Source organism: Ictidomys tridecemlineatus, chromosome 1 (assembly GCF_052094955.1).
Source record: "Ictidomys tridecemlineatus isolate mIctTri1 chromosome 1, mIctTri1.hap1, whole genome shotgun sequence".
NCBI lineage: Eukaryota > Metazoa > Chordata > Mammalia > Rodentia > Sciuridae > Ictidomys > Ictidomys tridecemlineatus.
Window position 1 is genome coordinate 79465100 of NC_135477.1, and position 72089 is coordinate 79537188.

A 72089-nucleotide genomic window follows, 5' to 3' on the forward strand; every position below is an offset into this window, starting at 1 on the left:
TTTTGAATGAAACTGCACTAACAGGATTAGAAATCTGAAGAATTAGAAACTTGCTGCTTCAACTGAAATCTTTCAAATGGCATTTTCCTTGCTGCTTTCTAGAGACTGTAATGTAAACTATTTAATCTAGGACTACATTATTTCAGTCACAATCCTCACCAGTAAAAGAAAGTTTCTTAGAATAATAGAATTTTTTTTCAGCATGAGGAGCACATGAAGATTAGGAACACTCTCCACCCCATGAATGCATTCCAAATATTTTGATGCATGTCTATTTAGTGAAAATTCAGCTACAACCAACACCAAGCTACAAAGAATTCTGGGGAAATTATCTTTGGATTAATGGCCTTTGGATTTCCAGTTGATTATTTAGCACATGTAGTTGGAGACAGACCATTTGTAGTTTATTTAATGTGGATTTGGGAATGATTGAGTGGCTAAGTCAATCATATCCACATAATATGAGTGTATGAATGACAAACATACGAAAAATGTCTTTTTTTTACCTCACATTTCAAAATTATTTAAAAGTGATATTTTTATCTCCTCAATTACTAGCAATGATATTCTTTAATCATCTCAATTACCAGTATAATTTGTGGTTATTATTCTTTAATGTTCACATTATAGTAACTCAGTCCACATTAGCTCAAGCAAAAATAAACTCAACATTTAACCTAGCTTTAAACATTGGTTCTCAAATTAATCAATAAACTATTTTCTGTATCCTAGTTCTGCTTTCCTGTATTTTGTTGTTTTTTTTTCCCTGATTTTCTCACATTCCATGATTAAATAATTAGCATAAACTGCAGTTTGTTACTCCCAGAGGAAAAAAGTGATTTTTCTTTCTGAAAGTATACTGAAGTATACAGTGCCAATGCTACTTGCATTTTATGAAATGAGTTTAAGTCACCCACTTATCCCTGATGCATTTTTTTTCATCCAGAAGGGTCATTGCTATCAACTCATGCCTACCTATAGATACTAGGCAGAGGCAACTCACCTGAAGAAAATAGCTTGACCATGAAGAAGATAAAATTCTTCGTGGGGACTCATTGTGGTAGTACCAGGAGATAATAATTTACTGAGAATTAAAGACAAAAACAAAAACAGAAACAAACAAACAAAAAAACCAAACAAAACACAGATACCCATTCTATTTCCTAAAAGGTAATTATGAAATTAATTACTAGTCTGCTCTGCTTTCTGTTTTTAGATAAATAAATTAATAAATTATTTTTGGATTGGAGATAGTAACCAGTTTAGAGAATTTTGCATAGATGTAGATTAATGTTACAATCTGGGCTAAGTTTTTAAAGTTAGTTTCATAGTTTTATATAATTCATAAATAAATCCCTTTGATCCCTTAAAGTGAAACACACATGACAAACTTCATGGAGATAGATGTTGATTAAAAATATTAAGATAAATATTTTTATGCAACACTTTTCTCATCTATATAGGACAACATTGTTGATGATGTCTTTGTAATAAAATAATTCAAAAAATTTTTGTACCCCTTGAATCTAAGAAGCAAATACTTCACACTAATTTTCACTTTCAAAAGCAGCTAATTAAAGGTTAAAATTGATTTCTCTCTCTGTCTCAAAAAAATGCTGTTTAGTTTCTTACTCATGGGAAATTATGAAAATAATAATTATTATTAAAAAAATTGAAGAAAGACTTGTAAATCTTGACTCCAAGTACATAAAAAGACCCAAACTAAAGAAATTAATTTTGGTTTATTTCTTAGTTATTGTGTTTAATGTCCTCTGCTACAATACTTTATTGTATAGTCTTTCTAAATGATCCTACTATGCTGCAGTTGATTTGAATTCTTAGTAACATACAGTGAATATAGCATTTCCCTAGGATTTTTCTGGAAGTTAAGCAAGTTTGTTTACATCATCCATTATATTCTAAATAAACAATATTTAGGTACTTCAGTATTATTGTGTAAAGAAATCTAAATTTAAAGTTTCAGTAAATTTGTTACTGAAAAACTGATTAACAGATCTTACTTTAGCTTGATATCATGACTGAACAAAATGAGTCAAAAGAGATCTTCAGAAAATAACTGATGTGAAGACTGCTCTGTTCTGAGCAGTCACTTTAGAAATAAATGTCTATCTAAGGGAATTGCTAACATTTAATTAGGGAAATTGCTATACAGTGACTTAATCCCTGACACTTACTGCTTTTGTGAAGAGCTTTATGGTTCACAATAGTTTATATCAACTATAAAGGGAAAGTTTCTATGAATTTGTGAGTAAATCAAGTTGAATACACCAAATATGCTATAGATTCAATCTTAAATGTCCCCAAAAGTCTTTGTGTTACAAGATGGTTTTCAGAAGTTGCAACTATAAGTATGGTGGAAATTCTAAAATGTAGGTTTAACAGGAAGATTTTAGGTCACTGAATGCATGCTTTTGTAGAGGGTTATGGGATCCTGGTCTCCTGTTTAATTTTCTTCATTTTTAAAATGTATTTTAATTTGTTATACATGACAGAAGTTTTTTTTTTCTTTGCTTCCTAGCCATCAGGTAGTTTTTTTTTCTGCCACCTGTTTCTATAATAATATGCTCTCTTACCAAAGGCCCAACATCAATGGGCCAAATTATCATAGACTAGGTCCTCCAAAACCATGAACCAAAATAACCCTTTTTACTTTACAAGTTAATTGTTTCAAGTATTTTTTTTATAGTGATAGAAAGCTGACTAAAACAAAAAGGATATGTTTATGGACATTTCTTTCCTTGAAGAAATCAGGCAAGTATACTTCAATACTCTTAGTAATTGTGCTCTGTTGTCATTGTTTTAAGTAGTATAACTTCAAATCATATAATATTTAATAGCCATTGATCACCGTAGCTGCCCCAAAATGTGATTACCTAAAAGTGATTTTTAGATCTGGGAGCCATTCATCCCCTTATTGGGAAATGAGATGGTAGAGGAGTGAATCTGAAGTTGTGTTAGATGACAGAAGTGTCAGACAGAGTGGCCAGGGCATGTATAGCATTGGGTGCCTGCCATTGTGTTCCTCCATGAAGTTGGCAGAAATAATTAGATATTTTTCTCTGGTATCCTTCCCCACATATTTATACTATGCTTAATCTCTTAAGTTAATAGGAGGTGTTTTCTGACATTGAGACGAAACTCTCTTACCCTATCTTTGTTATTTTATGATCACCCAACAGTGCTCAAGTCAATTAATCTGTTTTAAATTATATCTTCTTAGATATGTTATTGGTGATTTGAATTCCATATGGTCTCTAATGTATAAAAAGTCTAAAAAATCTTTTAAGCTGCAAGCTGCTTAATGGTAGCATGTTTTCATATTCAAGGTCTATAAATGTTCTGCACTTTTCTATAACTCCATCACTACTTGTCAGCAGGATCATGGCTAGCCAAAAATGGACTTTGTATTTCTCACATGTCTAGCAAAAAATCTCTTCTTCAGAGTCACAATTTAAATTAATTAGAAACTTTAATATTGTCTTTGAAAATGCTTCCTTATGTATGGATCATGACTCATTTAAATGATTCTAAGGAGGGGATTTCAGGTAAGGTTAAAACAAAGAGATGGAGAGCTATTTGGGATATTAAGTGAGGTGAGTGAGTTTATATAAGGTAAAAAAAATAGCTTCCCATGGTGCCTTAAATATAGAACATGCTCTGTGAATGATCATTTTCATTGTTACTATTATTTATTATTGTTATTAAGCTGCCAAACCCTATAATAACCCCATATGTTATTTAAATTAATATCTCATTATATTTTATATTTATCTTAAGTCATCAAACAAAAGTTTTCCTCCTTGAGATTATTTACTTAAATTTTATTTGCCTTGAAAGCTTCAGACCAATTAGAATAGAAACTTTTGTAATGACAGAGGAGCCGTTTGTTAGTAGTATAATAAAGATTACCCAGATTGAAAATACTCCCATTCCATTTGATAAACATTACCTCCTTTGGCTTAGAAGTTAGCCGTTTTCCCTTAACTTGGGGACAAGTGACTCTAAAAAGCTCTCAAATCCCCTATCTTCCTCACCTCAATCTTCTGTGACCTCCTGTTGGGTAGGGTCTCCTTCACGAGTGACCTGAAAAAATCTTCAGATTTTTATACAATGATTGCAGAACTTGAGGTCCAACAATCAAACTTATCTTCAAAGAGAAATTTGGTAGCCAAAATGGTGTTAGTGTACCAATGTTACTAACCTTTCCAAAAGCAATGTCACAATTCTTTGAATGTTTTTCATAGTATAAGAGGTCTCATAATATCCCTTCTTAAAGAAAAGTTTGTAAAATAATGTCACAAAGAAAGATATAGATGAGAAAACCTAGATAAAATCATCTGTGTTTCCCTCTACAAAATCAAATCAAAATATACCTAGAAAATTAGGGAAAAAGAAATAGCATATATTATTAGTGTTAAATGCCTAAATAATGCTAAGCCTGGTAAAAATATCTTTACTGTTTGATAATGTTTATAAGAATTAATGACTTGTGGAAAAAAATGTACCCTTTTTAAATTTGAAAGAAAATAATTGCTCATTTTTTAAAAAATAAGAGATTTTTGTCATGGTTCAATATTTTATAATCATATAAAGTAGAATTTCTTTCCAGAAAACAAGAAACTTGGTATATACTTAGAATCAGTAAATTAAGAAAGTTAAAGTTTTATTTCTTACAGAAATTTAAAACACTCCCTTCTGATTTCTTGTTTCTCATCACCAGTTGGAGTAATTTAGATGTTGGATCTGTATCAGGTTATTTAAGACTCTAAACTAAAAATGAAGAGCCATTCAAATTTAGTGCTACTACACTAAAATCTTTAGGACAGTGAATTTGACTATGTACTTCATATATGTACATACACACACACACACACACACACAAACACACATATATATATATATATATATATATTTCATATATGTATCTATGAAGTACAATCTAAATATATACTTCATATATATATATATATATATATATATATATATATATATATATACATGCATACATTCATAAACATGTATATATGTACATATGTACTTGGCTGTTGATGGGGCAGTGAGTGCGGGCCTCAATCCCTTTGTTGGCCTAGCAGAGAAGACGAAGGGATCATCAGAGAACCACACAAGACCCAGAGTGTTCACAACACAGGGGGCTTTATTGGTGAGAACCAGGTCCCAATGTTTTGGAGGCTTCAGACTCATATGGGGCAGCTCTAACTCTATCTAGAAGATTCTACACCACCTGGCTTCTTTCCCTGAAGCTATCTTTTGGCTGGCTGGGCCCATAGCAATCTTCGCTCCCTGCCCAGTTTGGCTGTGCCACAGCCTCTAGGATCCATCCTGGCCTTGTCAAGAGGCCTCTGAAGGGGTTCAATGCCATATATACACACACAAACACACACACACACACACACACACACACACACACACACACACATATATATATATATATATATATATATATATATACATATATATATATATATATACACACACAAGTATTTATATATGTATCTATCAAGTACAACCTAAATTTTTAATGTGGTCTCAGCTTTGTTCTGAAGAATAAATTTTGTGGTTTGAAGTCATATTCACCTTGTTACATGTATTCTCATCTGTGTCTACAGAAATATTTGTAAAATAACCCACTCGGCCCTTTTCTCTTCTTAATTTTGAAGAAACTACAAATATATAATAGAAATATGTGATATAATTGAGAGTACTTCTGAGATAGTTAGGAATTTGTTTCTAGGATTTTTTTGGATATTAAGTATAACCTACTAATATATTTGTTAACTCAGTAAAGCATAATGGATTTTATTATATAAATAACAACCTCAAACTCCTAGTTGGGAAGAACAATATTGAAACAGCTTCCTGGGGAACAAATTGTGTGACGATTATATAGTGTCTTAATGACACAGAGTAAAAAAAATAATTCAGTTATAGAAATTCACTATTGCATTTCTGTGTTTTGTCATTTAATTTGTTTCCTGGCAAGATAATTTGAATATTTCAGTTTTTGATAAACCAAGAGACAAACAAAAACCAACCAACCAACCAACCATTAGCTCTCAGTGATACCAGAAGCTGACCTTTCAATTTATCTCATTATCATCATCCAGGTCTTTTTATTACACATCTTCCTTTGACTTTCTTCTCATATGTTTTATTTTTATTAATATCTCCATGAGATAGAAACATGAAATATGTAATGGAAGTAAATATGTAGCAAGAAATTTATCTCTTTGATGGCAATTATGACAAAACAATTCATAACAACGAGTGGTCAAAAGACCTCTTCATACCTCACAAGTGCTTATTTACAAAGCATATATAAAATTTTTTCCTTTTTCAAAGGGAGAAAAAGAGGGATGAAGGAAAATATTTTTTCCACTCTTTCTATTACCAATTTCATAGTCTTTTATTTCTAAGAAATGGATTTGTGGTGTCATTCTTGATTCTCTTCCATGCTGCATATCTTTGCTATATCAAGCTACCTTAAACAGTGCATTCACATTCAAGTCTCAGAGTGACTCACAAATATCTGCTCAATAAAATCCAAATTCTTCACATAGAATTTAGTGCCTTTCATATTTTACTGCCACCTATCATCTCCATTCTCATTTCAGATAATTCCCTAAAAATACTTGAGATTTTCAGACCAGAGTCTCTTTACCCTCTGACAAACTTAACAAGTCACTTCAACTTTTTCACCTTTGTTTGTGTTGATCCAGGACACACCAGGCTATGATTTCTTTCCTTTCACCTCTCCACTCATCAAACAGCTGCCTATCATTGGAATTCAAATGAAAGATTCTTGGGTTATTACGAACTGGTCTCTGAGACAAAGATCCATAAGCCAAAAAAAAATTATTTAAGCTTGCTCTCAAAGTTTACTGCCATGTGAAAATAATGGAAGCATTATTGAGCAAATTATTGTAGTAATAATAATAGCTTCATCTGTACCTATGGGAAGCAGTGAAGCTAGTATGGTCTTGTAGAGTTTTCTGGAATTAGACAATGGTGTTGGGGTTTTGTACCGATATCAAACACTGACGTGAGGATAAACACATTTCCTTGCAAAGGCAGCCAGTTAGTTCTGTTAGGGCAGGCTAATTTGAGAGGAGATATTCAGTAGTGATCAGTCAGCAGCATATACTCCTGGCAGGTGGAGTAAGGAATGCCGTGGTTTTGCAGGTACACCTAGGTAGGGAAACCTAACCACCCACTATAATCTTCTTGCATCCTCTTAAAATCACGACAACTCTTGAAAATACAACATGTATTTGGTACTTCATTTCATGTTTCTTAAACTTGTCTTTTCCATAGAATCTCAAACTGCTGAAGCATCATTTTTCTTAGCTTCCAGTGCCATTCTAAACCCTAAGTATGCTCTAAATACCATGCAAATGAATTATAGGTATTTCTCAGACATGCGACTTTGATATATTATTCATTTAAGGAATATACTTATCAAAAATGGAACATGTTTTTCAGATATATATTGTTTGAGGCACACCCATGAACTGTAGCTTATATGAATGAATGGTAACTGTACTTTTACACTGTACAGAACTACTAATGCCCAATTTCAGTAGGGCTAGGATGTTTGTAAAAATTGCAATTTATTAATATTTTTTACTTATTTTTTTGTTTTGTGTTACTAAGAATTAAACCCTGGGGTGCTCTATCACCAAGCTACATTACCAGCCCTTTTTATTTGTTATTTTGAGAAAGGACTCACTAAGTTGGGGTGGCTACCCTCAAACTTGCAATTCTCCTACCTCATTTTCCTGAGTAGCTGGAATTATAGGCATAAACCAACACATCTATCTTTGAAATTGAAGCTTAATAAATCAAAATAAAAATGTTTGCTTCTTTAACTATATTTAACACCATAAATATGTTGAAAATTATTCAAGAGTAAAAGAAAAATTTTCAAGTGTAAATTTGAAAATCTTAGAGTAATAATTTCTAGTAGGGTTAATAATGTCATCTGTCCTACAAATCTTGTTTTGTTGGTGATGTTTTGGCTGGCAAAGGACATATTTGTTAGGTTCTTTGTTATATTATGTGGAAAATGTGTACATATTTAGTATTAAGATGGCTGGATTTTGAGTGCAAACTCTATTATCTAAAGATGGGTATATTTAAAACATTTAGTTGGCAGAAGTGCAGAAACCTTAATTGGAGTTACATATGAAAAATACACAGAAAGCTGCATTAATTCATTAAAATTAAACATATTATAAATTATGCAAACTATTCAAAATTATTGAGCTATTTTATTCTTATCTTACTATAACATGAAAGAACAAACATTAATTTTGTTATATATGATTTAAAATAATGCATTTTGTATTAGTCAAATGAAAATTGAATCAATATTTTCACCTCTTCATCAATTTTGTATATAATCTATTGACAATTCATAATTTGAGCTCAACAATAAAAAAACAAGATATGTGTTTAATGGTTTAAACCATCAAGAGTCATTGAAAAGAAAAAAATACATGCTTATAATATTTTCCTTCTCATTAATGCAAGATTGGATACATTTTATTTTGCATTTCAAAAGACTATGATTCATCTTAAGGGATTATCAAAAATGTTCTATTCTAACCTTTCTAAAAATGTTCTTTTAGAAATCTTTATTTTGCAGCCTTGTTTTTCAAAGTGAAAAACTGACTCACTTTCAAACACCCTCTAAGATTTTTTTAGTCATTAAAAGTATCCATCCATTAGATAGTCAGTCATGGCAATGTCACAAATGTCTTAAGTTATTTTTAACGAACACTCAATTATATGCCTTTATTTTTTTCCCATTTGAAAAGAGCAGTCCAAAGAAGAAAGTCATTTCTATGATTGACAAAAGACATTTCATATTGACTTCTGGGCTTCCTAGAGAATGTGAGGATAATAAAAAATTTTAAAAAAGATGAATAAATAATGTAGTGCTTTGTAATCTTGATCTATTTTTAAAGAATCTGTAACTGAAATCCACTTCTGAATGACACCATACAACATCATTTCTAATGTTTCACCAGAAAGACATCTTTGCTTTTCACAAAAGTTTTATCAATTATATATTTCAAAAATGCCAGTTAGATGAAAGTTTAGTTGTCCTAAATCATCTTAATTCCTTCCAGGTCTCTGAGCCATTGATTCTGTTCTTTGGACATATTATGAATGTGTTATGAATTGTTAGGTTTCTGTAGTATGAGGAAAAAAATCAGATAATATACTTTCAAAAGGGTAACTAGTTTATTTATATATTTATTTGAAGCTCAGAGAAGTCTGCTTAGTTTAATCCTACTCTTATTTATTTTTACTAACAGTATTAACTTGTTTCAAGTTCCATCATCAAATCAATGACTTAAGTAAACAATAAGCTCAAGTAAAAAATGAAAACAAAAACAAAAAGTGATCCCTTAAAGCAGGTTTGCTTCTGCAGAAAGTAAATGACAATTTATGGTATATTTCAATAATGAATGATTTTTTCACAAATTTCATTATCACATAACTGATTGCTCATTTTTCAGCTCTCAAAACAATTTAACATAGTATCTTTCATGCAGAGGATAACATATTCATATTATTTGATTTTTGATGAAACCAAATGACCCTTTAAATTTGCAATAGAGTGTTTTAATATTGTATGAGTTTCTTTACTGCTGTTAATTTAATTTTCTGTTTCCATTAACCATCTGCAAGCAGTTGACTTTATGACAATTATTCAGCTGTGCTACATAATGACTGACATATTTTATAAATGATAAAAAAAGAAAAGAAAATGGATGAGGGTTAGAGATCACAAGAGAAAAAAGGAGAAAGCAATCGAACACAAATGTCATGATTTAGAATCATGTATTTTCCATTCAGCTGAAACATCTGAGTGGTAATTATTGGTCCAACTGTAAATCTAGCCTAATTGCAATTTGTCTTCATTTCTGATAAACACTTCACAATGATGATGATTACTCTTGCTAAATGCATTCGTTCTGTGAATGTTTTTCCACACTGATAGCCAGGGGGCCTTGCAGATAAAAAGACTGCAGACAAAATGACTCAATTCTGATCCAACTAAATCAGTATTGATTTCTTTTTTCACATAAGAGAGGGACCCACTGTTTGTACCTTTCATTTTTCTGCTACCCACCACATAGTGGGGTTTGGTCAGTATTTTAAAATGGGTTTTAATTAACTGACATAACTGAGAAGCCAATCCTGAGCAATTAGCACTTATTAACTGTGTCACTTGTCTGACAAATAAAGAACACTTCATCTTGCCCATTTTCTTAAAGGCCTGAATTCAAAAGAACCCTACTGTTTGATTTAATTTTTATTTGTACAGTGGAAACCTTTTGCCATGTTGATTTAAATGTAATTTTTGCCTCTTTGTACTTGCTTTTTTTTTTTCCTTCCTATTACTGAATACCCAGTGAGCCTTTTCAATGATGGCACTGGGACAGGCTGTTAGCATCCTTTCATAAATCTCTCTATTTCATAGTAGAGCAATTAAGCTAAACATTTAGATTTCTGCTAAAAATTTAAATGCACAAGTGGAAGCAAATGGCTATGGAATTTAAGGTCATTATGTGACTTAATCATTACAGTTCAGCCTTTCAGACCCACTGAATGTTCTGACAAAGAAATTCTAGAAAAAAATGTAGTTCTGGAGCCTTAATGGGAGAAATCTCACAAATTTAACATCAAGTAAAATCTACACAGATGGAAAAATCACTTTTAACTATTCCTTTTACTGATTTAGACATTACATCTCAGTTCTTGAAATATTTATGAGCAAAAATTGAATCCACCTTTGACAATAGGGCAAGGGAGAAAGGCTGTCATTGAACTTGTGGAACACAATTGGTCTCTGAAGGATGCTTATTATAACCCAGGGCTAAAAACCTTCAGATGGTGGATAATAGTCAAAGAGGTAAGAAGCTAATATAGAGAGAAGAAGAACAAAGACTGTGGTTAGACAGCAACAAGGCTCAACATACATGAATCGGTTGCTGAACTCTACCATGTAACTGGGAAATTTCATAAATAAATAAATCCTGGGGAATAGAACTTTCACAAAAATCTGTCTTAGGGGACAATTATTATTTGCTTTCTTAATATCAGTTTCTCTTTCTTCCCATAACTACTTTTCACTTGCCATTTCATCTTTCTCCTACTCTCCATCAACATGACTTGAGACTAAGTATTTCTTCCAGGGAAAAGTGTGTAGCAGGTAATCCAGGCATTAATTCATTCTGAAGTAACATTTCCTGGCCATCTGATTCATTTAGGGTGAACACATAATCTAAATTAATTTGACCCAATTAACTTTCATTTTAGGCTTTTTCAGACCACGTAAAGAAAAGACCTCCATTGCACTGGATTTTGATCACCTAGGTATCCACATTGCTTGCCATTATGCAGAGCTGCAGTGTAAAGAAAACACAATTGAAGGAAGTAGAAAGAAACCAGGAGCCAATGCCATCATTTAGGTTTGTGCTTACACAAGTCAATAAATTCCCTTGTTACTTAAGCCAGTTTGCATTGCTTTTTCTGTCACTAAAATGTTAAATATAGAGGCTAAATCCATTTAAGCAAGATTATAGAACAGCATGAAAAGCAAATAGACATAGGTTAAGAAAATGCTAACACTTTTGTTCAGTGAAAAAATAACTTATCATATTCTTCCATGCCCTCAGCATTTATTCATTGAGCATAAACTTCTCTCAGATGAAAATTTTAACAGGATCATAATTTCACTTTGCATTATGTGCCATAAAGTGCCCTGAAATCACTTTAAGTTTCAAATACTGTCTTGAGTAAGATAAAAATATTGCCTAGTCCATGAAAGAATTAAAATGATAACTTGGCCTTCATGTTTAGTCTTTTTACCAACTTTCGAACAAAAGCCACATTTTTTTCATGTTGCTTCCTCTCTTTATTCAATGTAACATCAGAATAGGATGTTGAGAGGCAATGAGATGTAGGATGATCTTTGAGGAAGTCAAGAAGAGGAAAACAATTTATTTAGTTTTTGCTGCTAAGACAGACATAGATAGGAAAGAATGCATTTCAAAGGAGGAAAAAAAATAGACTCAGAAGATGGTTATTGTCTCCACCATTGTTAGCAGTACCTCAAGGTAGGTGGCTAAAAACTTTAGTATCAATTTGAGACTAAAAGCCCACCTTTTAGATTTATGGTGATAAATACAAGACCAATGGGTGCAACAGGTCTAGTACATTGAATGAATGAATTGAATAATGAAAAGATAACAGCAAGACATTAGGAATAGGACATTCCACTCTTTTTTAGTGATACAGAATAAACAGAGTAAAAGCATAAGGAGGATAATTACTCAATTTGAAGTGTTACAATTTCCCACAATGTGAAATATGTAAAAAAAAAAAAGATAAAATCCATGTTTTAGATTTATTCTCAAAATTATCTATCTTTACTAAGAAATGTGTTGAATCTGGAGTTAACCATTTCTGAGAAAGGAAGACACTAATTCCTGTTGAGTTAAAAGATTGTAAGATCTCTGTGAGCAGGTAATAATTTAGGCATACCTAGGAGCACATTGACAGGTGCTTTGCAAATAGAATCAATATCTATCTGGTTAACACTCTCAAGCCAGAGAACCTGAATACTTGCCAGGTAACCTTTATAAGCAAACGCAATGACTATGAGAGATAGCAACATATTTGCTTTTGTTAAAAAAAATTACTGTATCTATTTTACAAAAAATAGCAAATTAAAATTCATTTTTATAATTATTTATTTTCTCAAGCAGTTATTATTGTGCATGGTTGCATATTTTTCAGCTTTTTAGGTATTACATTGATGTACTTTGGAAATATGAGTTAACAACATTTATTTTTTTCAACTAAGTTGAAATTTTAAGGTTCCACTATTAAATATGCCTCAGTGAGAGAAATATCAATAAGTTGAGCCTGATTGAGATTAAAAACTAAGAAATTATTTATTCAAATTATGCATATGTCTAATTGAAAAGAACATTTTTTCCCCACAGATGGGAATATACAGGCACTTGTGTATAAAATATATTCTTGAAAAGGTAATTTTGTTATTTTTTGAAAAGATGATATATTTGATTTGAACCAAAAATGTAATAAAAAGATTACTATAATAAAAATAATAGAAAAGCCAAGGTTAATTTCATAGCTAGAGTTTAGAGATCACTCTGAGGATTAGTGAAGATAAATACTCTATGGGTACATATCAAATTACCAAAAATACTAAATAACATAAAAGGCCACATGTGGGCCAGGTGCAATGGTGCAGACCTATCATCCCAGAGGCTCAGGAGACTGAGGCATGAGGCTCCAGAGTTCAAAGCCAGCGTCAAAAATGGTGAGGTGCTGAGCAACTCAGTAAAACCCAGTCTTTAATGAAATACAAAATAGGGCTGAGGATGTGGCTCAATGGTTGAGTAACCCTGAGTTCAATCCTCAATATCAAAAAAGAAAAAAAATAGACCACATGTGTATTATCTTCCAGTTTTTGTGAATCAGGAATCTGCACATGTTTTCATTGAGTTTTTCACTAAGTCTCAGAAGGATACAATAAAAGTGGTTGCCATGCTGCATCCCTCCCAGAACCCAGGCTCTTCTTTCAAGCTCAAATGGCAGCTAGCAGAGTTTAGTTTCTTAGAGCTGTATGGCTGAGTTCCCATTTTCTTGCTAATTTTACCTAAGGACCAATCTTAGCTTCAGGGTCTCCCTCAGCTCCTTGCCCTTTCATGTCCTCCTGTCACAGATACTTTTCACAAAGCACCTCACCTAGTTGAGGCCAATAAGAGAACATATCTGAACCCCTGAGGGCTCCAGTTTTTCTTTTAAAGGGCCAACCTGTTTCAGTCCTGTCATTCCAAAATAATCACTCCTTTGACTTAGTCAGACATGTGATTAGAGACCTTAATTACACCTGAAAAACTTATCTTGTCATATAACACAATGAAAAAACCGCAGGGAATGGCTTCTTAAATATTTTTCATAAAATATCTAATTCAAATTTTAAATATTCAGATTTTTTTCTAACAGGTTTACATTAAACATCAAGCTTACTGAACATTGTAATTTGTTTTGAAGAATATTTATTATTGATTAAAAAATCATTATTTCTCTTTAAATCAGCTACAGGAAAAGTAAAAAATCAGATTCAAGGTTGTACATGAGAATTATTTTAAAATACAACTTGTTTCTTTCTTACTTGTGAAAAGGTTTCAGCATTTTATTCCACATTTGTATACACATCACCTACTTGTGATAAATCTTATGCATATACAGATGAAAACAATTGAGTGAAGCTAGAAATGCTACTGCTGTTATACAGATGAAGCCAAGCCTAGTGTTGTTACTGTCTATAGCAGGTTTGATTAGATTATCCTGAATATTTTACTGGATGTAATATTCACAGTAAAAATTTAATATAAGAAATCTACTGTGTGCCAATGACCAATTTTAAAAATAATAAATGTTGTACTGTGTTATAAATATTCTTTTAATCTTTTTAGAATAGAATTTTCACAAAGGCCTTAAATAGATTGTTTAATGTGGTAATAACTTACATACTTTACAGGTTCAGCAAAATCTATGAAGATCCTAATTGATCTTTTTTTTTGTACTGGGGATTGAGCTCAGGAGTATTTTACCATTGAGCCACATCCCCAGCCCCTTTTTGCATTTTATTTGGAGACAGAGTATCACTGAGTTGCTTAGTGTCTCTCTTTTTGCTGAGGCTGGCTTTCAATTTGTAATCTTCCTGCCTCAGCCTCCTGAGCCACTGGGATTACAGGCAAGCAAACATCATGCCCAGCTCCTGATTGATTTTTGTAAATATGTTATTCATAAACTATGCGTGAGCTTCCTCAACCTAAAAGACATGTTATTTAAACCATTCTTGGAGAAATATATTCTATTTTATCCAAACATCAGCAAAAGTATTATTTTTCCAATATGAGTATAATGATTTTCTTATGTTAAAGCAATTTTACTTTTGTCAAAATATCAAACATTTCATATTAATACAATTATTCTGTGATTTGGATAACACTTTTTTAGTCTATTCATCAGCACAACAGTTTTAAAAAAAATTTAATCATATCCAAATTCAACATAGTGTTATGAGGATTAAGTGCATACACTTTAGAGATACTGTGTGTTTTGAATACTTCTCTTACATCTGATAGCTGAATTTTAAGCAACTTTCCAAAGATAATCTTTAAATTGTTACTGAGATTGTGCACTTAAAAGCATTTAGTACAGTGCCTGTTTTAGGGTTAAGTGTTAGTAAATATATGTTGATAATATTATATTATCATCATGTATTTAGTAAAAATATAATAATGTTTATGAGAAGTATATACAAGCTATTTATTGTATTTATAAAACTTTTTAAATTAATTATTATAAAACAAAATTTTATAAAGACAATTAAGACCTGGAGGAATTTGTTAAAAGTTAAGTGCTGAATCTACAATAAAAGTAAGGCTATAAATGTCCCTCAGAATTATTAGACTTAGGTTTGAGATTTCTTATTCATTGAAGTTACTTAGTTGAGATATGCTAAAAAACTTATTTATTTCTATAGAGTTTAATTTTTTTCCATAGGTGAAATCAGTGTTCTTCTTTCCTAAGCAACACTATAAACAATTAAAAAAAAATAAAGTAAGCAATCAGAGATTCTGAAATCAAAGTTGCCTTTGATTGATAAATAATGTTGAATAAAATAAAGCAATGCTCTTTCTATAGAACTCAGTGGTTTATATTTAATTTAAAAAGAACATAACAGACACCCAACACATATTTGATGAATGAAAATACAAAAGGTGTTTGTGTTGTTAAAAAGAAACATGTGTCTGTATGTTTCTTCTATATTGTGTATCTGTATCGTATTCAATATTGAACATTAAGGAACTGGATTTGGTGTAATTTTGTCAATACCTTAAACTTATATATATGTACAATATGTTTATATAAGTGTATAATTAATATTGATGTTTTCATGTCAATTTGGTTTTGATTTAAAAAATTTTTCTTTTTATCACATGGGTTTCTTTATAAAATAATCTAATTTTAATAGGAAAAGGAAATTAATAGTTTTATCACTTAAGCCATTCACATGAAGAATCACTAGACCCTGTCTTTTTGTCTGTTTTACTAGTGTGGAAACATGGGACTCTGAAATTACCAGTGTTTCTTTCTGTGTCATCTTACTCTTCAGTATTCATAAATCACCCTGAATATAGTTTGCAATGTAGCTACTATAAATACATTATTATAATTCTCTCATGAATCTTATTATCATTGATTTAAAAGTACTTTTTCCTTTAAATTTCCCATATTTTGTGTTGTGGTTCTTATTTTATATGTTAAAATGTTAATTTGATTATAGTAAATAAGAACAAAATCTTCAGAACCACAGAATGTTTAATATATGGGGGAAAAGCTCTGATGGTCATCATGAATATTGTAAATTTTAAACAGATTTTTATCAAATAATTGGTTATGAATAAATAACATGTTAGTTTCTTCATTTTTTTTTGTTGTTGAGTATTTGCTACAAATTTGTCCTAATGAAAGAGTTATCTCTGTAAAGTTGAAGTTCAGTAACACCATCACCATGTTTAATGTGCTTGATAAGACCAGAACTTCTGGAGAGATGAAGCGGCAGTACCTCTCCCCATTCTACCCTCAGAGCTTAGTGTAAAAGAAACTTAAAAAGAAAGTGAAACATAGATAGAGGAAGATAGAAAGGCTTCGACTCCTTGAAATAACGAAAAAAAAAAAGTGAGTTTCCTGTGTATTTCTTTTCATCATATTTTCTTTATAGGATGCTAGAAAAGCTGGCAAGCTGGAAACACCAGTGACTTTAGGGAAAAACATATAAACAATGAAAGGTGCCCACAAGGTTTGCTCTTGCATGATAACAAAACCAAAAAGGGACACTGCAAAGACAAAAATCTTTTTGGATAATTATTGCTCTATGCCAAAGAAACACCACAGGAAAAAAATGCTATCCATCTTTCATTTCTGCAAGCTGTCTATCTGTCACCACACTCTACAGAGGAGTCCCAGAACCTATAAATGTCTGCAGATATAGTTTCAAAGGTTACACCATGTGGAGCTTCGACTTTCATCATTACTCAATAGTAATGAGGCATAACCCACACTCTCAGGTCAATGACTCCCTGGGTGCCTGAATCCCCAACTCATTTGGAACAGATGAAGCACTCTTCCTCTCTGTGCTGAGATGATATCAAATGGGACCTCATGGAGAGTCTGTACTTTCACCATCACCCAATTCTAAATAAGCCACTCACCAGAGAAAATCAAATAAAAGTTGGCTACTTAGCCAATAGGGGCTTTAAAGGGTAGCCATAATTTCACTCCGCACTAAGAAACCAGGAGAACCTCCCTACTAAGTGTCAACAGAAACCAGATCCTGAAGCTAGCTCCTGTGAAGCAACTACTTGAGCTCTTAATTTCCCATGAAGGAAAAAGAAAACAAAAACAAAAAGGAAATTCTAAACTTGAATGAGAAAAGACATTTAAAGATGCCAATATTGAAAGGAGAGGTATCAAAGAGATGTTCTTAGTGGGAAGCATAGGGGCAAGAAGGATGTAACACCTTATATTTTCTATTCTGAAAAAAAGGAAGGTCAAACCTGAGATCTATATCCAAATAAAAATATCTTTAAAAATAATGATAAAACTAAATAATTCTCAGATAAGTAAATATAGAAGAAGTTGTTACTAGAAAACTTACTGTAAAAATAAAAAAAGAAGTTCTCTAAACAAATAAAATTATGACAGAAGTAATACTGGGAAATCAAGAAGGAAAAAACGAAAAAAATATATGAATACATATGTACAAATAAACAATTAGTTCAATTATGTCTGATATATATTCATTTGACAATTGAGGCAAAACCAGCATGCTAATGAAGTTCTCAAAGAAGGTACAAAATATTTAAATAATTATATTATAGCTGATAAAAGATAAAGGCATGATGTACTAGTCTTCTTTCTGTTGCTAATAAAATAGCACTATAGGCTGAACATGTTTTAAGACAAAAGTTATATTTTGGATCATGATTCTGGAGGGCCAAGTCTAATGGGCTGCATTTGGTGATGGCCTTTTTCTGGCAGATCATCCCATGGTGAGAGACAGGGAGTCCACATGCTTTTGTCCTCTGCCCTCCTTATAAAGCCAACAGGATTAAATCATGGGAGCTGGTTCACTTGGATGATCTCATTAACATTAATGATCTCCCAAAGGCCCCTCCTGCTTATGTTAAATGGTGACATCAGTAAATGATAATTTTATATGTATTTTATATACAATAAATATATTACGCATCTTAAGTATATATGTATATAATTCCAAAATGTGTATCTCCAAAATGCTATACATAGAGACACTCAGAAATATTACAGATAGAGTAAGCCACAAGTAGACAAGAAAAATAATTTAGAAATAATGAAACAAAATGAGAAAACAAACAAAATTAAATGACAAATTTAAGCCCTATAACATATTAATGATTACTTTAATGGCAAATGGTTTAGGCTTTCAAAGTGGAAAATTGTATCTATAATTTTCCACCAGCTACAAAGTAAAGTAATGGTCAAACTCTTAATGGATTAGATCACAAGTAGGAAACTTAAGGCTTCCATTGAAATGCATTTCATTGTCTGTTTTTGTATTTCCTGTTTGCTAAGAATGATTTTTACAATTTTAAGTGACTAAAGGATTGTAAATTTTAAGTGACTAAAATTATTTCATGACACATAGAGTGAGTAAAATTCAAATTTCATTGTTTAAAATTTTATTGAAACGTAATTACAGTTATTCATTTACATGTTACCTGTGGCTACTTTTGCACTCTAATGACAGAATTATTTATGATAAAGACCCAATATTCATAAAAATAAAAGATATTTAACACTTGCTACTTTATAGCATTAGTTTGCTAATAATAGTTTTTGATGTTTTTCAGTTCAATGCCCACATACAATAAATGTATGCTCAGAGACTCTTCACCTTCACCCCACCTTAATACTGTATTCTAATCTTTTTCATTTTGTAATCTTGAGTAATAATCAGAAGATTCAATGAATAATTTTAATTTCATAATGAGAATATGTCAATATGGGGATTTTTCAACACAGAATGAGACCATCTCCCTGATTGATTAAACTGATGATGTGAAATGCCTATTTGTGATTACACAATTTCTTTAAAAATTTGTTCAAAATTGGAAGACAAAAATCTATCCACTTAGCTAAGTATGAGGAATTACACAGATTGTCTGTACGGGGGAAATTATATTAATCAGTATGCAGAGTTGAGAAAGAATGAATCTGGTCTTCAATTCACTAATATGAGATGGACAACACTTAACTTGCACAAGTGACAAAAAATACAATGAAACTTTGAAGGCAAAGATCAACATTTCTGAATTTAGATTTAGATCTTTTTTTAGTTAATCATCTATTATTAAATAAGCTATTTTCCTTTTATACTCTTAATCAAAGTACTTGAGAACAGGGATGCAAAAAAAAATTTAACCATCATGGGTAGGACCATAACATTCAGAAAATTGCTACAGGGCAATATACCTTGCCGTGTACAAACACCATTTCTAGATCTCTTTATAGACATGATACCCCCCGATGATCAGGAGCACATCTTTGTTCATTTTTGATGTATATGACAACATAGTAGAAAATACATAAAATGCTCAATGAGCAACTTGTTCCATGAATAAGAGAGAAGGGAAAATGGTCAAATTCATTGTTTTTTAATAAAGTATCAACAAAAGAATACCTAATTTAAAATATCACTTGACAGTGTTACAAAAATAAAAAATAAATGCAATCAACCATTCACAGGCTGACATACAGGATTCTGAAGCTTTTTTTATCATCTCAGTCAAAATAATTAAAAAAAATATTCTCACAATGTTTGAATTGTGTGGAATAAACCTCCTAGAAATGTTTTTTTTCTATATTCTACTGAGTAGAAAGCTGTATTATTATTACAGAAAGTGTTGATTACAAATAGAAAGGGATTTATAAAAGCAGAAAAATTACAAAATAAATAAATGACTTGAGTTTTTGCCATTAAAGACTAAGACAGGTGAGAAACAAGGTTTTCTAAATTAATAATAGTTTTTCTAAATTAGATTTACTAAATTCATAAAAATAATCTTTGTTATAAATTATAGAAATTGTTTTTTTATAGTTTATTTTTTTAAAAAAAATATTTTATCAACATTGGCTAGATTAAAAAAAATGTGTACATGTAGAAAAATTAAACCTATATCCTATATTTTCTTTTTTCTAATTACTTATTTATTTTTTCACTTGATAATTTATATAAAAGGAGGACACTCAAAACAGAAAATTGTTTCAAAGTACATTAAAATATAGACCAATTTGTCAATGTAAATAGAACACATAAAGACAAATATTGTTGAATGTCAAATTACAAGGGATATTACTGACAAATGAAATTAAATTTTATAGCTATCAGAAATCTATCTCTGGGGTTGGGATTGTAGCTCAATGATAAAGCTCTTCCTTGCATGTTTGAGGCACTGAGTTCTATCCTCAGCACCAAATCCAAATAAATAAAGGTATAAAAAAAGAATAATTATTTTTAAAAAATATATCTCTGCTTTAGGATAAGTTCATAAACATGATTCTATATATACTCAATTGAAGAATCATAATGTCACACTTATACTTGCAGGTAAGCTAAAAGTAAATATTAATGATCATACCCTTATTTTATTTCACTGAGCACAGCTTAAAGATCAGTTTTAAAAATGTTTGAATTTGACAGTAAATTGAATTGTGTATATAATTTTCTCCATATGAAATAATTTATTCACAGATTAATGGTTATTTTGGAAAATGTCTCACATTAGTAAGAATGCTATGTCACTGGGCTGAGTGGCACGCACTTGTAATCCCAGCAGCACAGGATACCAAGGCAGGATGTTCCTGAGTTCAAAGCCAGCCTCAGCAACAGTGAGTAGCTAAGCAACTAAGTGAGACTCTGTCTCTGAATAAAATACAAAATATGGCATGGGATGTGGCTCAGTGCCCTTGAGTTTAATGCCCAGTATTTTCCATACCCACCCCCCAAAAAGACTGCTAATTTTATGTCACTAAGGACATTCTCTTTTAAGACTCCTATTTAATATCATGCTAGAAGCCTTGGTAGGGGTAACAATACAAGAAAAAATAAATACAATTACCGGTTCTTGGAACAGAGAAATAAATGAAACTGTGTTCATTCAGAGATTACATGTGTCTATGTAAAAAAAAATCTAAAAAATCATCAAAAACCCAACAACCAGAATAGCATCCTGAATTCAATAAGAGTGCAGAGACATAGGCTAATATAAAAACAGTCAACTGTTTACCCACATATCATTGATGAATAATTGAAATTAAAATTCAAAAAGTAATTAATAATACCATTTTAAAAAGAGAAATTCTTCTGTATAAACTTCACAAAAATAAAATATACAATTTTTTTTGTAGAAAAACTAACAAGACACATGCAAGAACTTAAAGTCTAAACAAACAGGAATATTTCTTACTTATAAATTGGAAGACTTAATCCATTCCCATCGTTATCAACACAATCCAAGTAAAAATCTTGGCGAGAAATTTTACAGATATTGAGTAAGATATTATAAAATTATATGGATAGGCAAAAACATTGAATAGTCAACACAACACTGAAAAGATGAAGAAATTTAGAGGACTAAGACTAATCTTTTTCTAGAATCTGTATAGTTCTAGTAACCAATACATCCTGGTATTGGCAAAATATAGAACAGGGAACAGAATAGATAGTTCAATGTAGATCCACACACGTATAGCCAAATGATTTACAGAGGTAATTAGCTGGAGGAAGGGTAGTCTTTAAACAAATGATGTTGAAACAATGGTATTTTCACATGCAAAAAAAAAAAAAGTCTAGACAGATAAGTTTAATATTTATAGAAAATAATTTAAGATAAGCCTTCATATAAAACTCAAAACTGTTTAGCTTATAGGAAAGAAAAAGAAGTTTTAGGTGACCTGGCATTTGAAAAAGACTTGTAATGGTCAACATCAAAAGCGTGATCCATAAAAAATATTACATTGTTGGATTTCATTAAAATTGAAAACTTCTGTTTTGCCAAAGACACCATTAAGAGAATCAAAATACATGCCAAAAACTAGGAAAAATCATTTGAAAACACATTTTGGATAAAGGAGTTGTATTCCAAATTAAAAAAAAAAAAACTGAAAAGCCAAGAAAAGAAAAACAACCTCATTTTAAAAGGGGCAAAATGTCTTAAAAGATACCTTGCCAGATCACATAGACAAATAAGCTTATGAAATGATGTTCATAGGAAAATAAAAATTAAAACTTCAAGATATTGTTGCCTGCTAAATAGAATGGCAACGGACAAACAAACAAACAAATGAACCAAAAATAGCACTGGCACCCTAAAGCTAGTAAGCTTCAGAAAAGGAATTCTGATTGATTGCTTATGTGAAGGTAATGTTGAACAGCCACATTGGAAGATGGTTTAACAGTTTCTCACAAAGCTAAAGGTAGTTCTATCACATGACCCAACAATCATGGTTCCTAGGGTATTTATACAAATTATTTCAAAGGTGCATGCCCACAAAGTTTTGAATGGAAATATTATAGCAGTTTTATTATTCAAAAAAAAAAAAAAAACCTTGAAGGCAAATAAGATTTCCTCTATCGGTGAATGCACAGACGAATTTGCAATATATTCTTATAATAGAAAACTGCTTATCAGTGAAAAGTATGAGTTATAAAGCCACACAAATCCAAAGATGAATCTTAAATGAGTATTAAGTCAAAGAAAACAATCTAAAAAGACTATGTAGTATGTTATTTCATTTATAAGGTATTATGGACAAACTGGAGCCATAGAGAAAGTGAAGTAAAAGAATGGATGCTAAGGATATAGAGGGGAAATATAGTTGAACGAGAAAATAACAGAAACATTTTTTTGCAGTTATGAAATTACTCTCTATGATACATAAATGGCAGATACATGGCATTATACACTTGTTAAAACTCACAGAACTTTACAGCTCAGAGTTAACATAACATATAAAAATAAGAAGATACAATTTAGGAGTTCAGGAAATGTGAAAATATAATGAAAACTGTGAAGAAATCTAACTGTATTACAAATACATGAAACAATATCACAGAATGGGGCAGTGAGTGGGTACGACAATGACCTGGTAACTTTCAAAGTGAATTGAGTTTTTGAAATTAAAAGCAAAAGGGATTTTACACAGTCCTATAGATATTAATGTTCATAATGTTACTACTCCATAGGATATAGGTTCTCTAAAATTTTCTAAAATACATTTGCATATAGGAAATTATCAATTTAAGTAAATAGGCAGTGAATATCTGAAGTCCAGTTCCTCACAGTTGGAATGAGAGGCTACAGACAAGCAAGAATAGGCATTAAAATCATCCATGTAGAAATTCATTAGAATTGGAATATAAGTCAAATGGTAAATAAATTAAAATTATATCTTCCTACAGACTTAAAAGGTTATATGTTTACTGATGTTTAGCTTAATATAGTTGTGGATAATTTCACAGAAATATTTATAACATGTAGATATACTTTTGTTTTGATACCCACATGTATCTGTTTGTTCTCACATCTGAGAGACTGTGGAATCAATAACATATTTTATAGATAAGCACAACAAGATTTTTGTTTTTAATACTATATTTCAATTAAAGCAACCAGGTATATCTGAAGAAATGGCTAATTATACAACTGGGATGAATCAGGAATAACTTGCAGTGATGAAAAGCAAGAAAATAAGTATTCAAAGAAACAAACATGCAAATCATAACAGGGAAGTGAAAAATAACCTGAAACTCAATGGAAAGTTCATGCAAATACCAATGTTAAAGCGATTTGGGCCATAAAATAATTAAATTAATACAATATTGTAAGCCCCAAATAAAAATAAATATATGTCCATGCTTATATAATAAATAAATGACTGAACAAATATATACATATGGGAGAGGACACAAATCTCTATGCAGAATTCCAAATAATTCATGTACACAGTTCTCCTCCAAGAAGATGAAGCATAAATACTTGCCTTTTAAGTGAGATTCACACAATTACTTCTTTCTTAAAAGTAAATTATACAAAGAAGCAAAACAAGAATAACTGGAAAATGGGAGATCCTGGGAATGGCTACCTCAGCCATTGAGTGAGGTTAATACCAGCAGTGATATGCATGCTAATAGTATATACATTGGTTATGATTTGATGAGAAGTCCACTTTACCACTGGCTTCTTTCTTCCCCAAATCAAGAACTGTAGTCTAATCTTAAAAGAAATAAATAAAATGAAAAATAAACAACACACAACAAATATCATTTATGGTGCATTCTACAAATTATTTGACTAATACTCTAAAAATTGCAAAGGTCTTTGAAAAAAGTGCAAAGTTCTTTATGGAAAGAGGAACTTAAGAAAACTTCAGTAATAAATGTAATATGGTTAATTGGATAGGAATCTGGGACACTTAAAGAACATAAGATAAAGAAATGGGTAGCACTACCCACAAGAGCCAAGAGAAGAAAATAACTGAAGTGTTGATCTACTAATGAAGAAAATGTGGTCCATATATACAAGGGAATCTTATTTAAATATAACAAGTCTCAAATTTTATCATTTATGACAACATGGATGGAAATGGATATCTTTATGTTAAAGAGAAATAAACCACACACAGAAAAATAAATACTGAAAGATCCCACTTATATGTGGAATCTAACAACTTTACTGTCTTAGAAGTTTAGAAAAGAATGATTGTTATCAGAGGAGTAGAAAGGCTAATCAACGGTATGTTATAGTGAAATAGGAGCAAGAAGTTCTGGTTTGCTGTTTTAAAGTAGTATGACTATATACAACAATAATATACTGCATATTTCAAAAAGTTAGAAGAAAATATGTTGAATGTCATCAGTATAAATAAGTGGGAAGTTAGATATACTTACTCTAATTTAAACATTATGATACATACATGTATTGAAACATCACATGAATACCCATCACATGAATGTATAACTTAATATTTGTAAGTATCAGTTAAAAATAAAATTTTAGATTAAAATAGTAAAAAAATCTGAGTAAGTTTTGAGTTCTTGTATCAATATTTATATATTATTTATGACAAATAAACCTTAATAATATTAATAAAAATTAACATAAAATATTGATAAAATTTTATCATAAAATTAATGTTAAAATATTAACAAAGTTATTGGACATGGAGCATGTGAGGACTTGATACTATCTTAATAAATTTTTAATACATTTAAATATATTTTATAACAAAATTTTATCAAAAATAAAAACACACTTCTGTTAGGGTCTGTAAACAAGTCTTAATGGCGCCTGGCATCTTGCCAGAGGGAGTGGTTTGTGAAGTAACACCAGCGAGCCATTAAGTGTGAAGATTCCTTATTGGTTGACTGCTGTATCTAGTTTATGTTAATTAAGATAAGCTGTGTGTAATGTCTATATACCCCTCCTGTCCTACAATAAAAGGCTCCCACTCCTGCTGTATCTATGTACACAAGTTGTTCATCACCCCCCGGTTATTTTGCTGCAGCTTTTTTTCTGATAATCCTTCCTCCTCTGAACTTTCTTTTTTTTGACTAGAGTTCCTGGGCTTCAATCAACACATGCCCTAACTATTCTTGGTTCCACTAGGGTGCCTCTTTCCCTTATCAATTTACTTAACACCCCTTCCATATTTTCATCACAAAGACAATACAATACATTGAGACAAAACAAGACACAAACATACTGTATCAATCCTCTCCATTTTCTCGAAAAGGCCATTTTTCCTCTTGCCCTATCTAGGGACAAGCAGATTTGCTCCCATCCTACTTAGGGACAGGCAGCTTTTTTTCATTACTTACCCCCTAGTGTTCTGGGGCTCCCAGTACGTGCCACCATCTGCCACAATCCAGCTGCAGCAAAATAACCAGGGGGTGAGGAGCAACTTGTGTACATTGATACAGCAGGAGTGGGAGCCTTTTATTGTAGGACAGGAGGGGTATATATACATTACACACAGATTATCTTAATTAACATAAACTAGATACAGCAGTCAACCAATAAGAAATCTCCACACTTAATGGCTCCCTGGCACCACCTTACAAACCACTCCCTCTGGAAAAATGCCAGGTGTCATCCCGACTTGTTTACAGACCCTAACACATTTCCAAAGAATATTGATCTCCTAAGTGTAAGATGCTAGAAACAAATAATTATAGAAGTGGAAATTTTGTAATGTATTTGCTCACTTTAACAGGAGGGGATCTTTATGAGAAAATGTTACAAGGGTTTGAAAAAAAATAGGGGTAAATATTACACACGGGTGTTCATATGGTCTTAAGGAAGAATATTAGAGATGTTTAATCTGTACAATTTTATTTTAAAAATTTGGAAAGAGTAGACTTCATGTGATAATTTCAGGAATACAAAAGTGATTCTTGTCCGAATGCCTGATACTTTGCTGGGGATTCATAGTAGGTTATATTATGTAGAATGTAAACACATTGAACTTGCTATCACTCATTAGCTTTGATAGATTTTTGAAAATATTATCAGGCCTGCAGATAATTGTATATGTGGTAAGACTTCTAGAAATATTTTATATAGAACATCAACCAGAGTGATAGAATTGAGCATAGTGCTTATGTGAAAATCCAAACAACTGAGAAACTTCCATAAAAGGTGGGAAGTGAGACTATCTACACTGAGGTTATACTTAACAGTTGGCTCAGATTTTCTCAGGAAGTACTGCTCTCCCTACTTCCACTAAAAAAGAAAATAGGAACAAGGAATCTGAAAACCAAGCATACTGAATCTAAGATGGTCATAAAGTAAATGAGAATATTTATAAATTCTAACGTGATAATTCTCCAAAATGTAAATACCTTGAGTTTATATTCATCATGAATTAAAAAGACAAACTTTGAAGAAGACAACTACCACTTTATAAAATATTTTAAATAACACATTTCTATTTAACCTGAAATGAGAAAAAAAAAGCTACTATCCAAATTCACCCATAAAAATTCACCTTATTATACCTAGGTGATATAATGATACTATAAAATTGAATTTTGTAATTTGAAAATACATTTGAGTAATTTCAATGTGGATGTCTACTTTAAACCTTTTTGAATGTCCTTAATCTAATTTAACTCATGCCTATATTGTGTATGTATATTTTTGCAAAAGAATATGGAATGTTATAGGATAATAGAGGCTTTTAGCTCAGTTTAACATTTCTGTAAACAATGAAAGTTCCCAAACTGTGCACTAGAATAGCATACTAGTTGGTGAATATTAAAGCTAGGCTTATTTACCGTAGGAACTGCTTATAGTTAAGTATCATTTAGAATACTTGTATACTCATGTTTTTGTTTTGGTATGTTCAAACTACAATGTGCTGTGGACCACAATGTACATTGCTATAATCAATAAACCAGTATGTCTATTTAATACCTTGCTGATTTACACAAGCTGATTCAATTCATCTTGCAATACTTTTGCATTTTACATTGCAATAGTCATTATCTCTATAGTAACATTCTGTTATCCTTTCTTGTTTCAAAATTACATTCATTCAATGTTCAGTAAATTAAATCTCCCCTTGAACTAGCAAGAATATTTCCTTTTTCTAAACTGCACTTTTCTCCTTTTTATTTTGATAACTACTTTTTGTTTTGCCTTCCATAAATGAGATGACAATGACATCTGAAGGGATGGAAAAAATACAGATATGATTACCATTGATTATCTTCCTTTTCTTTGCTTCATTACTTGCTGAGTGTGCCTAGATTAGCTGAACCATTAGCATATACTTAACAATTATTGTGCTTCAAATTTGCAGATACGGTGATCTTATGAGACACTACTTTCTTGATCTTTATGTCCCTAATTAGGAGATGACATGGGTAACAAAATGTATTCATTTTTTAATATTAAAAAAAACTGAATTATGCTTTCAATATATGAAGAAGAAAGTGAAACTAAGGATAAATAAGAAGGTGACTTTAATTTAGGGTGAGTTGGAGCATAGAATGCTGACACAATTATGTGGTTGATGTAAGACTTCATGGATAAAAACTTCCTTTTTAAAAAGATCATCTCTGAACTAGATGACCTATATATCTTAGATGATAGGTTTATGCAATTTTTTTTAGAAAAACACCATTAGATTTAAAATTTTAACCCAGTCCTAGTGATTCTGCTGCTGATAGACAGGAGAATATTAGAGGCAGTCCTCAATAATCAATTCTGATTCAGGTGAAAAATTTTGAATACTAAGTGACAGTAGAAAATAGCATTGATTTTGATAACTTTAAGAATCAATCTTCCATTGTCTGAGTGAAGCATTTGGCTGGTAGTCACTGAATGAGAATGTTTATCTAAGATTTTACACAGAAAAGGTTATAATTTCATATTAAGATACAGATCAAGCAACTATAAAAGAAAATTTTAATGTTCAAATAATACATTCTAGGAATACATCACCAAGCTAGAGTTGTTTTCTGCATATTCAGTTGAGTGAAGCATTTGATTTTATTACAAATAGCAAAAAATTGATCATTTCTAATAATTTGTAAAAAATACACTAAAGATCCCTAGTGTAATATGAACATATTTGAATAAACAGACTGAGTAGCTTCTTTGAGAGGAGTATGAAAGAATCAAACTCTACCATGATTTGCCATCTAAATTTGTTCTTTTCATGCTTTTTGGACTCCAATTAGCTGTCATTAATTGAAAAGAATTATTATTAGATAAGTCTAGTAAGCTTCCTGATGGATCAGAACACATTTTCTATGACTCTTAAAATAGAAAAGTTAAACAGAGTAGGTCTAATCCACAGGCAAAGAAAAAATTCCTGACAGAAAAACAAATCATCAACTTTCAGTAAGCATGTCCTTTCAGGGAAAACAGTTTTGTGTTAGGACATTTGATGGCATAAAACAAGGGACTTGGTGAAAATATCCACATCTGATGGGGAGCAAATTGGGAACAGGAATGTGCCTGAGGATAGTGCATCACAAATTTGTTAATTATAAGAATCAAAGGAGACATTAGTGACAAACAGAGATTTCTGGGCCCCATTTAGATCTATTCAATTAGTAACTTTTTCAGTTAAACAAACCACAAACCTCATTGATAATTATAGAGATTGACCAAGTGATATTCTGTGTTCTAAAATACTAAAATATTAATTTAGGGGGCAGGTGCACCAGGGATTAAACTCAGATGCACTTGACCACTGAATGACATTCCCAGCCCTAATTTGTATTTCATTTAGAGACAGAATCTCACTAAGCTGCTTAGTGCCTCCTGTTGGCTGAGGCTGGCTTTGAACTTGAGATCAAACTATCTCAGCATCTTGAGCCACTGGGAGTACAGATGTGTGCCACCATGCCCAGTTGCTAAAATATTATTTATTTGTGGACTCATTGGCAAAGTAACATGTGTATCTAAATTAAATATCATAGTATAGGATGGTGGTCTTTGAAAATTGAAAAGTTTATTTGTAGCAACTGAATTTTGAAAATTGATATTCTATTTGTAGAATTAATATCTTAAAAACAGATTAAACATTTAAATTCAGCCAGTACTTCTAATATATTTATTTTTAATTTTAATAATTTTAACACAAATTAATTATAATTATCAATAAATCTTATATTTGTGACTGGTATGTATACATGTTAGCAGTATTTATAATTTTAACAATGTATTTGTAGTTTATGTCTTTTTCTCTCTAACAAAATGAATTGTATCAATCACTTATTTAAAAATTATAACAATATTATATACAGCAAACTGTAACTGTTTTTCAAATACAGAGCAAAATAATGTTTAACTTACAACTAAAACTCAAAGAATAGAACAGTTACTCAATTACATATTCTCAATGGAATCACAATTTTACGTATTGAATTATCAAACATGTAAGTCTAAACATAATAAATATACATGATGAGTTTGCAAAGTTTACACATAAATTCCAGGGGTTTATATATTTGATTCTTTCCATGGCCATATTTAATTATGAACCAGGATTAATCATTTGGGAGATAATTACATAATAAAAAAATTTGATAATAATACCTTAAGAAAACTGTTGCTCTAGATGCCCTTCAATAGACGAATGGATAAATAAAATGTGGCATTTATACACAATGGAGTATTACTGTGCATTAATAAATGACAAAATCATAGAATTTGGAGGGAAATGGATGGCATTAGAGCAGGTTATGCTAAGTGAAGCTAGCCAATCCCTAAAAAACAAATGCCAAATGTCTTCTTTGATATAAGGAGAGCAACTAAATACAGAGTAGGGAAGAAGAGCATAAGAAGAAGACTAACATTGAACAGGGATGAGAGGTGGGAGGGAAAGGGAGAGAGAAGGGAAATTGCATGGAAATGGAAGGAGACCCTCAGGGTTATACAAAATTACATACAAAAGGAAGTGAGGGGAAAGGGAAAAATAATACAAGGGGGAGAAATGAATTACAGTAGAGGTGGTAGAGAGAGAGGAGTGGAGGGGAGGGGAGGGGAGGGGGGATAGTAGAGGATAGGAAAGGCAACAGAATACAACAGACATGAGTATGTCAATATGTAAATTAATGGAAGTGTAACTGATGTGATTCTGCAATCTGTATACATGGTAAAAATGGGAGTTCATAACCCACTTGAATCAAAGTGTGAAATATGATATATCAAGAACTATGTAATGTTTTGAACAACAAATAAAAAGAAGAAAAAATAAATAAATAAAAAGATAAAATAAAAAAGAAAACTGTTGCTACAGTCAGTCTTTCCTGAATGAGTTGGGTATCAACCAGAGATCTGGGCTGGTAAGAACAAATTTGGTGTGGATTATTGGAGGCTCATCTGTAATCATTTTGATGGGGCTATCTGTTTAGCAAAAAATATCTCTTATCCAATATGCATACATTGAAATTTCTTCCTTCCCCTTCACCAAATAGTTTAAATAAGTTATTTGATAGAATTAATCTATTTAATAATTGATTATAAATTACTTTCTTATTATTTCTGTTAATATTATACAAATCTACTGCTTCAATGAAAATCAGCTAGGTTCTATATATCTCATTTATATGTAGTGTCACACTTCTTACCTCATTGTATATAGCTTCTGTTCTTGGCTCTGCATTAAGGAGAGTGAAAATAACACACAAAATTTTGCCAGCATGCATCTCATTGTGCAAGTGGACTCTCCTCTACATTTTCAAAACACCTGTTTGAATAATTTTCATACAGTGTCAAAAACTTTGAATGTGGGGTAGACATATTTTCAGTAAAACTGCTAGAGAAGTTCTTTGAGATGATTTGCTGAGTTCTGAATGATATGAATAGTCATTGTAGAAAGAAAATGAAGATTCAAACTCTTAATATAGGAAGGAAGAGTAATGAGGAGAGAAATATCTGAAGGAAGTAAGGGAGGGATGGAAAAAGGAAGGAGGCTGAGGAAGGGTGAGAAAAGAAAGAAGAAAAAGAAAATTACAGCTGCAATTGCATCTTAGTTTCAAGGTGTGGTCCTGTGGTCTGGGCAGGTTTGAAACCATGAAGTGATTGGACGTGCTGATAAATATCAGTCCTGAGACTTCCAGCTGCACCTCTACCAGACACTGTCTTGTAGCTTCCCAGAGGTCACTAGTTTTTCCAGTTCCCCAAGACTCAACTTTTTGCTAAAAGGATGGTCTTAGATACCTCTGCTGCCTCAGCTTTCCCAGGGAATGGAGATCTGACTACCATAGTCATTATAGATTGTGTTAGTGAAAGACACCAGACTTTGAAGCCCCAGAAGAATTGTTCTGACTGGTATCAGAAAGTGTCAGTACCACAACTTAGAAAAGTAGCTAGTAAGAATTAATTAATTCTATTGAGAGCTATTGGTACAATGAGTTATAAAAGATGGGATGAAACAAACAGAAAAAAGAATTCTCTTTCTCCAAGATATACTTCACAAGTCTGTACAAAATCCTACTTTCTCTTTTAAATGGCCATTATCTAAAAACTGAGGCTAGCTCAGTTATGAATAATTTTAAATTTACTTTCTCACATTTCATTTTCCTTTTCCTCTCATTCTTGTTACCTTGAACCTTCCCCCACCTTGAAATGGGATTGTGGAGTTGGATTGCTTATTTTTGTGAAATCACTAAGGGCCTCATTGTTGTTAAGTGGTATGATATTAAAACATATTTCACGATGATTAATTACTAAAGTTTGGAACTTTGGTTAATAGGGGCAAATATCAACAAAAATAATTAACACATAGAAGAGTTTACATGTATAACACACTGTACCCGGCAATAATATATAAATTATTTAAAATAACTTTTTATCACTAACAAGCATATCTCATGTAATTAATCAAGTCTCAATCAACTAAAAAAAATTAAGTTATTCAAACTGTACTATGGCCTCAGTGAAATTCAAGGGAAAGACTTATTAAAAAATGGTAACCGAAAAATCTACACAAATGGAAATTAGGTAAAATATTTTTAATTAACATGGGTGAATAATAAAATCACAGTGAAAATTTGAAGAGTTTGCTTAAAACATATCTGTATTGATGAAATATTGTCAAAGTAGTGTGTAGAGAAAATATGTAGGTTTATGTTGGAAACATTGAAATCTATAGTGCCTATTGAAAGAGAAATAAATCAAATAATTGATTTATATATAACTCTAAAGAATTCAAAAACAAAATTTGACAAGAACAAAGAGAAAAATTAAAGCATAGGAAAAAATAAAAATTAGGACACTGATAACAAATAGTATACAATCACATAACAGAATGAATTAAAAAAGAAATAGAAGTTTAGACTCAGCAACATTAGGAACTATAAATAATAGATTCTAAAGATCATTCACAAAAATAACAAGAAAATTTGTGGATAATTATACAAAAATAATTCAGAAATTGAGGTAAAAAAGAAAAAAGAAACAGCAAAACCACACAACATATGGAAAATGATATCAGAATAGTTATGTATTTGATCAAGAAATTATTTACATCATCAGAATAAAGAAAAGTTTCTAAAAAAAATCTGTTTTATATGGTTCCATTAGTGAATTATTTTCTATATTAACAAATATCATTAGAGAAATAAATATTACTTCAGCTACTATAAAATACAAAATTATTTTTCAAATTTTATGCTGATTTGATGAAGCCAGAATTAAATTCATAATAAAAATGCCATCAATCTTTCTCATAAACATAAACAAAAAATTAAATATAAAATACTAATAAATTAAAGATACTAATTTAAAAAAAATCAACTAGGATTTTTTGTTTTGTTCTAGGAATCAAGAGTAGATTAAACTTAGTAAATTCAATAATGATAACTTGTCATATTTAAAGAATATAGAAGAAAATGTAAAAATGCATAAATAATGTCAGTAAGACATTAATTGAAATCCAAAGAGCATTCTGATAAAAACTGTTAACAAAATGATAACAATTTTCTTTTTTTGGTTAAAGACCATAATGACAAAGTTTTAGTTAACCTCACATTTTAATTATATATTAACAAAAGAAATTAAGTTGAAGAATATTTAAGATGCTCCCACCAAACTAGTGGAATTAAATGAATGTGGCCAAGTGGCAATTACTCTAATGTCTGGTGAGGACATAAAATATGTTCTTATCATGTTGTATGTAATAGTATAGTGTTATAAACCTTGTTCACCTTGCTCTATTTTAGGTATTTTGTTTGTTTGTTAGTAGTGCTTCATGAACAAATCCAAGCTCTCATGCCGCAGTCCAGCTGGCTGGGCAAACTAACTGGGGTGATGAACAACTTGTGTACATTGATACAGCAGGAGTAGGAGCCATTTATTGTAGGACAACAGAGGTATTTATACATTTCACACAACTCATCTTAATTAACATAAATTAGATACATCAGTCAACCAATAAGGAATCTACACACTTAATGGCTTGCTGGCGTTACTTCACAAACCACTCCCTCTGGCAAAATGCCAGGCGCATCCTGACTTGTTTACAGACTCTATCACTCTCACACATACTAGACAAATTCTTTACCACTGAGCCCCACATTCATAACTCCATGCTAGATCCTCAATACTCACTCATCTTGTAACTGATGTTTAGGGTATTAAGACCAAAATCTACCCATTTCCCTTCATTCTTCAGGCAGTGGCAGCTACGGTTTCATTGTCTACTTCTATGAATTAAACATTTTAGATTCCAAATGTAAATAATCCCCTGTGGTATTTGTGTTTCTGTTTCCATGTCTGGATTATTTCACTTAGCATAGTGCCCTTCAGGTTTATCTAGGTTCTGACAAATGGCCTAATTTTATTATTGTTTATGGCTGAATAATATAAGAATTTACCACATTTCTTTTTTTCCTTTATTCATTTTGTCATTCATTTTGTTGCTAGGTTACAACATTATGAATAATGTTGTAGTTGGCATGAAGGTGAAGACCTCTATTCTTTTTTAAAAAATTTAATTTTTAAAAATTAGTTATACATGACAGTAGAATGCATTTAAGCACTTTTGATATATCTTGCATAGATGGTATATAATTTCTCATATTTCTGAGTGTACATGTTGCAGAATCATATTGGTCATTTCATGATTGTTTTTTCTCTTTCTATGAAGAATATCATTGGGATTTTAATAGGAATTTCATTAAATCTGTATAATCCTTTTGGTATATGGCCATTTTGACAATATTAATTAATTATGCCTATCCAATAGCAAGAAGTATTGGAGATCTTGGAGATCTTCCCATCTTCTGAGGTTTTCTACAATTTTTTTCTTTAGTTTTCTGTAGTTTTTGTTGTAGAGGTCTTTCACCTCTTTTGTTAAATTGATTCCCAGGTTTTTTTTTTCTTTATTTTTAAGTCAATTGTGAATGGAGTAGTTTTTTTCGTTTCTCTGTCAGTGGATTCATCACTGATTTATAGGAAAATGTTTGATTTATGGGTTTTAATTTTATATTCTGCTAATTTATTGGATTCATTCATTAGTTTTAGAATTTTTCTGGTGGAATTTTTCTCTCTTCTATATACAGAATCATGTCATCAGCAAAAAGTGATAGTTTGAGTTTTTCTTTACCTATGTCCCTTTAATTTCTTTCTTTTGTTTGATTGTTCTGACTAGAGTTTCAAAGAATGATGTTGAATAGAAGTGGTAAAAGAGGACATCCTTGTCTTGTTTCAGTTTTTAGAGAAAATGCTCTCAATTTTTCTCTATTTAGAATAATGCTGGCCCTGGGTTTAGCACAGATAGCTTTTACAATGTTGAGGTATATTCCTACTAGCCCTAGTTTTTCTAATGTTCTGAACAGGAAGGTGTGATGTATTTTGTCAAATGCTTTTTTCTACATCTGTTGAGATTATCATGATTCATGTTTTTAAGTCTTTTAATAAGATGAATTACATTTCTTGATCACTGTATGTTTAAATAATCTTGCAACCCGCGGATGAATCCCTCTTGATTGTGGTACACTGTCTTTTTAATATGATTTTGAATGTGATTTGACAAAATTTTATTGACAATTTTTGCATTCATGTTCATCAGGGATATTGGTCTGACGTTTACTGTCCTTCATGTGTGTTTGTCTGTTTTTTGGTATCAGGAAGACATTAGCCTCAAAAATGAGTTTTGAAGGGTTCCCTCCTTTTCTATCTCATGGAATAGTTTGAGGAATATTGGTGTTAATTTTTTGTTAAGTTATTGTTAAGTTTTCTAGAACTGGGTGGAGAATATATCTGGTCCTGGTCTTTTCTTAATTGGTAGAATTTTGATGGCATTTTCTATTTCATTACTTGAAATTTATCTATTTAAATCATGTATGATATTCTCATTTAGTTTTGTTAGGTCATATGTCTCTAGAAATTTATCATCATATGTTTTCAATACTTTCTACTTTATTACAGTATAAATATTCAAAATAGTTTTTAATTACTATTTATGTAATTGCTATTTATGTATTTCAGACATATCCATTGTGATATTTCCTGCTTCATCTTGTATTTTTTTTTTAGTAATTTGAGTTTTCTCTCTTTTTTATCTTCATTAGAATAGCCAGGGTTTCATCTATTTCATTTATTTTTTCAAAGAACCAAGTTTTTGTTTTGTCAATTTTATAATTGTATCTTTTATTTAAATTTTATTAATTTCAGCTCTGATTTTAATTATTTTCTGTCTTGTACTGCTTTTGGTGTGGATCTCTTCTTTTTTGTCAACTTTTTATTCATTTAATGAATGCACTCAATGTAATAAACTTTCCTCTGAGTACTGCCTTCATAGTGTTCCACAGATTTTGATATGTTGTATCAGTGTTCTCATTTACTTCTCAGAATTTTTTTATTTCATTCTTGATTTCTTCTACTATCTATTTGTCATTCAATTGTGTATTATTTAGTCTCCATTTCTTATAGTAGCTTCTATGTTTTATTTTATTGTTGATTTTTAATTTTATCCCATTATGGTCTGATGGAATGAAAGGTATTATCTCTGTTTTTTGTTATTTGTTTGTTTTGTATTTACTAATAGCTGCTTTGTGGCATAAAATATGGTCTATTTTAGAGAAGGAGCCATGTGTTGCTGAAACGAAAGTATATCTGCTCGTTAATGGGTGAAATTTTCTATATATGTCTGTTAAGTCTAAATTATTGATTGCATTATTTAGTTATTTAGTTTCTTTATTTAGTTTTGTTTGGAAAATCCATGCAGCAGTGAGAGAGGCGTGTTAAATTCACCCAGTATTATTGTATTGTGGTCTATTTGACTCTTAAAATTGAGAAGAGTTTGTTTGATGTACACAAATGCTCCATTGCTTGGGGCATAAATATTTATAATTGTTATGTCCTTATATATATTTCCTTTATGAAGTCTGAAATGTTCTTCTTTCTCTCTTCTGATTAACTTTGGTTTGAAGTCTACTTTATCTGAAATAGAAATGGAAACCCCTGTTTATTCAATCCAATATGAGTGATAATTTTTTTTCCATTCTTTCATTTTAAGCCTGTGGATATCTTTGCCCATGAGGTGAGTCCCTTGAAAACAGTATATTGTTGGGTCTTGATTTTCAAGGTTGTATATTTTGTCTTCATTATCTAAGGGTCTGTTTTCCAATTGGTCTAAACTGTTAGTGATGCTTTCTATCGAGTTTATAATTTGGTTTACTGATTCCTTTATTTTGAAGAATTCTGTTTATTTTATTTTTTACAATCTCTCTTTATTGAAGTGGTCTTTCACTTCCTGTATGTTTTCTTTGATTTTATCCCTTACACAAACCTTTACCTAACATATTAGTTTAACTATATACAATCTGAACTCCTTTTTGAACACTTCTTCTATTGTGTTATCAGTGGCTTTTGTTGTTCAAGCATCTTCATTTGTTTGGGGTGCTTTATTTCCTTGTTTTTATTTTGATTTTTTTTGGTAGTGTCTTTTTCCATCTAAAAGTATGGACATAAGACAGGATAAATTTTACCCTATAGATATATAGTATCCCTGAAGGTTTGTAGTGCTTTGCCTTTACTGGTAAGATCAACGGCACCAAATGAACACAATCTATAGCCTTAAACCTAATAGATTCCACTAAGGTGTCTACTGCTTTCTTGCATTGATTCACAATGATGAGTTTTAAAACTACCTATAGTATAAAAAAAAATTTGTTAAAATGATTTACCATTTCAAATGGTAGATGAGAGAAAAGAGGTAGTGTAGTATGCACTATTTGTGAGTGAGAAGAGAGAAGCCAGAAGTAAAAATTCACAGGAAATGTAGAAGAGGAGCAGACAGAGATTAGCTGTTGGTTGGAGAAAAGTTGGAAAGAAAATCTGTTGCAGCAATTCACTTGCAGGTCAGCATGGGAAAAGAAAGAAAAAGAAAAAGCAGAGCAAGCAAAGCAGCAGCAGAAAAAAAAAGTCCTTTATTGTGTACAAGCAATCTTTTTATAGTACTGTGAACAAAGAAGGCAGCCTTCCAACATCAATAAATCAGGTCTTTCAGCTAATTAAACATAGCATACAGAAGTTTTACTTTCTAATCAGAAGTGACCCGCTTCTCATGGATAATCTATTCTCAGCTCGGAGTCTGTTGAGCTCTGCTTTTTGTTTATAACAGATAATAAAATTTTTCTCAGCGCCCTCCTAGCCCACTTGGCAGAACATCCCATTTGCAGGCAAGTCCTCCCAAGGACAGCAGACACCTCGTTTTCTTTTTTTTTTTTTTTTTTTTTTTTTTTTTTTTTTTTTTAAAGAGAGAGGGACAGAGAGAGAGAGAGAGAATTTTAACATTTATTTATTTTTTCTTAGTTCTCGGCGGACACAACATCTTTGTTGGTATATGGTGCTGCTGAGGATCGAACCCGGGCCGCACGCATGCTAGGCGAGCGCGCTACCGCTTGAGCCACCTCCCCAGCCCCGACACCTCGTTTTCAAACATGTCCGCTGTTACTTTATCTAAACCTTGAAGGAGCCTCTCGTTTGCGAGCAGGCCCTCCCAAGGACAGCAGACACCTGGTTTTCAAGCATGTCCGCTGTTACCTATCTATACCTTGACAGAATATCCAGTTTACAGGCAGACTCCATCAAGGACAGTAATAGTAACACAGTCACATTTGATTCTCTACAAAATCCAAGAAAATAGACAAGAGACAGGAAGAAAACAAACAAAGAGAAAAAAATTAAAGAAAAAAGAATACAACAAAAAAATGCAAAACTATTATTGTCTTCCACACACTGATGCATAAAAAACATCTTGTTCCAAATAAAGTAGAGAGATTAATGAATCAAAACATAAAACTAAATAAAATAAGTCTTGCTGGAAAGTTGAACTGTCTCTGTCAGTGTTTAAGAGTTTCTTAACAATGTCTCTGACATCTCTTGGGATCACCAAATCCAGATTAGCTCTTGCAAATCCAGTCTCTATTCCACCACTCTGAGCTTCAGATACCTCAGGATTGGGCATGCTGAAGTCACAAGATTTCAATGCTGTTCTCCTTGCAGAGACCACTAGGGATACTCTTATGCAAAGGAGCAACCCCCAGATACATCAGCAAGACAGTGACCACCAGCATTCTCAGCAGGAAGACCCCAGGTTTCTCCAAAACTTAAGCACTTCCACACTGAACCTGCTGGTCCCAGCTGTAGTCCCCAGACACAGGCTCTTTTGGTGGTAAACCTGTTGACACCTAGGCACCAGGCCCTAGCTGGTGTCCCGAAAAGGGTGCATCCATGTGCAACCAAACCTGGAGTCTCCCCAGAGCAGTCCTCTAGACTGTGGTAGTAGTAGTTGTGGTGGTTATTGGCAGCAGGTAGCAGGTAAGCAGTAGCTGTGACTGCAGCAGGAGCTATGACTGAAGCTGTGGGGGCATTTTTTTCAGGTGATCTCTGGGAGTCAGAAGCAGTGTCAGCTTCAGTTGCATTCAGGGCAGTGTTTTTTTTTTCCCTGTGGCAGCAGCACCAAGTAAGAAGACCTCCAGATGATCTCAGGCTAGCAGCCTCAGAAGCAGAGAGAGCAGCAATGATGGCAGTGGTGCAGGTGGCAGTTGATTGACAGGAGACCTCTTGTACAGCGGCAGCAACCACGGTGGTAGTGTTGGAATTTTTATTTGAGGTAACCCAAGTTGTGCCCAGAGATCTCTGGGGCATGGAAGTAGCATCTGCAGCAGGCTTCAGACCTCCATCTACTTATTTCATATGCTTTAGATATATACCCAGAATTTGTATTTGAAGTTTATATGGTAATTAATTTTTATAAACATTACACAGTGTACACATATGTCAAATTATCACATTGTTTAAATTGAATATCTAATACCTTTAGGTATTGATTAATTTTTTAAAGGTCATACATCTATCATGTATCAGGTCATACATCTATTCAAAATAACTAGTGTTTTATACAAAATTTGACCTATTTGGACACACATAGCCTGCCAGTGGCCAGCCCCAGCGGGGTCCAGCGAGTCCTGAAGGAGGAGTGACATCGGCAAAATGATGAGACAGGAGTCGTTCCGTTTTAGCAATCTTCAGAGAGAGAGAGAGCTAAAGCTGCTTTCTCTGGGTCCCCTTTTTATTACAATTTTCTCATCATGATGGATTAACAATACGTCATTGATTATATAATTTAAAACTTTCCCAAGACATGACATTTCCTTAACCATGATTGAGAGCACACCAATCTACATCCTTCCAGGATACGATGCCCAGCCATTCAATCATACAATCATCAAAAGTACAGAATCATTAATAAAACATGTCACCAATTTACATCCTTCAGATTTTCCCAAGATTTACTATTTTTCCCAAGATATGTTATTTCCTTATTAACTAATGCCAAACTACATAACCAGACTCTAAGTCTCCTAGCCAATCATTAACCTAAAGTACACCTGTACTTTATTTTTAATCTAAAATTCTCATCTAAAAAAGTCCCTTTAAATCTTATATTTAAAATGTCATAAAGTTTATGAATCATCCTTAAAGCATATCAGAAACTTATACAACTGAAGACTTAATAATTTCTAAACCTAAGTATCTAAATAAAATAATATTTCTAACATTATTCTAAAACTGTGTCTTATAAAGCTATTTTAATTGATTCCTAAATTTATTCTCATAAAACTGCTTGAGCTGCTTTCTCGAAGAGTTTCTTTGTTTCTCAGTCAAGGTACACTAGTTCTCAAAAAATTTGTTTCTCAGTCAAGGTGCACTAGTTCTCAAAGAGTTTGTTTTTCAGAGGATGATTGTTGTTTGTCCACAATGTACTAAGATAGAAGAATAGCCTTTCACTTTGTCCTTGATATGCTGAGGGATGGCAGAACGACCTCCAAGGCATGAACTACCTGTTCTGTTCTAGCCATCTGAAATTTAATTTGTTTGGCATTTAACATACTCATGCCTCCTGTGAGAAATATAAGCATGAAAATGCAAAGTCCCAATTACATAATAAAGGGTCTCATGGTTTCGGTTACCCACCGACCAGTGTGGCTTTGCCAGCATTCATCCTCACTGTGACCCTGTCAAGACAGTGGGAGAGCGGCTTTGCCAACACTTTTTCTCACTGTGACCCTGTCAAGAAAGTGAGTGGGGGATTGCCTTAACCAATAGCCCTTAAGATTATTTTTGGCAGACAACAGTAACTGTGGAAAAGTTTGAGATGGGTGGGGGTTGTATGTGTCCCCTAGTTTGAATACAGGTTACACTACTAGCAAGTTTCAGACTAAATTTTGTCATGGATGTAGACATTTATTAAACATGTAATTTTAAGTATTCACAAAACAGTTCATATCTTATCTTTCTAATCTTGGTAAATGTCTCATTATTGATGTGTGTTGGATAAGGATATTGGAGACAACTTTGAATCTTTCCCACCTTCATATTGCAATTGCCTTATTCATCCTATTTTGACTCCACTTTCAAATCTAGTCAGTCATCCATTAGTTTTTTTCTTGATCATCTTTCACTTGGCTACTGCAAATGTATTCTAATTGCTTCTTCTGCTTCTGTTATTGCTTCTGTATCCAAATACTTTTTTTTCTCTACAACAGAGCTGGAGTACTTAACAAAAAACAAGAAATGTGTGCAATAGTGTCACAACCTCTATAGAAGATCATCCAAAGTCTTCTTTGTGACATAAATTCCTACATTTCCTGGAAAACTTTTTCAAGGAATCTCTAGATTATTTGCCTTTGATATTGTTTTTTTTTTTCCTGAAAGAGAGAGAGAGAGAGAGAGAGAGAGAGAATTTTTTAATATTTATTTTTCAGTGTTTCGGCGGACACAATATCTTTATTTTTTTGTGGTGCTGTGGATCGAACCAAGCGCGCCGTGCATGACAGGTGAGTGCAGTACCACTTGAGCCACATCCCCAGGCCCTGCCTTTGATATTGTTTTACTCAATATTCTCTTCATTCTTTAAATTCTACGGGCTTTTGTTTAAAGATTCTTCAGAATGGTTTTCTTTCACCACCTCTCAGAAGTATCCATCATTTTTCTTTTTCTTTTTTTTTTGGTATTAAGAATTTAACCCAGGAATGATGTACCACTCAGCTACATATCTAGTCTTATTTATTTATTTGGGGACAGAATCTCACTAAGTTGCTGAGGGTCTTACCAAGTCCCTGAGTCTGGCCTTGAACTTGGGATATTTTTTTCCCAGACTCCCCAAGTTGTTGGGATCACAGGCACTGGCTACTGCACCTAGCTTTTCTTTACCACTTAATGGTGAATATTTCATACTTAACTTTGCCTCACAAAAATCGTTACTATAACTGTGTTATATAATAATCTATGCTCACTTGTTAAATTTGCTTATTATGTTTCTTCTTCAATAAAGGATCAGCTTTCTTTTTTAAAATTTTTATTTTTTTTTAATTTATATATGACCGAGAAATGTATTACAATTCTTTTTACACATAAATAGCACAATTTTTCATATCTCTTTTTGTATACAAAGTATATTCACACTAATTCATGTCTTTATACCTGTACTTTGGATAATAATGATCATCACATTCCACTATAATTAATAACCCCATGACCCTTCCCTTCACCTCTTCCTTCTCTACTCTATCTAGAGTTTCTCTATTTCTCTCATGCTCCCTCTCCCTATCCCACTATGAATCAGCCTCCTTATATCAAATAAAATAATCAGCATTTGTTTTTTGTGGAATTGACTAACTTCACTTAGCATTATTTTCTCTTATTCCATCCATTTACCTGCAAATGCCATATTTTTATTATCTTTTATTGCTGAGTGATATTTCATTTTGTATAAATGTCCATCTATTGATGTACATCTAGTTTGGTTCCACAGTTTAGCTATAGTTAATTGTGCTAATAAAAACATTGAAGAAATTCATCTGAAAAAATAAGAGACCCAGAATAGCTAAAGCAATCCTTAGCAGAAAGAGTGAAGCAGGTGGCATCACTATACCAGACCTTAAGCTATACTATGGAGCAATAGTAACAAAAATCATATGGTATTGGCACCAAAACAGACTGGTAGACCAATGGTACAGATTATAGAAAACAGAGACTAACCCACAAAATTATAATTATTTTATCTTAGACAAAGGTGCCAAGAACATGCATTGGAGAAAAGATAGCCTCTGCAACAAATGGTGCTGGGAAAACTGAAAATCGATACGCAACAGAATGAAATTAAACCCCTATCTCTCTTTATGCACAAAACTGAACTCAAATTGGATCAAGGACTTAGGAATAAAACCAGAGACCTTGCGTCTAATAGAAAAAAATGGAGGCCCTAATCTTCATCATGTGGGATTAGGCCCCAAGGTTCTTAAAAAATTAAGAATTAAAATCATGAATCAATAAATGGGGTAGACTCAAACTAAAAAGTTTCTTCCCAGCCAAAAAATTTTATATATATATATATATATATATATATATATATATATATATATATATATATATATATACAATCAGTGAGGTGAATAGAGAGCCTACATCTTGGGAGCAAATCCTTACCCCTCATTCATCAGATAGAGCACTAATTTCTAGGGTATATAAAGAACTCAAAAAGCTAAGCTCCAAAAAAACAAATAACCCAATCAATAAATGGACAAAGGACCTGAACAGACACTTCTCATAAGATAATACACAATAAATCAACAAATATATTTAAAAATGTTCGTCATCACTAGCAATTAGAGAAATGCAAATCAAAACCACTCAAATATTTCATCTTAATTGAGTCATAATGGTAGCTATTCTGAAGACCAACAACACTAAATGTTGGCGAGGATGTGGGGGAAAAGGTATACTCATACACTGCTGGTGGGACTACAAATTGGTGCAGCCAATATAGAAAGCAGTATGGAAATTTCTTGGAAAATTGTAAATGGAACCACCATTTTACCAGCTATCTCTCTGCTTGGTCTATACTCAAAGGACTTAAAAACATCATACCACAGTAACACTAACTGATCAGCTTTCTATGGTAAAAATTTCTCTCATATTTCACTGGTGTCTTGAGTGCCTCCAAAACCATTCAACAAATAAGCAGCAATAATTTTCTAAAAATCACTAATGTTTTTGATTAGGTTTATCATAATAACTTAATAATTTTCTAAAGATCACTAATGTTTTTTGGTAACGTTTATCATGAAGTTGTAAACCTACTATTCATTGCTCTGGTCTTAACTAGAGAGAAGACTGTTCTCCGCTTTCACAAAAGGGCTTTTGATTACAATAATTAGAATAATCAGGGAGTCAAAAGCAAATTATAAAGGTGGCTTGTAAAATAATTCAAATTTTTTAAAATTTCTATTGTCTATCATAAACTATAAAGATTTTTAAAAATTGTTAAAAATTAGTCTTAAAAATAAAGTGCTAAACAGTTATGCACACATCTCTTTTGCACCTTTAGCTAATTACTGTATTTACTGGTGTTATTCCTTAAACCACCATAAACCCCTAAAAATAAGTTTCTTGAGATAGCTAAACTTTATTAACTTGTAAACTCACAGAGTCTTACATGATGTCTGGTACAGTTAGTTGTCAAAAATGTATAACAAATGAAGAAATAAGTTCATAGTCAACAATTTGTGTTATACATTTCTTGTTGGATTCAATGTAGTAGTTTCATTTATGTTTCTTCCTTCAATGTCTACTATTGCATTAATGATAATCTAAATAATCTTGTTTCTTAGCAAACTAAACCTGTGAAAAACTTTTTTTCTCATTTAAGTAAAAATAATTTCATTTTTAGTTTGAAGATGCTTTTATTGCTTTCCAATAGTTTTAAAATGAAGTATCTTTGGAATTTCACTCACAATTAACAGAGTGATTTAACTCAATCACTCACACATTTCCTTGAAGAAAGAGTTATAGCTATAACTTCCAAATCTAAAATTAAGTCATCATGTTTTTTTATGGAAGACATATAACAGGAGAAGGGAACATTTTAAGAAATTCATAAAAGCCTTATTTTAATTTGAGGGGTGAAAAAGGAATATTTACCTCAAAGGTAAATTGTATTAAATTATATTAGACATTCTTCCACAATAAGAGAACAAGTTTCTGTCTGCAATGATATTGTAAAGTGTGTGGACTTCTGTCATCTTTGAAAATACATATATACTTTAAGAATTCAAATTTGTTAGCCCAATAATTAAATTAAACAAACTTATATCCACATCTTAATTAGCACGTATATTTGAACTCTCCATAGCTAAATGAATTATATGTAAAATATTGAACTACCATTCAAATACAGTCATTCATGGGATTGCATTATTAAGGTAAGTTTAAAGAGTTTAAGGGCTTAAAAAAATCCAATACTTGTGACAATTCCTTCTAAGTGAAACAGTACTTGGTTAAACAAAAATATTTTCACTATCATATACTAAGGGAGTAGGGAATAGCTAACAGATTGTACTAAGATTTCATTCTTGAATACCTTCTATTTATATGTTCTTTTTTCACTTATGTTTTAGAGATTCATATATAATTTGCAATAATACCAATGTGAATTTTCATCTTTCAAAATTCTTACTTTTTTATCTTATACTTTAAACTAAAATATAATAAGGAGTTAATAAACCAGAAGATATATATGTTATCAAAGTTTCAAAATAATAATCAATTTTTAAAGAGATTTTTTGAGGTATAATTTATATAAAATCACACTTATTTAAGGTATATGATTGTACAAGTTTGAAATAGGTATATATGCATGAAATTATTAACACTGTTATGATAAATGAATGCATTCATAATCCCAAAAATTTTTTGTATCTCTGTGTAATTAACCTTTTTACACGAAGTTTTCTGTAAATACTGATCTACTTCTCATTGTTCATTAGTTTATATAACTTAGAATCCTATATAAATGAAAGCATATTGTATATACACTTTGTCTTACTTTTTCCCTTGCTATTATTTGATATTCCTCCATGTTATTATAAGTATCAATAATTCATTAGTTTTTTTGTTTGTTTTTAATTCTTTTTCATTATACATGTATATATAGAGAGCCCATTTTGATAAAATTACACATGCATAGAATGTATCCTATTCTGATTAGGACCCAAGTCTTGTAGGTTTTTTTTTTTTTTTTTTTTTTTTTTTTTCTTGATATGGCTCACTATATGGATTTGCTGTAAATTTTCTAATAGTGTATTCAATCTTTTAATGGTCATTTAGTATTTTTTTCTAAGAAAACTCTTATGAACTACTAGGTAGAAATATTTATAGAAGTATTTCTTCTTTCTCCTTTTCCTCATCCTCTTCCTCTTCCTCTTTCTCCTCATTCTTCACCCTCCTTCTTCCTCTCCTCCTTTTCCTCCTACTTCTTCATCTATCTTGGACAAATATCTCAGATTAGAGTACCTGGATGTCTCAGGATGTATGTAGTTCATTTTTTTAAAGAAATTGACAGATTTTCAAAGTGATCTATTATAAAAGAATTTCTTCATATTCTTTCTAATGCTCAGTATGTTTATAATTTTATCCAACATGATAGGTATTTCTGTGTCTCATTGCAATTTTAATATATGTTTCCCAAACAACCAAGGATATTTTACATCTTTTTATGTGCTTATTTCCTATCCACTTATCTTTTTTGGTAAAGTGTAAGACTATCTTGCCAGTTTTAATTATGTTGTTTTTTGTTTGTTTGTTTTTCTTATTATCAAGTTTTGAGTAGACTTTTGAGAGTTTTAGAGTATTCTAAATATTATTCTTCATAGACACCAGTTTTTTATCACATGTACAGTTTGCAGATAAGTTTTCCCAGGCTTTGTTCTGTTTATTTACTTTATGTTTTTGAAGGTGTAGAGTATAGTTTTAATTTTAATGAAGTCAAATACATCAACTCTTGGATTGTGCTCTTGGTATCATATGTTAGAAACACATCCCTAATACTTGATTACAAAAATGCTCATATTTTCTTCTAGATGATTTATAGTTGGAATTACAATGCCTTTGGAGTTCAATTTTATGTATGATGTGAGGTACAAAAGGTATTATTTTGTTGTATATTGTTATCTAGTGAGCTCAGAAGAATTTTTACAATAATAGTTTGTTTAATAATTTGTCTTGTGAAACTGACACACATGCATAGATATAAGACATATATTTAACTCAGTTAGGTAGCACACACCTGTACAATCCCAGTGGCTTGGGAAGCTGATGAAGGAGTATCACGAGTTCAAAGAAAGTCTCAGCAAACGTGAGGTGCTAAGAAACTCAGTGAGACCTTGTCTCTACATAAAATTGCAAAATAGGGCTGGGAATGTAGCACAGTGGCTGAGTGCCCCTAAGTTCAATCTCTGATGCCCTTCAAACCAAAATATATATTTAAAGAGTTTTATATACATATTCATAATTCAAAACACATCAATAAATTCTATATAGGTGCATATTTATGTGTATATATATGTGTGTGTATATATATAGACACACATATTATATACATATATATATATATATATATATATATAATATCACAATAAATTAGAAATGTTTTGGCCTATATTAGTTTTAAGATTGCCCAAATAAAATAGCCAACTAAATATTTCCAGTTTTATTATTTTTGGTCTTCAAAATATGATTGGTTTCTAAATAATTAGCTATGTAGAAACTAAAGAATAGATGGGTAGAAATACATTTTGAATTTTCATTGTAATATCTGCAAATTTGAATTCTAAAAATTGAAATGAGTACTACTGCTTCTTAGATAGAAAATTCTCTTATTAAGTCATCCTTCTAAATAAATTTTAAGTAAATGAGGCCTGATATTAATGAAACTCATTGAAATAAATTTGCTGAATTTCTATATACATTTGATTTCCTTTATATAATTAGTGCATTTTCAAATGATCACAATCAAGTAACATAATGGATATTAGAATTGTATATCCAGGAAACAGCAGCCATTCACTGAACAATATAAATGGTTTTAGCAGACAGCCTTAGTCAACACTTTGCCTTGTCCCCAAAGAAGAGTTCATCAAGCAGAGATTAGAAAGAAGAGAGGTGAATGACTCCATAAGCATATTGGCATACCTGGTGCACAACCAAATGTCCATCAAACCCAGGTCATTGAGTGCATGCATGAAATAATTAATAAAGGGTTAATGGACAATGCAAACCTTTTACAATGAATCATTTCTAGTTCTGTTATACATAGAGGGGTTCTCACAAAGAAATTGTAATGATTTTTAAAATTTAATTAAGATTCACTTTCAGTGTCTTCAGTTAAAGACTATATTTTAAAGAGAGAACCAAAAAGATCCTGCTCACTAACATCTGGCTTACAATTATGGTACTGTGACTCAACTCATGACATTATCTTATATTTGATTCAATTTTGCTGTAAAGAACTTAATATTAGATCTTATGCATTAGACTTGATGCCTCTATAAACCTAGAAAATTCTCAGGTACATTCATTCATTCACCTGTTTTTGTTCATATTTAGTGATTTCAGTAAGTTTTATACAGGAATAAGCAAAACCATCAAAAAATGATAAATAAAAAGTTAAAAAAAAGAAAAAAAATATTTATGGATTCTTCCTTATCCTATTACCTACATTAAAAGATTTAAGATATATAAGGAATAATTATAGCAAATTTTGATTGGTTTATTATATGTAGACATAATATGACTACTAATACTAATACCAAAATGAGGGGAATGGACCTATATAGAAATACAATTTCTATAGATTATTTGAATTAAAGTAACAAATCTGAAGTATATTCTAATAAGTTATGGTGTGTCTTGTTACTTTTACATCACCTACTAAGAAAAATAGTAAGAAATAATACTACAATGAATGTTGTATGAATTAAATTAAGTAAATTTGTTTAATTTGCTTAGAAAAGTACCTGGAACATGAGAAGTTCTGTATTAGAATTGTGTAATATTAGTAGTTTTGACATTTAAGTCTTATGGGGTGAAAAATAATTTCCACTATAAAATTACTATTGTCTGAAAATGTAAACACAGATTTGCTTTTTCAGAAGTGTGTCTGGAAGAAGGGAAGATTGGTTGATTGTGAAAACTTATTCTTTTACAAAATTATGGGCTAGGAGGAAACATGAAGGAATTTAACGAGAGACTATAAGTAATATTAGGGCAATACTCTTTCTTAACCATATGACAACAATTTTGAAGAAAACTTGCTGGAAATTCTACTTGTTCTTATATAAAGTTGGGTTTAAATCTAAGAATAGATTTCTGAACTTACAATGAAATATTTGAAATTCTGTAACTCATTTCTATTTGCTTATCATTGAATAGCTTGTGTTGAAAATTTTTCTGTTGGAATTTTAGGCATACATGCTTATTATGTCTAATAATTTGAGTTCTTTGATTTTCTACAGAGCTAGCAGATTGGTCCTTTGGGGAATGTAAATTGTTCCCCATATACACTTTATATCAGGTTCATTGAATCCAGAAAAAGTGCCATTTTATGGGGAGATATGTTTGTTTAACAGTCAGAGAAATGGTCTTTGTAAAAAACTATCAATAGAGGCTGAGGTTGTGGCTCAGTGGTAGAGAACTTTCCTACCATGTGTGAGGTACAGTGTTTGACCCTTAGCATCACATATAAATAAATGAATAAAATAAAGATCCATCAAAAACTAATATATATATATATATATATATATACACACACACACACATATATATATATTATCAATAAAAATAATAGAGATCACTAATATTTCTGATAACAATTGGTTAAATTAAACTTATCAAGAAAAATATTATTGATAAATTCTCTGCTAGACAATTTCCTATGGGATACTTCACTACCTTATTTTGAAGTCAATACTTTGTTGCATAATATTCATGATGGAAATATGGAAGTTCCCATTACTGTCTTAAGCTTATCCTGCCTCAGGAAGTTGTGATATTATTGTAATCATAGAGTGAAGAAAATGTGTAAAATTATCTAAATTTTGTTTTTTGGTCTCTTTTTTTCATAATGTTTTTCTTCAGCAATTTTTTATACACTGTCCTGTAATATTTTCCTATTAGTGTACGATGTGAAAAGAGAGTGAGTATACTAAGGATACTGTTCCTGTGTATTATAAAATCAAAATTATTGAGTTAATGAAGCCTCCTGGTGGTACTATACAACTGTAACAACACTTAAAACATTTCTATAGCATTTTCTTATAAATATGGCCATAAATAAATTTTCATAGCACTGGTTTAATAGACTGTGTATTACTGATTCCATAATTAAATTTTAATTCATGGTTACTACTTTATTTAATTTTCAAAACGTTTCATTTTGAAAATAATTTAAATTTTAGAAACACTTCAAATTAGAGTATTTTTAAAGAAACAATGATCACATGTCAATCTATATATGCTTTTAATTTGCCTCTATAACATATAGATAAAATGTTCACTTGAATAAAAGACATCAATATATATTTCTCAAAAAAAGAACAAATAGCTGCAAAGTTTTCTAGAAACAAATATATTCAAATTAAAATGAGAACATGACATTTTTAAATGTTAGATTATTAGAATTTCTAGATAAATAATATACAATAATAGTTTTAGTAACTTTGGTGAGAATATAAATTGGAGCAGCATTTCTAAAAATAATTTCATTTCTAAAAAGAATTTCATTATTCTAAAAATAATTTCATACTTCATTTTCAGTTATTAGAAACCTGAAAGAATATTCAAGTCATATGCATGGATCATGGGAGCTTGTTCAGAGAATCCAGTAAGGGATGCTAACCTTTTGCATACTCTTGATGAAAGAATGGTCATTCTCTTTAGCTTCCAAGGAAATGTCCTCAGAATTGGTGAGAGAATAAACACTCAGACCTCATCTCAGATGAAATCTGTAAATAGCATAGGAGATAGAAGCAACAACCAGATTATTCATGCTTTTTTGATCTGTTCATTTTCCTCCTCAGAATCAGGTGCTAGAAAATAATCATATTATGCACTTACAGTTTTATTTTCAGAGATCTTTATTCAATAAGAAATGTATAAGTTACTGTAATTTATAATAGGAGAAAAAAAGTCCAAGAAATAACAAAGTACCTGTATAAAGACATGATTTGGCGTGAACATACTTTTATATTCAAAGATATGAAAAATTGTTCTCTATATGTGTAACAAGAATTGTAACACATTATGCTGTTGTGTATTAAAAAAATAAAATCAATTTTTAAATAAATCAGCATAGTATGGTAACACAGCCACATCAATGTTTATAGCAGCTCAATTCACAATAGCTAAATTGTAGAACCAGCCTAGATGTCCTTCAGTAGATGATGGATAAAGACACTGTGGTATATACACAATGGAATACTATTCAGCATTAAAAGAGAATAAAATTATGTAATTTTTAGGTAAATGTATGGAGTTGGATAATATCATCTTAAGTGAAGTAAGCGAATCCCCAAACCCAAAGGCCCAATTCTCTCTGATAAGTGGATGCTGATCAATAATGCAGGGGGGCAGAGTGATCATGGGAAAAATGGAGCAACTTTGATGGGGCAAAGGGGAGGGAAGGAGATATGGGGGCAGAAAAGATGATGGAATGAGATGGACATAATTAACCTAAATCCATGTTTGATTACACATACAGTGCAACTTTACATTGTGTACAGTCAGAGAGATGGAAAGTTGTGCTGCAAATGTGTATAATGAAACAAAATGCATTCTGCTATAATCTATACTTAATTTAAATAAATTGATTTATTTTAAACACATAGTCATATAAGAAAAATTCTAAAAAGCCTTAGGTCTACAATCCAGAGGTTAACATCATATGTATTATAGTTCTTCTACTTATACATACTGTCATATTGTAAAGATCATATGCTTTTAGCAATTCAATTTTATTCTTAACATTCTATTTTTGAAAAATGTATTTTAATAGATGATGCATACTAATATTGGTAGAAATTTGTTCATTAATGGTTACTTTCTAATTTTTTTCTCTTGGCAAAGCCAGTGATTTTCATTAAGTGCTGTGACAGTGATGTGTTCTGAATGCATGTGTCATTATTTTAACTGGCAATGGCTTCACAATTGAGAAACCACCATGTTCAATAATCTAAAAAGTGTATTTTTAAATTTTATTTCACTTCAATTTGTTTTTTTCACATCAAAACTTTGATTAGCTTAATGGCAGTTGAATCTAACTGTCAGATCTTGTATAAAATGAGAGAAAAGCATATTGTATATTGTTTTTATTTGAATTTTGTACCAAATTACAGTCACTTGGGACAATTTTAGGATTTATTTTAAATTCAAAGTTTAATTTTTATTCACATGAGAATGTATGAATATCATTATAAAATGCATCAATATTGGTAGCTATTCCCACCTGTGGCTCATTGGCTTCTGCCAAAAATGAATTGGTCTCTTTGAACAGGCCACCTGCAAATAGAAAATTGCAACAAAGACAATGGCCAGTCCTTGGGCCACTGTTTACCTGCCAGCAAACATACTTACTCTAAACAAAAAGAAGAACCATCTTCCAAAAAAAACATGTTCAGTGTCAATATTTTGATGATAGAATAAATTGATGAATATGCCCAGTATTTATATATGGCCAAGTGTGTTCTTTCAGACTTGAATGTAATCTTGTTGCAATCTTGACTATTAATGTTTTTAGTCTAGAGGTCATAACCTCACTTAGACAATTACTTTGAATATAGCTTTTAGTTCATACTCTTATGTACAAGTATTTAAAAACATTTGGAGAATCTTTAAAATTATATATTTTTCTTCATGTTTTGTTCTTATTGCTAGTTTATTCTTTTATTCACCCTCAACCGAGTACTAAAAACCATTTCCTAAATAGGAGTAAAAAATTTCAGCACATTTTGTAAGGCCTTGCTTCATAATGATATGAATGAGTAAGTCTGGGTCAATAGTGAAGATTAGAGACAGATAAGATTTTTAATTTGAATCAGTCACACTTGTGCTCAAGGTTTTATTATCCTAGGTGAATTCCTCACTACAGCTCAATACAATCATCAGGTGAACAAAAGGCAAGTAGCAAAGAGAATCATTTCCTCAGGAATTTTGCCAGATATCATTATGATTTAGTGTACCTGCTAATAGTTAAGAATAACAACAAAACAGAAATGAAAACATTCATTGAAAAACTGCTGACCTTTTGCTATTCTTGGTACTCATTGACTTTTAACCTAATGTACATACATTTGATTACCCCCTTAAAATTTTAGAGTTCCTATTATGCTATATTGGAATTTGTTTTGTTTAATAAAAATATTGCTAGATAGCACTGTCAGTTAGAAAATTAGATTTAGGGCTGGGGAAGTGGCTCAAGTGGTAGAGTGCTCACCTGGCATGCGTGCGGCCCGGGTTCCATTCTCAGCACCACATACCAACAAAGATGTTGTGTCTGCCGAGAACTAAAAAATAAATATTAAAAATTCTCTCTCTCTCTCTCTCTCTCTCTCTCTCTCTCTCTCTCTCTCTCTCTCCTCTCTCACTCTCTCTTTAAAAAAAAGAAAAAAAAATTAGATTTAATTTCCCTTTGTCAGTAATTAGCTGTTAGCATCTCGGCTCTCCTTATGCATATAATTAATGTTTCTAATAAAATATAACTTCTTTGGTGTTGAAGATAATTCCACAAGCTTTGTCATCAAATATTGCACTTTTTTTTCATGAAAAACTAAAATTAAGTAAACTGTTTATTTACTTACAAGATTTTTACATGAAAATGGGCAACACAGAAAAGATTATAAAGTTTCTAATGCCAAGGTTTCTTTGTTTATCAAGGCATTTCACTTCTAATTTCTATTGTCAGTATTGAGACACTGAAATTACAATCAGGTATATGAAAATTTGCATGTGAACATGCACTTCACTGCTGGGTTCTGCTTTGTGTCTCTAGGTCACCCTGAGCATCATTTACATCAAAATGTTTCAACTCATTGTCTGGCCCACTGCCCATAATTCTGGGCTAGAATTCAGGGATTTATATATATATATATATATATATATATATATATATATATATATATATATATATATATATATATATATGATATTAAAAGTAACTGTTAAGAAGTGAAAAAATTAGCTACAAGTTTGATTTATTTACACATAATTTTAAAACAGGTAATTAAATAATTGACTGAATTTATACATTTAATTTTTAGGGCATCATGATTTTTTAAACCAAAAAATCAATTAATGGTTACATCTGAATTGTCTATGTACTCACTTTAAATAGTAGTTTTTCAATTTGGATAGTAATAACTCCTCAATAATCTCAAAAAAAATTCATCCTCCTCTACATAATTGCTATATTTGATATTGGAAAATCAGTAAAAATGGAAACAGCTTAAAAATGATTGCCCTTTGAAGAAAAGCCAATCCTATTAATATTGCATTTAGCTAAAAAAAATCATTGCTGTCTTAAACAACAATTTGAGAAGGGCAAAGATTATTACAACAAACACAGATATTCTACAACCTATAATTATTGGTTGTAGGTTGTACAACCTACAACCAATAATTATAAATATTGCAAGGTTCTTTTGTCAAGAGACTACTAGATTGTGGTTGTAAGCTATAAATACTGGTAAAGCAAAATATATTTTTAAAGAGCATCATCTGTCTTGCAGAATTTCTGGCTTTGCCTGAAGCAAATCATTACAAATATTTTGTCTTTAACATTGGGAAAAATAAATTCACTATACCTTTAGAAAAAGAAGAGGGAAAAATATGTGAATCACTCTGAAATATACATGAAAACAAAAATTAACATATGCTCTAGTTTCCTTAGTATTACAATGTTTGTTTTTTTTTTTATCTTTCTTTTTTATTCTCTTTGAGATAAGGTTTCATTAAGTTGCCCAGTCTGGTCTCAAGCTCCAGATCCTCCATCATCAGGCCCGAATGTAGCTGGAATTGCAGGAATAGGCACCTGGCTAATATAACAAAATGTTTTACCCAATGTTAAATACAATTTAATTTATATTGTATTACTTATTTTCTTGCATTGCCATATAGAAAAACAGATTATTTATAGATAGTATCTTCTCAAAAATTAATAATATAAATGTTATTTAACTATAAAAATTCAATTTTTCTGTGTATATTCAATATTATGAGCATAAAATCATTTTTATGGACATGCATATCAAAATGTGAAAAAAAAAACAAACCAAAAACCCTTGTATTATTCTTAAACTGACTTTTTTGTTTGTTTTCACAGTGTTGATTATTTATTATGAAAGATAATAAATTCTAGCAATATTAATTAGGAAATACAAAATCACTTAAACATTATTGTTAACATGCCACAAATAGTAAATTAAATCTTTCAATATATAATCAACTCTTATACTCTTCTCTAGAGGATATTCCAAAATATTTTAGGTATTCACTCATGCCCTTTTTATTATTGCAGACAATTCAGAATTGATTCTATGAGTGTTTGTGTGTGTGTGTGTGTGTGTGTGTTTGTGTGTGTGTGTTTGTGTGTGTAAAATTCATTCTAAACAAAATATAGTTCATTGTTTTTATTATTTTTTAGGAACTAATCTTTTTTATTCTTAGCCATTTCCATTTATTTCTATGATGTTTATTAATGTGTTATGATTATGCATAATATGGGGGCTCATTTTGACATAATTATACATTCATGGAATATAATTTGCTATTATTTTTTATAAAAAAGAAGTACAAACTAACTACAAATGATATAATTTCAAATTTTTTATAAAACAAATATATCTAGATATTTGGCATACCATGTCGGAGATAAGACCAAATAAATCTGATTTTATATATGTAGTATTACAATACAAATAGGAATGTTTGAGATTTACATTGGCTTTCTAACAAACAGAGCACTCTTAACATAATTTATATATTATGTACATTAATAAAACGAATCTGGCTTCTCATAACAGTGAACTAATAAAATGAATTACATGAAAAATACATTTCTCATATCAAAAGGATACTTTTAAGTAAAAACAAATATGACTTTTATACTTATTTCACTGTCACAAATAAATAAAAACAATACAAAGTTGAATGGCAATGCTCAATAAAAGTCAAAGCCCTTTAAAAAAAATAATTGCAAGTATGTAGTACAACCAGTTAAATTATATAACTTGCTTAACCTATATATTTTTTTTAGTCATTTACTGACAATGTTCATATTCTCCTAAGGCCAATTACAGGAATGAAACATGGAATAGTATAAATTGTGATCTGTTTTTATAAATTGCATAATGATATATTCCCACATTCTTTGGCAATCATTTGAAGGTTTAGTGAAAGAACAGAGTAAATTTTTTTTTATATTAGCCATTGTTTCCTTTATAGATTGAGCAAAATTATACACTGTGCTCTAAATTATTTAACCTAAAAAATGACCTTTAAATTTTTCAAATATTCACTCAATAGCAAGCAAGTACTAGAAGTGCTGGGAGGTATCAGTAGCATAAAATGGAAATTCTGACTTAGAAAAAATTATTGTATCAATTGGAGATACACATAATATGAACAAAAATATTAAATTATCAAAGGCTATGGGAAGTATTACAATAAGAAAAATTAATGTCTCATTGATCAATTTGTTTAAAAATGAAAATAAGGTAGTCTTTAAGATTCAAAAAATCAGTTACATAAATTTTGAGTTTAGTTAAATTTTTAAAGATGAATGATAGCAATTGATGGAGTAAGGGAAAGAGTGGCAAGTGTCCCAGAAATTGCAGTACTGAAGAAGCAAATTCAGGGAATCAGGTTTTATTTGAACATGCAGGTCTCCCAAGAAATGAGTACCTTCTAGGACAGTGGTGATATGTACGTTTCTTCCAGAAAAAGAATTAGAAAATGAGTTTTAATAGTTGCCTCTTGCTGGAATTGTGGCTCACACGTGTAATCTCAGCAGCTCAGGAGGCTGAGGCAGGAGGATCACAAGTTCAAAACCAGCCTTAGCAACTTAGAGACTCTGTCTCTAAATAAAAAAGAAGGGTTTGAGATGTAGCTCAGTGGTTGAGCACCTCTGGATTCAATCCCTGGTACAAACAAACAAAAAAACAAACAAACAAACAAAACCTGCCTCTATCAGGCAACTTTTGAGTTATGAGGATTTCTTCTAATTCTGAAAAGAAAGGTGAGAGTGATAGACAGTGTTTGGTGCCCCTGCTTGGAAACATGAGCTTCTTGATCAGCAGGTGGAAAGAATTATCAAAGTAAACATATGGCTAAACTAAGGAAGGAAATGGAATTGTCTTCAAGTAGCTGTTCTTTCCTTACTGAAAATTAGATCTTTCTTAAAATGTATTCCCTTCTCCATTCCTCTCTCTTTCTCTTTCATCCTTCACACATTCAAATATGTCAGTTCATATTTACCACATGATTTGTTAGAAAGAGATTCACTACAAATCAAAAGATAAACATAAATTTGGTGGACTTTGGAATGTTTAATAAGATTTATCAGATCATATTTACTGTACTAGTTAACTTTGTGGTACAGGTATTGAAATGAGTTTAATAATAGGTTTGCGTAGGGTATAAACTGAGAAGTGGGATAGGTGGTTCAAATGTTGGGTCCATTCCAAGTTCTTTGAGGAATCTCCATATTATTTCCATAGTGTTTGCACCAATTTGCAGATCCACCAGCAATGTACAGAGTGTACCTTTCTTCGCACATCCTCTCTAACATTTACTGTTGCCTGCATTCTTGATAACTGCCATTATGGCTACAGTGAGATGAAATCTTAGTGAGTTTTGATTTGCATTTCTCTAATTTCTAGAGATGATGAAAACTTTTTCATATATTTATTAATCAATTATATTTCTTCTTCTCTGAAATGTCCTTCATATCCTTAGCCTATTTGTTCATTGAGTTTTGTTTTTTTGGTGTTAAATCAGCATTCTACAATGATACAACCACATCAAAGTTTATAGCATCTCACTTCACAATAGCTAAACTATGGGACCAACCTAGGTGTCCTTCAATAGATGAATGGATAAAGAAAATGTGGTAAAAATATATATTCATGTGGTGTAATATTTTACTCAGATTTAAAGAAAAATTAAATTATGGCATTTTCTGGTAAATGAATTGAGTTCTAAAATATGTTACTAAGCAAAATAAGCCAATCCTCAAAAACAAAGTCCAAATGTTTTCTCTAATATGTAGATACTAGTTCCCAAAAAGTGGGGGTATACTAGAGAAGAATGGAGTAACCTTAGATTAGGTAGGGGGAGAATAGTGGAGGGAAGACATGTGGGAATAGGAAGGATTATAGAATGAAACAGACATTATTACTTTATGTATGATTGCATGACCAATGTAATTCTACAACATGTACACTGAGAAAAATGAGAAATTATATCCCATCTAAGGATGATATATCAAAGTTTATGAATGCATTCTACTGTCATGCATAACTAATTAAAACAAAACAAAACAATAAAAAAATAACAGGTTTGCATTAAATTGTAGTCATTGGGCTTTTTATATTTTTCTGAGTGTTATCCATTTAACATGCATTCATTGTGCATGCTGGACACTGCTGTCTCAAATATGGAATAATAATTTTAACTATTATTATATTCTAGAATGGGCCTTCTTACACTATAAGCTCATTTAATCTTCATAATGATTTTATGATGTTTATTTTTAAAGTGAAGGCATTTATTCTCAGACAGAGAAGAGTAACAAATTTCCCACACTAGGTCTCAAATTCATTGAGATATGAGTCTATGTGCATTTATCATTTTTCTGCTGGTCACTCTCACAAGGATGTTAATGCTGGCTGATTAAATGCATACAGAATTAGGAGTCTTAGGAAATTGTGCTAACCTAAAAAAGAGACAACATCATGTAAAATAATATCATACTTATATTGAACAAACTACAATTTAGGGTGTAGAATGTTCATGTAAAATGTAAGTAAAGATCTAGAAAAGGATAAAAATTTTAAAGTAATTAGTAGAGATCAGGCTTCCCTGCTACACATCAGCAATTCCATGTATAACTACAACTTGAACTTGATTTTCACTAAGGAATATTTGTTTTTAATATTTTAAACTGTACTATGATGCTTCCTAATCAAAATATTAAATATTAGTAATAACGATTTTTGTTTAATTTATTATCCATCAAAATACATTATGTATTTTTCTGTAATTCCCTACTCAGAATGGTGAGGACATGTCCTACTATCAAATTTATGCTCTCAATTTATTGTCCTTGTTTGCTTCTACTGTACCCATTAATCAATCCACAGCCCTGTTTAATGCTGCAATCTGCTATCTTCTTGCTGTAAGAAAGCAAACATTTTTCAAATAAACTACAAAAGATTTTGGAATGGTAGCTATTTATATCTTCAGCATCTTTGTTTTCATGGCTAGCTAAACACTCTAAAGAATTTGCCAATCAGATTTTAGAAAAACATTTGTGCCATCCTTTCCATTAAGAGTTTCTAACAACTTTAGAAGTCTCTTTGGTTTTGTCCAAAACTTGTGAACCATCACCCATTTCTATATTTTTGGGATGCAACACATTTTCTGGAATATTGCAAATACTCAGTGAACATATTTTGAATAAAGGAAGATAATTGGGCATTTAATATAAATGAGATTAATACTGACATTGATAGTTGGAAATAGAGATAAGATATATAAAGATGGGCAAAGGAAGTAGCAAGAATAGATATTGAAAAAAGTGCATTTGAATGATTGAAATAAGACTGAAATGTAGCACAGAAGTAACAATATCTGAGCAACAAATTTCACTAGTAAAGCTTTTCATTTGTGTTTATGGAGAAACCGAATGACAATGCTTTCTTTAGATTTAGGTTTTAAAAAAATATGGGAAGCTATATCATAAGAGAGAATGCAAAGGATATCCTGCAGAGAGAGAAGGGTTATCAGGGCTCAACAAATATAGTAGTACAAGACAATTAGAAGATGGTATAGCCTCTTTAGGTTAAAGTATCTTGGCATAGAGACCCTGATATTCACAAAAAGTTTCTCTTAATTGCAAGGATAAAACTTGAAAAAATGCAGATATAGGTTCACAATAGGGAGTACTTCTCTTAAACAATTTTTTTTTAATTTGAAGGAGGAGGAATTTTATTGACTCCTCAATTTTGTATTAGATCACTGTGTACCCTTTTCATACATCTTTTTGGATCCTCTTAATTATCTCTTTAAAAAAGACATTGTTATCTTTATATTTTGAATGAGGTATAATATACCCAGAGAAGTAAATTTCTTAAGGCCTTTTTTCTACATAATGTAATATAATCCCAACACAATTTACTTAAACAGAACACACATTGGCTTCTTCCAGTATGCTGCATCAACTAAGAATGGAGCCTGTATATTTCTTTGGAGGTCTGTGTGCAAAGCAGGATTAGAGAGATTAGTGTGAAAGTTTAGGAGATTTTAATCATTGTTTAACATTTGCCTACTAAATACTGTTTTTTATTTTTTGCAAATAATAAGAGGCTAAAAAGGTTGCTGGAATTTCAAAAGGACTATAGCTTTAAAGGGTCTCATACAAGTTGATGCAGGGGTTCTTGGATTCCATCTATCTATTAAAACTTCTTTTGATACTGGTTTAATTAACAAATTCAAGTTTACTCTGAAAACTTCAGCAAATCATATTTAATATTTATGCTGCAATGTGATAATCAATTTTGAGTTAAAAATTTTGAAATGTGAAGATATTATACTGAAAATTTAGGTCTTGAAAATAAATTTTCCAGACAAGTATACTATTTTTCTCATTCAGTCATTCATCTTATAAAGGTGAAGTATAATAAAATTGGATTATCATTGATGACCTTGAAGGATGAAAGAATAAATATCACAAAATAATTCTTTAAGAAAGTGATGTGTCATTAAGATTTTGTTATATTTTATCATAAAGTTTATATTTTATGATACTGACTATAGTATAGTCAGGATAGCATAGTAATCTTTCAAAAATAACTACGTTAAGGTACCACCAATCCTTGCATTATCTTTTTTTTCCCTTGACAAATTTAAAAATGTAGTTAAGATTAATTCTGGGCAGCAGTTGTGTCTCAGTGGTAAAGTATTTGCCTAGCACACATGAGGCATTGTGTTTTATTCTCCTCACCAATAAAAATAAATAAATAAAATGAAGGTATTAATTAAAAATCCTAGTTCTTTCATTATTTGTTTGGACTAGTGCATCGAGTACTGCATATATGGCATACATTTAGGGCATCTGAGTGGCAGGCAACTCCCTTCATGCTAGGTGTGTGAGCAGCAGGCCGATTAGCCCATAGGCACAACCCTGGGTGTGAGACCATGTGTTGCAGTCCCTGTGCTTGCTCCATGGCCCACTCCTCAATTGGTCACTGCAAGAACAGTTAGCAGAAATTGCATTGGTGGCCTCCTGTAATCTGCTTAGCTACTGCCTGAGCATATATACATGGTAACTATGCAATTAAACCACACCTACTTTCTGCTAGGTATCTGGAGGTGTTGATTAGTGACTCCACAGCCACACTCTCCTCTACCCTGTTCCATGGACCCCTTTGTTGGACCAGAGAGAGCCCACACACTTATTTAAGATTGGATTATTCAGTTTTATGATTTATATTTTTCCTAATTAGAACAACTGCTATCATATATACATACAATGGTAATATAGTATATTGCTTCTTTACCAGAAAAAAAAATTCATTTAAAAATATAACAATAAAATGTTTGTAAATAGTACATACTAACCTCAACCACTATTTTTGTCTGCTTCTAGTGAATTAAATAGTCTTTAAACTATGCAAAGTTTCCTTTGTAACCAAATAAATTAATTCTATGTAATTTTTGAGCATTTACTTATGTGTGGCAAGGAAAAAAAAGTAAGTTGTTGGTATTTCCAATTCTCTCTCTATTCTGCATACTAGTGGGAGGCATAATATTATAAGTTTGTATTGAGTGAAGTAATAGGTCTAAAGGATAACTGGGCATGTTAATATTAAATTTTGAATTAAAATTGGAACCACTATTTGACCCAGCTATACCACTCCTTGATCTATTTATTGCACTCAAAGGAATTAAAACCACATTCTCTAATAATGCAGCCACATCAAAGTTTATAGAAACTCAATTTACAATAGCTAAACTATGGAAGCAACCTAGATGCCCTTGAATAGCAATAGGTGAATGGATAAAGAAACTGTGATACACACACATACACACACACACAAACAATGAAATATTACTCAGCATTAAAAGACAATAAAATTATGGCATTTTCATGTAAATGGATGGAGTTGAAGAATATCATGCTAAGCTAAATAAGCCAATTCCAAAAACCCAAATGCTGATTGTTTTCTCTGATAAGTGGATGCTGATCCATAATGGGGGGGAAAGGCATGGGAAAAAAGAAGAAACTTTGATTCAGTAAAAAGGTGGGAGAGAAGGTATGGGGGGCAGGAAAGGTGGTAGAATGTAATAGACATTATTACCCTAGGTATATGTATGACTGCAAATATGGTAGGACACTATACTGTGTACAATCTGAGAAATGAAAAGTTATGCTGCAATTGTGTACAGTGAATTAAAATGCATTCTGCTGTCATATAACCTAATTAAAATAAATAAATTAAAATAGATAAATAAGAACTTAAAGCCACAAAAAATAAAAAATATTATGTTTTAATAGATAAGGTTAGAACAGATCAAGCTCTAAAAGATGTCAAATAATGTCAGCAGAATAATAAACAAATCAGGAGTTGCAGAGACTTTTTTGAAAAATAGATAAGAAACTTCAGATAAAAGTAGAACATTTAAGCAGAGTAAATTTGTTTTTTAAAAAATGATGCATTTGAGAAGTCTCTTTGCTATTATTATGAAATAGTTTCTAGCCTGACATAATTAAAATGTGTGACCCTACTTTTCATGGATGTGGATGGTAAAGGGATGTCTGTGAGCAGATGCCCATGCGTGCTCTCATCATATTAATATAAATGTGTAAAGAGTGGGAAAGAATGGCTAGAAAAGCCTGAGATATTGTGTGATGTTTGAGTCATAAAGACAGTGAACACTTAAGATAGTACATTATTGGATCTAAAAACTCTCAGAAATTATATGTATGTGTATTTGTGATTGTAAATGTATCAGATTCTAAAATGAGCTTACTTCCAAATCTTTCCTTTAGTGACATGAAAGTTTATGCTTGCCATTCCTTTAAACTTTTGGGTTTCTTGAACAAAGGTAAGATTATTGTAGTAGGAAACTTTAAGTTGATATCAGTAGATGTTCAACCAGTGATGGTTGAACACCTATCTATCACAGATTATATTTTTCTCTTTTTGGGGGGCGATTGGAGATAACAGAAGTATCCTAAAAATTTCAAAAATAATATTTAATTATCTTATTGTAAAATATTTTATGAACTCTTAAAGGATTTTCTAACTTATTATTTACTACTTGTATTTACATAATTATTAAGTTAACCACATTTTTTAAAATGTTAGCATAATCACAATTATATTTAAATTTTAAAAAAATTTAAATGTTTTATTTTCATATTAAACAAGAGGAAGATATGCATTTGTCAGCTTAAATAAATCACCAGATAAGTCTTATAACTTTGCCATTCAGAAGATTATCATTTGTTTTAAAATTGGTGTTTTTATACAATTAAAATACTTAAAGACTTTGAGATATTCAAGCTTCTTGAGGTAGATATCATTTGCCTATATAATTCTTAAATCCATAAGTGCAGATATATCCTATAAAGGTGCACACCATTATTTTTCACAGTGTACATCAGAGTCCCTGGTTGAAATATAATACAAGTGTATGTCAGTTGCCTTGGTAATACATCAATTTAACACATAATTTCCTGGACCAGCATACTGAAATATTTTCAGGCCAAGTGAATTTTCTACTATAATTAGCTTTTATTATGTTTTTGCATATAATATCATTGGGTAAAATAGCAAATAAAATTTTATTTGAGCATTTGTTCTTAATGCTTATATGTCTACATTATGTTTCTTTTATTGAGACTGTGCAAAATCAAATACAGTCAAAACATGTGCAGTAATCTCTTGGTATTCAAACATTTAACATAACATCTCAGATATTCATACCAACCTTAATGTTATGCAACAAATAGTAATCAGTAATTCTACTTAAGTACTAATTCAAATCATTCTTGAATTGAGATTTTTGTTGACAAACTAGTTGATTGAAAAGTTGATCATCTTCCTAGAAAATTTGTCTCAGGGATATTTTGTTGTTTTCCACTTGCATATTTCACAAGCATATTTTATGCTTGCTTTGTTAGGGTTGATTCAAGAAAACAGAAATCACTCCAGCATTTTAAGAGGAAGTGACTTGATCAATTTAATGAGTAATATATAGACACATTAGAAAGATAGGAAAACAAGCTTCCTTTGGGTCCAGAGGAGAATCTCAGAACTGTACCACCAAGGTAGATAAAAAGTAAAAAAACAAAACAAAACAAACAAAAACAAAACAAAACAAAAAAAACCACCTGAAGCCACTACTAAAACAATTTAGTTTTAGTTCAAGATCACATAGCCATTGTTACAATCAAGGATTCTCCCACTGTGTGCCAATCTACTGTCCATAACATCCACAGGAATCATAAATGGATGTTGGCAAATTTGTTACAGAAACAATTTCATATTTTGAATACTATAATTGAGAAAAGATAGATAAAACCACCAGTGAGATAGCATCTCCTTATCTATTAGCTCCTTATCTATTACTGAATACATCTAAAATTTAAATTGTTGAAGTCTAATTTTCATTCAAACCTCCAACTCTAAGGCACTCTTCAGGATTTTGATTTTCAAACTTTGAAGTACATGAAAGCAGAATAGAAAGAGATGGGTGCTGAGGGCCATTGTCAAGTAGAAATGACGCATCGAAATTTCCTTGCCAAGCATACCCCATGCTGCTTAGAGGACATTTGATGGGACATTGCATACATGCTTTAATAAGGTGACCTTGCTCAAGGACCAAGTTTAGAGCTGATCAGGTTTTAGGAAGTAACCAGCTCCTTGAGTTTAAGGCGTTGCCAGTTTAATACAATGGGTTTTAGTGAAGTTGGAGGTTGAAGATTATTGCTGGGATTAGGGTGTTTCTGCTGCTTGTTCCCATTGAGTTCTCGTGAAATTAAAATGGGATTTGGAGATAGCCTCGTGGAGTAGGTGAATTGTGCAGGCAGACGGCAGAAAGTGATTGCCCCTGGACCTGTGTGGAGGCGGTGTGAGAGCAGGAATAAAGAATTGCTGTTTGAACCTACAAAGGTGTGTGGTGGCTCGTGATTCTGGTGCCAAGCCGAGACCTTGGCAGATGGGAATGGGTACAGAGTTATTTGAACATTTTTTACCAAAGTGCTAGAATTGTAGTAGAAATTGATGGTTTTGTAAAGATCTTGTGAACATTCTTCCTGAATGTCAAAAACCCCCTACTCTACTTCATGTACTCTACTCAAACCCCCATATAAAGAAAAAAAAAAAGAAAGAACGAAAGAAAGAAAAGGAGGAAATGGAAACTTATTTTCTTTTCTACTTTACTATAAATGGCTGATGCCTCATACCAAGCCAGAACATTCAAAAACAAAGCCCTATACCATTTGTTTTTCACATCTCAGGAAGTGTGATGATTTGTGGTGATGATTTTTGTTTAATTTGTGTCTTATCTTATTCTTTATATTAATACTTGATAAATGTAATACAGAGTGTACATAATTTATTTATAAATACAAGTAGTAAATAATAAGTTAAAAATCATTTAAGAGTTTATAAAATGTTTTATAATAAGATAATTTAATATTATTTTTGAAAAGTTTAGTATACTTCTGTTATCTCCAATCACAAAAAAAGGAGAAACATATAATCTGTGATAGAATACCATCTCTGATGGTACAAAATCTACTGAGTTATATACACTAGAAACTTTTATTTAAAAATAGATATTGATGATACATGCTTAAAATTATTGTTATAGGGCTGGAGGTATAGCTCAATGGTAGAGTGCTTGCAAAGCATTGTGGGCCCTAGGTTTGAATCCTGTCACTGTAACAATAAAACAAACAAACAAAAAGAAAGAAAGAAAAGGAAAGGAAAACAAAAGAAAAATGTTGTGATAATGGTGACATGTGATATAAAATATCTGAGGACTCCTGGCCCCAAACACTTTTGTTTAGCAACATCTATCACTAAATAATTCTGGCAAACTTTTTATATCAGACATGTTCTGGAAAAAAGTGTGATTTGAAATTTTCAATCAAGTTTAATTTTGCCCTGTATGAACATATAAGTTTTATTTAGCAGGAGGTGCTATATTTTATTGCCTTCCCAGAATTAATAGTAATGCACTCCGAACATTCTATGCCTTAAAAATAGCAGAAAAAGAAAATAAAAAGGGAAATGTTCTATGGAGCCTGTTTTATTTTCACACAAATGTGACAAACAAACACAGTCTTTACTGCCTGATATCTCAAGCACACTTTTCAACTCTCAATCAAACAAGCAGGAATTTAAAGGCCATTCAGAGCTCCCTATTCTTTGGCAGATGCACACTTGTCTCTTCCTGGCAGAGCTGCACATATTGTCTGCAATACACAACTAGATGTGCAATGGCTTTTTTGCAACCTTGGATTGTTCTCTAGGCCCAGGCCATCTACACTGAGCAATAAGGGGACAAAATTGAAGAAGCTTTTTAGCTTTTATAGCTTATTGATTTTTATATTTTCTGATGTATTAGAGCAATTTTTGAAACGTATCCTCCTTACCTTGATATCTTGAGTGTAGAGAGAGGATTTCACATTTATTAGCTTTGCTTTGATACAAAAAAATGGTGTGAGTGTATGGGTGTGTGTGCACATGTGCATATAGTCTCAGTGTTATCTTGGAGATATAAATGGTTTAGTATAAAAAAATCAATTCTCAGAGTAAAATTCAAAGACTATGCTCAGCTGTTACATAATAAGCAGTCAACAAGGAATGTACCTTTTCTAACCAGGTAACAAAGATGGTTTTGCAAAGTACAGTTTCTGGACTGCAGTTAAATTCACAGATGCTCAATACTTTTCAAATAGAAAAGTTCTAGCATAATGGAGAGCATATAATGTGGTAAATAATTTTTTATTATCTCTGATCATCCATGATGACAGCATTAAAGCAAGAGTGCTGCAGAAATGTCATCTCCAGTGGGAGCAGTCTTTCCTCAGAACTCAGACATTGAGACAAGGTATGAAGCATTTCATGGTATAGACTATTCAAAACTTTGCATTTTAAAATGAGCAAAGTTATCTTCTGATATCCTAGTTCACTCTTTTGTATAAAATACAAATTCATCTCTATTTTAGGAAGTTTATTTGAAGTATTTTAATTGAATATCTTCATCCTTTAAAATTATTTAGAAATATGTCAAACTACCGACCTCTTTTTTTGGAAAAAAAATTGTATGATGAATCATTATCTTTAAAAAAATTTTAAAAATGTACTTATTATGTATTTATATGTAAATAAACAATTTTGAAAATATCAGGGAAATTTAGAAACTCTGTTTTCCCAGCTCCCCAAATTTTTGATCCAATGTCTAAAGCTTAATGAATCTTTTTGCTTGGTGGCTATTTTTTCTTCTTCAAAAGATTACTTTTTACAATGTAGAGAACAAATTGCTTTAGATCGGTCATTGTCATTTAAAACAAATCACAATATTAGATGTGTTTTCCACTTTCCAGTGATGTAAATAGAAAAAATGATTGATCTTTCAGTTGTTATTCATGATGAAATGAGTAGAAAAGATAAATTTAAATGCTAGTATCAATTCAAGTAACTTTCTTTCATTAGTTACTGAACTTCTCCGAGAATCAGTTTGTCTATAAGTCAGCGATATGACACTTAAACACAGGGCTGATTTGAGGTCAAATAAAGTAACTGAAAACAAAACTAAACACTCAACCCGGGACACAGTGTACACTTAAAAACAGTTTGCAACTTCTGGATTGTTCTATCTCATTGTTTATGAATTCATCTGATTCAGAAAATAGCACTAGACATGGCTGCTAGACATGTTGTCAACAGTGGGAGATACAAGACAAGGGCTCCAAACTCATCCCAGATGAAGGTAGGAAATACATGAAATAAGAAAGCAAAATGGAATAGATTCTTGGAAGAAAATATTGTAAAAAAGGAAAAAACAATTTTAACTGCTTTCGTATGCCATCCAGGACTCATCCTGAGCTTTGCTTGCATAAGCACAGATTTTTTTTCTTAATAAATAAAAGATGCAATACCTCAAGTTTCTGTGACATTGGTTTATAAGCATTTCTTTTCATCATAATGTAGCTCTTTATATCCTCAGTATTTTTCAGTGTCAATGGGCTACTTCACATCTTTTCCTTAGCTCCTGAAAGTAATTGAGACTTGTCCGTTTTCATTTGCTTATTAACATTTCTGGCAAAGGACAACATGCAAGTGTGGAATAGGCTTCCTTTGGTGCACCTCAGAGAATCAAGGTAGGGGTCACACACTTGATTGGAGAACTGTCACTTGATTTTCAGTGGCTTATGTGAATGCCATAAAAAATGAATGGGAACCCCTTGGCTCCTTATACAATGGGGTAAAATTTCCTTATGGTCTTCACCTCTTTCCCTATCCCATATCTTTTTTTGATCCTTGAAAAGCAATGGTAAAGCACTGCCATCAGTTCTGCTTCAGGAGCAGAGAACAAAGATTATCTGACAGCACATTCTGGGAGCATCCCAGAACATATTGCTAGACTCCAGCCTAGTCTGTGGCAATTTCATTGAAGTTCCAAAGCAGTAATAAAATCCCATTCACCTGAGCCTGATGGCTATGACTTTGATATTCTGACAAGCAAGTTTGTTTAGAACAAAGGAGTTAAATAAGAGAACAAGAGTTGGAAGGATCAAGATTTCTAATACGTTTATTGAGAGTAATACAGCCTTGAGTAAACATTGACCTCCAGCACTGCTCCAGTCATTACCTGAATTGATTACCTACCAAATGTACACTGGTTGCACAAACTAAGGTTCTCTAAGGATTCTTTAGCTAGCAATTTCTCATACAGAATCTGTAAATTGTCTCCATTCATTCTACTGCTCAACAGTACTCAATATTTTATCATTTTGACATGTCCCCCTTCCCATTTTGCTCAACAAGTATTCCACTGTGTACCATTAGTTGTCTTATAGATTATGGCCCAAGCTTGACTTTCATTGAGAGAGAAAAAGGTTAAGCCATATGAAATGCCAGTCAGGACTACAGAACAACAGAACAGACAGGCCCAGACAAACTGAGAAAGATGCTCACCCTAACTTATTACTAATTTTAATTTCATGTATTAAGAAAGTTCAAGCATTTTAATATTACTAGACTTAGCTTTAATTTTAAGATATAATTATGTTTAAAGGATCACCCATAGTGGTCAGAGCAAGAAGAATTTGAGTTAAAAGAGGTGCTTCTGAGCTGATTCTAATCCTTTCCTAATAATAAAAATGAAGAAATTGCATTTGATAATGCTGGTTTTAGAGTTGTAAAAATTAAATGAGATAATATACTTTAAAATTCTTGGTAAACTACACAGATTCATCTTTTTTTGTTTTTCTTTTTTCTTCTTTTTTTTTCCAAATTAAACTGCCAGCTTTAAAGTTTTAAAATATTACTCAAGATTAATTTTTTAAAAGGGAAAAGCATGAGTTGGCAACATCTCCTTTAAGAGCATACTTCTTAAAAATTTATTTGAATCTTTCTGTTAAGATTTATAAGTTATATTGTTGTACTGAAGTTTTTGAGAAATTTACTTTCTGCTTATTCTATAGAATTTATATTAAAAAGGAAAAGAATATAGTCTCACAATTCTTAATGATCTTGAGGATTATCAATCTACCTCAAAGTATATTAGTAAGGCACTGAAAAAAATATCCAGCATGGAAAAAAAATGTTCATTATTTAAACTATTTTTTACATTTTCAAAGTATCCTTTCTTGGAATTAGCCCATGCCCATGATTATCTATACAGTTATTTCTTTATAAAGTATCCACATATAGTTAATTCTTATTGTGTAAAAATGTCACAGGCTGAAAAGTTAAAAACTGAAATTCATTGGCAGGAGGAGCCTCCCTGGAGCCCATGGTGGGAGCTCAGCCTGAGACTCTGGTCTCAGCCTTTGCCCTCCAGGTCTGGGGATGGGGTGGTGGTTCCTGGATTACATTTAAGTCTCAGTGTTTTGGATTATTTATTACAGCAGCCCCAAGAAAACCCTTACAAACCCAGAAGGGCCTCAAGTTGTTTGAGAGGGCTACGACCCTATTTTTACTGTTGGAAAATAATCATTTTTGGTTCTGAGTTCTGCAGCACTAATAAATTTCATTTGCACTGGTCGACTTTAAGTGGATTATTAACCACACTCTACCTCAGTGTAAGGTTCCCATAGCAACTTACATCCCAGATGCCCAGATCATCTGCCAAGATCAGCAGGATATTTGGCTTGGAGGCGTTCCGTGATTTCTGCTTACAGGTCTGCAGAAGCCAACATACCAGGAGGAGAAGCAGGGTGAAGTCCCTGCAGAGGAAATAAATGTACAGGATTTGGCATGCAAAGTATACACCATGCATATGTAGATGTCAGGCGTCTGGTGAGGGCTTGAACCAAACTCCTATGAGGCCAACTGAGCCCCAAGAGAATGATCCAGTTGTGGGAAACCTCTGGTTTTGCATGGAATCCAACAGCCCAAAGAAAACCAGGGTGGAGTCCCTACTGCTAATGGCCAATCAAGACCGATGCTGAGAGAGGCCCATTTCCTCCCTGCACCCAAACTGGAGATTCTCAGCAAGCAATCAGAAACTGAGCCCTATAATAAGAAAGTTCCCTCCACTTTAACCCCATGCAAACAGCAGAGGACCCTCTTTATCCTCTGGGGACACATTCCAAAAATCTCAGAGGATGTTGAAAGTTCAGCTAGTACCTAACCCTAGATAGACTATACTTTTCCAGTATATAAACATGCCTGTCATGATGTATAATTTATAATCTAGGCACAGTAAAGGATTAACAGCGGCAAATCATAACCAAACCGTTGTAACAATGTGCTGTGACAAATGCCTGACTTACAAGTTTTTTACTTTCTTTCTTTTTTTTTTTATTGTTGGTCGTTCAAAACATTACACAGTTCTTAATACATCATCTTTCACAGTTTGATTCAAGTGGGTTATGAACTCCCAACTTTACCCCGTATACAAATTGCTATATCACATCAGTTATCCTTCCATTGATTGACATATTTCTTTTCTAGTGTCTGATGTATTCTGCTGTCAATCCTATTCTCTACTATCCCCCCTCCCCTCCCCTCCCCTCCCCTTTTCTCTCTCTACCCCTTCTACTGTAAATCATTTCTTCCATTTGTATTATCTTGTCTTACCCCTCCTTTCCTCTTATATATCATTCTCACTCCCTTTCCCTCCCACCTCTCATCCCTGTTTAATGTAAATCTTCTTCTCAAGCTCTTCGTCCTTACCCTGTCCTTGTTTACTCCCCTTATATCAAAGGGGTCATTTGGTATTTGTTTTTTAACGATTGACTAGCTTCACTTAGCATAATCTACTCTAATGCCATCCATTTCCCTCCAAATTCTATGATTTTGTCGTTCCTTAATGCAGAGTAATACTCCATTGTGTATAAATGCCACATTTTTTTTATCCATTCATCTATTGAAGGGCATCTAGGTTGGTTCCACAATCTTGCTATCGTGAATTGTGCTGCTATGAACATCGATGCAGCAGTGTCCCTGTAGCATGATCTATTTAAGTCTTTAGGGAATAGACCGAGAAGGGGAATAG